This window comes from Pteropus alecto, unplaced genomic scaffold (genome assembly GCF_000325575.1).
Source record: "Pteropus alecto unplaced genomic scaffold, ASM32557v1 scaffold146, whole genome shotgun sequence".
Lineage (NCBI taxonomy): Eukaryota > Metazoa > Chordata > Mammalia > Chiroptera > Pteropodidae > Pteropus > Pteropus alecto.
In genome coordinates this window covers 25,196,693-25,263,494 of record NW_006442107.1, presented here as the reverse complement: position 1 = coordinate 25,263,494, position 66,802 = coordinate 25,196,693, and the positions used below count along the sequence as shown (strand labels likewise).

Genomic DNA, 66,802 nt, shown 5'->3' with positions numbered 1-66,802 from the left:
GTCTTCAAATCATCCATGTTGTAGTATATATAAGAATTGCATTCCTTTTTAAAGCTAAATAAAATTTCTTTGGACATATATACCACATTTTGTTTATTTATTTGTCAATGGAAATGTAGATTTTTTTTAAAAAAACGATCTTTTAAAAATTTCTTCCCGTTCCTGTAGTAAATCAGATGAAAACATTTTTGGAGCTTCTTAGGAGATTATTTTCCTGGTCTTATACTGCAGAAATTTATTCCATGGGTCACCCTCCTCCCCCATCCCCCTGCTCTCTCCCCACCATCATTTTCTCAACTTTGGATTGGGAGAAAAATATCTAGGCCTGGCATTTTAAAATACATAAGGTGGGGAGTTTTGCTATTAGATTAGGTACTGACGGACTCTCCTCTGACACTGATTTGCTATGCACTGGCCTTATTCCAGTTTTTATTGCTTAACAGCCATTTATCTTGTGTAGTTCTTTTGAAATGAAATAGAATCACTTCATGATTCTCTATCAGAAAGAGGACGTTTAACCTAGAGAATTTAACTCTATACTCTTCTTTATTGACATTGAGTGGTGTATGACAACCCCTTTCCCGGCTTTCACTACTTTTAAGGTTTCTCTATTTCTACCTCACCTGAAATGTTTTGCCTTTGAGAGGAGTACATATCTCAAGGTCTCCATTCTCTCTCTTTTTTTTTGTTTTTGTTTTTTTTTTTAATTTTACTAGTTTCAAGTATACAGTACATTGGTTAGATATTTATATAGTTTATAAAATGATTCCCCTAATTGCTCCTTCTCTCCTCTGGTTTTCCACCTAGCCAATATATTAATGCTAACTGCATTTCCTATGCCATGCTCCCCATCCCCGTGACTGTCTATCAACTACTAATTTGTACTTCATTAATCCTTCACCCCATTCTCCCATCCTCTCAAAACCCCTCCCTTCTGTCCATCACCAAATTGTCTTCTATATTTGTAAGTCAATTTTTGATTAGTTTGTTCTTTTTGTTCCTTAGATTCCACATGTAAGTGAAATCATATAATGTCTCCATTCTCTTTATCCTGGCCTTATTGTATACTGGGGATTGTAGAAACTGAATTGATTAAGAGGAGCTATTAATAACAGAAAGGTGAACTCTTACCATTCAGAAATCTGCTTCCACACAGTAAAAGCTACAACTGCCTAGCTTTCTCATTAGTGAAGCCCTGTATCCCCAAACTATAGGAGGTCAGTGAGGGGATTTGAAGGGAGGTATGATACAGAGTTCTACCTATCTATTTTCCAGCTGTGAGTTTCTGATTCAAAAGATGCCATATGCCTCAGATATCAATTCTGTTTCTTAATTTGGCACTATTAAAAATTTAACAATAGAAATACTTCCAGAAAGCTACTCTATGATTGACTTTTATCCTTTATTTCAGGGGTTGTGCATTTCATCTCTTTGTACCTCTTCATGAATACGTAATGAAAGGTTGGGAGAAGAACTATTAAGTGCTATTATTATTCAGCCATCATCCTAACCCTAAACTGTGGGCCCAAGATTGTTTTACTTACTTATATAACCTGTGAGTTGTAAGACACCCAAGGAAGAATCTCTTCCCCCACTAGCCTAATACCTTAAATGCAAATATCATGACAGTTTCTTTGTGTTAAGTACTTGACATTTTCAGGAGCCTCATAAAAAACAAATATTCTCCAAAGTGATAAAACAAGTCACTATCATCTTGGTTTGAAAACTTTATGTTATCTAGCAAAGCTGGTTTGCTTTGGCAGTAAGAAAATTAAGCACTAAAGTTGATGACAGCTATTTTCCAGTATTCTGACCAGCACTTTAAATCAGGGGAGCAGAAACAGTTTTTCTGCTCTGAAATTTCCCTAGGGCCTCAGACAATCCCTGAAAAGTCCTCAGTATTCCCTATCTAGAGTATCTTAGCTATTTTATAAGCATCGGTGGAGAAGAGTTGGAAAGTACCATAATATATGACTACTGCTGATCAGTCCCAGGCTCTTTACTATAAATTGGTGGCTAACGTGATTTTTTTATCATTGTAAATCTTAATTATTCTGAGATCTTATGACAATCCAATATGAAAACTGAATAGAAATGGGCTGCTCTAACTGAAGGAGGGAGCAGCACCAGAGAGTCCAGGCACTCCCTACTACTTTTGGCCCTGAGAGGGCTTCATGGAATTCCTAGAGCTCAGAGTAGCATAATTTTTAATTCACTATCCTAGACATCAATAAAAGATGTTTGTGTAAGGCTGAAGAAGAGTATGAGAAAGGGCATCAAGACATCTCAGCATAACTAGAATGCTTGAGTTCTGACTGGTCAAGTTATTTTAAGGAAACACTTGATTGTTGTCCATACTTAGCACTCTTACCCATTTCCTACCCCAGGCAACTACTGAGGGAGTTCCATTAGACTGTGTGATCTCTAAGACCTCAGTCATCCATTATCTTAATTTCTCATATCTTTAGAAATATCCTTAGAAAATTTTTTTCTTACACCAAATATCAGGACAAGGCTTCCAATTCTAAGAGAGTATATACACGATGGCCTATCAACCCTCCTGATTACAGCTAAAAACTCTGGGCAAAATACACAAAAACAGTTACTTAAAGATTGTTAAAAGTTAAAAGTAAATAAAATCAGGCCTATTGTGGTATGGAGTCAAAACTTGAAGCAGTAACACAATTTGAGAATGAGCTTTCCATTCCCCCCACCTTTTCTCCTATGGCTTTGCCCCAGGGACAGGCCCCAAGTACAGAACTGCTCAGCAGCAGTTATATAGGCAGTTAAAATTCTAAAAGAAACCTCATCTTTTTGCACAGAAGAACTGAGAAATGGGTACTCTGGGGCCAAGAGTATGAGAGGAATCCTGGAGAGAAATAAGCTAGAGACAAAGATAAGTCTCAACATTGTGTGTGTAGGAAACTATACAAGTCCCCAGTTTACCCTTGAGCTGCATATGCATGGGACAGACCCAAAGCAGCATAGCAAAGTTTTGAGAATGGAACTAAGATTTAAACCACTAACCAGGTCTCAGACTAACCTTTTAGAGGTGTATGTGTTGAAAAGATCTAAAGCAGCATCGACGAAATTTAAAAACTGAATTGAGATTTGAATCACTGCCCACAGAAAGTTATTTATTTATTTATTTTTTGCTGTTCTAACAATCTGTTCATTATTTATTTTTCCCTCCACTGAAGCACCCCCTGCACACACACACAGACTAGGGAGGTTACTTGAGGTTACTTGAGGTTGGTCAGTCTGGAGTCTGAAATTTGAAAAGCCTACCTCAATAACTTTGTGGCTTAGGTGGGGGCATAGTCTATGTAGAACTGGTGTCTCCTTTTGAACACTTCATAAGAAGAACCTAGGCATACCCATAAAGGTGGCCATACCCTGGAGGGTTGACTGGCAGGCTGGAAGACAGATTCTTTGATAAAGGCATTTTTACTTCAATAAAGGGCTGGGAGCTGTCTGGGAGTGCTATAGAGGTGGGGAGGACTTAATTCAATGGAGTCGTTATTTGCAGCTTGCAGAGAGGAACAAAGAGAATTCACTATACCTCACTATACCGGGCCATCTCCAAGATCAGTATAGGCTGCTGTGTCTTTACTACCACAAGGGGAAGGTGATAGAGGCATCATAGAAAAGGAGGCATGTAACGATTAGGCCAAGTACCCCTGCAGCGACAGTGAAGCAATTTCCTTTCTTATCAAGGACAATAATGGAAATAATCAAGTAGAGGATCCCCGTCACCAAGCTTCGGAAGAAATCACACCAGGGCCAGCTGATGCAGTGTATCTTGGTGTGCAGATTAAGTGAGTAGATGGCAAAGAAGAAAACAGCAACGGTCATATGACCCGCAGACAGGGAGGAATATACTGGTGCAGAGGCACTGAAGCACAACAGAATTGCCAAGCAGAATATAATCTCAGCAAACAGGAGAAATCCCTTTTGGCTGCGTGCGAAGTTGGTGCAGGTGGCCCAGTAGCTGGGGGCCGAGTCACGCTGGGAATCCTCCATGGTGATGTGAGAGTCCCTGTGGGCACAGAGAATCTGCTAGCTTCCTGGCAGGTTCGAGGACGCTGCACACCCAGACATCCTGCTCACTGTCTAGAAAGTGATTTTAAAAATTTGTGCTATGAAGCTAACTGGGTTGATTACCTGCTAAAAGAGTAATAATGATAACAATAATAACATCCCTTAGAAAATTTTAACATGATTCATATCTGCATAATTTAATATTCAAAAAGTCCAGAATACAATTCAAAATTCTTGATAAACAAAGGACCAGATAAATGTGATCAATTATCAAGGGAACAGACAATTAACAGATGCCAACCCCAAGATGTCACATATGTTGAAATTACAAGACAGACTTTATTATTTTTATTATTTCTAATTTTTAAAATTACAGTTGAGATGAAATATTATATTGGTTTTAGGTATGCAGCATAGTGATTACACATTCCTATAACTTACAGAGTGATACCCCCACCTCCCCTTGCCCTCCTTTTCCCACCCCACCCTCATAATTCTAGTACCTACCTGGCACTATATATAGTTGTTAAAATATTATTGCCTATATTCTCCATGCTGTATTTTACATTCCCATGACTGTTTTGTAACCTCCAATTGGTAATTCTTAATCCATTCCCCTTTTTAACTCAGCCTGCCAACCTCCTCTCCCGTCTGACAAACGTCAGTTCGTTCTCTGTATCTATGAGTCTCTTTCTGTTTTGTTTGTTTTGTTCTTTAGATTCCACATATAAGTGAAATCATGTAGCGTTTCTCTTTCACTTGGCATAATACCTACCAAGTCCAACCATGTCATCTCAAATGGTAAGACTTCATTATTTTTTATGACTAATATTCCATTGTACATATGTACCATTTCTTCTTTATGGATGCTTAGATTGCTTTCATATCCTGACTATTGTAAATAATGCTGTAATGAACATAGGGATGCATACATCTTTTCGAATTAATGTTTTGGATTTTTTCAGATAAATACCCAGAGACGAAATTGCTGGGTCATAAGTAATTCTATTTTTAATTTTTTGAGGGACCTTTATGCTGTTTTCCATAGTGGCTGTACCAATTTGCAATCCCACCAACAGTGAATGAGGGTTTCCTTTTCTCCACATCCACACCATACTTGTTAGGTTTATTGATGATAGCCATTCTGAAAAGTGTGAAGTAATATCTCATGGTGGTTTTAATTTGCATTTCTCTGATGATTAGAGATGTTGAGCATTTTTTCATATGTCTATTAGCCCTCTGTTAGTCCTCTTTGGAGAAACGTCTATTCAGGGTCTCTGACCATTTTTTAATTAGATTGTTTTTTGGTTTTTTTTTTGATGTTGAGTTGTATGAATTCTTTATAAATTTTACATATTAACCCCTTATTGGATATATCATTGATGAATATCTTCTCCCATTCTGTAGGTTGTCTTTTACGTTTTGTTGATGGTTTCCTTCACTGTGCAAAAAATTTTAGTTTGATGTAGTTCCATTTGTTTATTTGTTGTTGTCATTTCCCTTGCATGAGGAGATATATCTAAAAAAGTTTGGACGTGATTCCATAGTGTAGCGGTTAGCACATCTGCTTTACACATAGAAGATCCTGGGTTTGCGCCCCAGTGGAGCTACGTTCCGTGGTCTACGGCCATGCCACCCTGAATAAGCCCGATCCCATCTGATCTTGGAAGCTAAGCAGGTTTGGATGGGAGACCACCTAGGAAGACCAGATGCTATAGGGAACTTTTAGCTTGAGAGGGAGAAAAGACCCTGAAAGCTTTTAGTTAGTTAATTAATTAATTAGTTAATTAATTAATTTTAAAAACAAAAATCATTTAAACATAAAAAAATTAAATTAAAAAATAAAATAAGAATACCAAGAGCAATGTCAGAGAATTTACTGCTTATGTTTTCTTCCAGGAATTTTATGGCTTTGGGTTTTATATTGAAATCTTTAATCCGTTTCGACATTATTCTTGTACATGGTATAAGAAGGTGGTCTGGTTTAATTTTTTTGCATGTATCTGTCCATGAAAAAAAAAAAACAAAAACCCTAGCAGTTTAAAGGGCACCTAGATTATAGGTGAAGGAAATCAATTTTCTTACTATGTCTGCCAAATGGGTGGGCAACTGCTGAAGTTCTCTCCAGGATCAGTGGTGCTGGCAAACACTATGTTTTATGTTCTCCTACTACCTTTATAGCCCTGGGTAGGAGCACTATTCAGGTGCTTAAACTGGCTTGCCGAGATTGCCCTAATGCACCTTGGGCCCTGGCCTAAACCAGTTTCAATAGTTTTTACAAAGGTGGCCCCAGTATGGCACATCCTGGAACCCCTCGGCCTGTGTCCATCCCAGCTCCAGCCATCCCAGCATGGTGGCCTTAGTGTGAAGTGCCCTGAAACCTCTTGATTATGCCTGCTCCAGCTCCAGCTGGCTTGTCAAAGCTGCCTGGCACACACATTTTACATAGGGGTCACTCTTACACAGGTCACTCCTTAAAGACTGGGAGAGGTAGCTGTTTTGCATCATTCATAGATACAAACACAAAACATTAAACAAAACGAGAAGACAAAAGAATATAATCCAAATGAAAGAACAAGATAAAACCCCATAAAAACCTTAATGAAACAAAGAGCAGTAATTTACCTGATAAAACGTTCAAAGTAATGATAATAAACATGTTCACTGACCATAAGAGAAGAATAGAGAAACACAGTGAGAACTTCAAGAAAGACTTAGAAAATATAAGAAAGAATTTATCAGAGTGGAAAAATACAATAACTGAAACAAACAAAAATACACTGGAGGGAAACAACAGCAGATTAGATACAGAAGAACAGATCAGTGATTGAGAATACAGAATAGTGGAAATCAAGCCAATTAGAACAGCAGAAAGGAAAGGAGTTTTTTTTAAAAAGTGAGGATAGTTTAAGGAACCCTTGGGACAACATCAAGCATACTAACATTTGCATTCTAGGAATCCCAAAGGAAAGAGAGAGAGAAGGGAGCAGTAAACATATTTGAAAAAGTAATGGCTGAAAACTTCCTTAATCTGAGAAAGCAAATAGACAACCAAGTCCAGGAAGCACAGAGTCCCAAAGAAGATAAACTCAAAGAGAACCACACTAAGACATGTTATAATTAAAATAGGAAAAGTTAAAGATAAAAGACAGAATCTTAAAGGCAGCAAGAGCAAAACAACTAGTCACATACAAGGGAAACGCAATAAGACAATAGCTGATTTTTCAGCAGAAACTTTTCAGGCCTGAAAGGGAAGGTGAAGTATATTTAAAGTGCTGAAAGAAAAAAACTTAGAAGTAAGAATATTCTACCCAGCAAGATTATCAATCAGAATTGAAAGCCAGATAAAGAGTTTCCCAGATGAGCAAAAACTAAAGGAGTTCATCACCAATAAATAGTCCTTAAAGGAAATGTTAAAGGGTCTTATTTAAATGGAAAGTAAAAGACCATAACTAGAAATAGGAAAAGATATCATCAATAAAGGCAAAGATATAGTGAAGGCAGTGGATCAGCCACTTAAAAAAGCTAATATAAAGGTTAAAAGACAAAAGTAATAAAATCAACTATAACTGAATAAATAGTTAGGGGAGATACAAAATAAAAAGATGTAAAGTATGACATCGAAAACATAAAATATGAAGGGGGACTAAAAATGTAGTGCTTTTACAATGCAATCTAACTTGTGACCATAAGCTTTAAATAAACTGCTATAATTATATTTATCTATATCTCTATCTGTCTATGTATCTGTATCTACAGCTTTAGCTATATCTAGATACATAGATACAGATATATAGACATATAAAGATATAGATAGATGATAGATAGATAGATAGATAGACAGATAGATATAGATATAAATGAACCTTATAACCACAAAAGACCTACAATAGATACACAAAAAAATAAAGAGAAATGAACCCAAACATAACACTAAAGAAAATCATCAAACCATAAGACAAGAGACCAAGAGAAGAAAGGAACAGAGAAAAACTACAAAAACAACTAAAAAACAATTTAAAAAATGTTGAAAAGTACATATCTATTAATAAATAGATTAAAAAAAAAAACCCATCTATATGCTTCCTACAAGAGACTTACTTCAGAGCTAAAGACATGTAGAGACTTAAAGTGTAGAGATGGAAAAAGTTATTTCATGCATATAGAAACTAAAAAAAATCTGGGGTAGCAATACTCATATCAGACAAGAAAGACTCTAAAACAAAGACAAGGAAGGGCATTACATAATTATAAAGGAGTCAATCCAGGAAGAGAATATGACATTCATAAATATTTATACACCCAACATGGGAACACTTAAGTATATAATGCAAATATTAACAGATATGTAGGGAGAAATTGACAGTATTACAATAAGTAGGAGCTTTAATACTCCACACACATCAATGGACAGATCATCCAAACTGAAAATCAATAGGGAAACATTGGCCTTAAGGGCACATTAATCATAGGTACTTAACAGATACATATAGAACATTTCATCTAAAAAATTCAGAATACACATTCTTTTCAACTGCACATGGAACATCTTCCAAGTTAGATCACATGTTAGGTCACAAAGCAAGTCTCAATATGTTTAAGAAGACTGAAATCATACCAAGTGTCTTTTCCAACCACAACAGTATGAAACTAGAATCAATTACAAGAGAAAACTGAAAAAAAAATAAGCATGCTGAGACTAAATAACATGCTACTGATCAACTAATGAGTCAACAAAGAAATCAAAGAAGAAATTAAAAAATACATTGAGACAATTGAAAATAGAAACACAACTTTCCAAAATCTATTGGATGCTGCAAAAGCAATTCTGAGAGGAAGTTTGTAGCAATGCAGGCATATCTCAAGATACAAAAAATATTCCCAAATAAATAATTTAACTTTACACCTAAAGGAACTAGAAAAGAACATCCTGCAATACACAGGACAGTTGTCCAGAACAAAGAATGACCTGGTCCAAAATATCAGTAGTATTGAGGTTGAGAAATTTCTTCTTAGCATAAGGGAGAGAGATAGAGTTAGAAAGAGAGGGAGATAGAGTTAGGGAGAGAGAAGGGCACAAAAAGCAATAGATAAAATAAACTATCCAAAAGAAGACAGACAAGAAAGGAAAGGAGGAACAGGGGAACAACAAAAGCAGCACAATTACAAAATATATAGCAAAATAGTAGACTGAAATCCAACCATGCCAATGGTTACATTGAGTGTAAACGGTTTAAAGACACCAACTAAAAGCTTGAAATAATCATTTTGGATTAAAAAAAAAAAAACACCTACATGCTGGTCTCAAGAAAACCAGTCTAAATATAAGGACTTGGATAAATTTAAAATAAAAGAATGGGAAAAAATGTTCCATTCAAACAATAATCAAGAGAAAGCTAGAGTGGCTATTTTAATATCAGACAGCAGACTTTAGAACAAGGAATATCATTAGGGATACAAAAGGATATTACAGACTTATAAAATGGTCATTTTACCAAAGAGGCATAATAAACCTAAATTGGTATGTACCTAATAACAAGGCTTTAAATAAAGTATGTGAAGCAAAAACCAACCTTGACAAATTTAAATTAAAATCATACAAAGTATGTTAATTGACCATAATATAATTATATTATAAATTAACAACAGAAAGATAGTTCTTTTTTAGTTTTGCATGTGGATGCCAAATTGTTTGATCACAAGGTGCTGAAAAAATACCCTTTCACCACTGAGTTTCTGTGGCATCTTTGTTGAAACTCTATTGACCAATTATTTGTGAGTCTATTTCTGAACTCTTTATTCTAGTCATCGATTTATGTTTATCTTTTACCAGTCTTGATAACTGTAGCTTTATAATGAGTTTGAATCAAGTATTATAGTATTCTATTTCAAAGTTGTTTGGCTAGTGTAGGTTCTTTGTTTATCCATGGAAATTTTAGAATCAGCATGCTAATTTCTACAAAATACTCTGCTGAGATTTTAATTGAGATTACATTAAATCTATAGATCATTTGGGGAGAATTGATATTCTAATGATATTAAGTCTTCAAATCCGTGAACACAGTGTACTTGCTCCATTTATTTGGGTCTTCTTTTGATTCTTACATCAATAATTTACAATTTTAGCACATATTTTGTTAGACTGTACCTAAATAGTTCATATTTTATATTATTGTATAAAACATTCTTTTCAAATTTCAATTTCTAGTAGGTTTTGATAGTTTATAGAAGTTCAAATGATATTTGCATATTGACCTTGAATCCTATGACTTTCCTAAATTCACTTATTAGTCCCGGTAGCTGTTTTATACATTCTTTGGGGTTTTCTATTTGTCATCAGCCAATAGAGACAGATTTCTTTCTTTCTTTTAGATCTGTGTTTATTTGATTTCTTTTTCTTGTGTTATTGCACTGGCTTGGCCCTCCATACAGTGTTAGATAGAAGCAATGAGGGTGGATATCGTTCCCTGTACCTGGTCAAAAGAAAAAACATTCAGCCTTTCACCAATATGTTAATTACAGGTGCTTTCTATTAAAATGGGGTAATTTCTATTCTTGGTTGGATAAGCTTTTTAAAAATTCAAATATGAATGTTTTTTATATATCTGTTAAGATGATTGCATGTGCGTGTGTGTGTGTTTTTTTAGGCTGTTGATGTGGTAAATTACACAGATTTGTAAATGTTGAACCCACATTCTATTCTTTGGATAAACTCCCAACTTATCATGAAATACTATCTTTTAAAAATATTACTGGATTCACTTTAGTAACATTTTAAAAGTTTTTTTCATGTTTATGTTTATGTTCTCTTTCTTCTTTTTTCTTTTTCTTTTTCGTTTGTTTCACTATCATGGTAATGCTAGCCTCATAAATGAGTTGAGAAGGGTTCCTTCCTCTACCATTTTCAGGAAAAGTTGCGCAAAATTGTTATAATATCTTAAAAGTTTGGTGTAACTCACTAGTGAAACCTGAAGTTTTCTCTGTTGGAAATTTTAATTCATAAATTAAATTTCTTTAGTAGATATTCAGGTTATCCATTTCTTCTTCAAGGAGCTTTGTTAATTTGTGTCTTTCAAAGAATTGATATATTTCATCTAAGTTATTGTATTTCTGGAAATTAATTTTTTCATTATATTCCACTCTTGTCCTTGCAATGTTTGTAGTGTTTGTAGTGGTGGACTCTCTTTCATTCCTAATATTGGTAGTTTGTATCTTCTTTCCTTCTTGGTCGGTTTGACTAGAGGTTTATAAATTTTACTAATCTTTTCAAGGAATCGGCTTTTCATTTCATTGTTTTTTTCTATTATTTTTCTGTTTTCAAATTTATTGGTTTCCATTCTAACTTTATTATTTCCTTTCTTCTACTTGCTTTGCATTTAATTTGATCCTCTTTTTTCCCTAGATTCTTAAGCTGAAAACTTAGGCTATTGATTTTAGACTTTTGTTTTCTAATACAAATGTTCATATAAATTTTCTTCTAAGTACTGGCTACATTTCACAAATTTTTATATGTTGTATTCTCATTCAGTTCAACATCTTTTCTAATTTACCTTGAGGTTTCCTCTTTGACATGTGGCTTATTTAGAAATGTGTTGTTTAATTTCTAAATACTTGACTATTTTCCTAATATTTTTCTATTGTTTTCTTGTTTAATTCTGTTTTGGTCAAATAATATACTGAGTATGTGTGTGTGTGTTTTTTTCTCCAACTGACTTTTTTATATTGCAGTAAATACACATTAACATAAAATTTACAATTTTACATATTTTAAGTGTACGATTCAATGGTTTTAAGCACATTCTCAGTGTCATATAACTATCACCACTATTTCTAGAACTTTTTCATTATTACAAATAGAAACTCTTCACCCATTAAACAATAACTCTCCTTTCCCTCAGCCCCTTCTAATCTCTATTCTACTTTCTGTCTCTATGAATTTGCCTATTCTGTGCATGTTTTTAATACTTTAAATTTGTTAAGATTTGTTTTATGGTCCAGATTATGGTCTACCTTGGTAAATGTTTCATGTGCATTTAAAATTTGTGTATTCTGCTGATGGTGAAATATCCTATAAATGTAAATATGGTCAAGTTGGTTGATAGTATTATTCTTTTATACCCTGTGGATTTTTTTAGTTAAATTGTTCTTTTGATTTCTCACAAAGAAGTATTGATGTCTCCATGTATGAATGTGGATTTTCCGTTTAGTTCTATTAGTTTTGCTTCATATATTTTGAAGCCTTGTTATTGGATAGATACACATTTAAGATTGTTACATCTTTTTGATGAGTTTTAATTACATCCCATTTATAATTATGTAATGTTTCTCTTTATCCATGTTAATACTTCTTTTTCCAAGTCTTCAATACAAGCCTTTCAGGATCATGAATTGGAAGTACTCCATCTTACACTCCCCAGTTAAATATCTTAATCTAATTTTGTCAGATAACTACATTAGTTAACATGTTTCTAAAAACAGAACTGTTTGCCTTACAGAACAAGCTGAGAGCTGTGTAGTGACTAAAACATATACCCTCCAAATACAAGGCAATCTCACATTAGCAAAGGAGAAAAATTTTAGAAAGCATTTTATGGTCGTTAGTTAAAATAGTGGATTAGATGAAATTTGAAATACTATAAGGAACACTCTGTTGTGTTACTACTTACATTTTGGGATCTCTAGCCTGTTTCCTTGTCCTGTACTTCCCCAAAACTAATGTTCTAGTAAACAGCAGTGGGACTGAGCATCAGAGTGACCCCTAATGCCAGAGTACACACACTCCCACTCCTTAAATGCCAACCTAATTCCTGAGAGAGCCAGGATTGACTTGATATCTATTTCTGGATATCAGAATAGTGGAGTGTTTTGGTCGTTTTCAGTCCTAACAAGGCAGCATTAGCCATCATAGCTTGTTTTGTCAATGGTGGAGAAAATAGTATCACATCACCACCTATTCATGACTGTTATTTCCCTGGTGAGGAACTTTAAAAAAAAAAAAAAGAAGAAGAAGACTACAAACCAGAAAACATCTCTTACTGCCTAAAGAAAGGGAAAAATATCTTTGCTGTGAATTGGCAGAAAAGATAAATATGAAAACAGGGAGTATCTTTTCTGAGTCTCAACTTTCTCATCTGGCCTCTGAGAATTATGATAATGCCTGCCTCAGATGGTGTTGTGAAAAACAAATAAGATAATTGATAAAAATAATTTAATAAACTGTAAAACTTTCAGTAAATATTAGTTATTAATACTGTCTCATACGCATCAATAAGACTTATCATCTTAATGAATTAGTTTTAATTGAAAAAGTTGATGCTTTTATTTAGCTTATATTTTTTTCAAATTGCTTTTTTACTTTATAAAGTGAAGCAGTTGGCATTTCAGCAATTTTTTTAAATTTTATTGAGATATAATTGACATACAGCACTGTATAAGTTTAGGGCATACAGCATAATGATTTGACTTACATATATTGTGAGTAAATTATTTTATTAATTAATTAACTTGTTTAAAGCTCTTTGGAGTCCTTGATATTTTTTTCTTGTTTTTTCCCCCCGATTTTATTGAAATATAATAGATAATTAGTTGCTCGTATTTACATTGTACAATTCAATGAGTTTTTTAAAATTATAGTTGGCATATAATAATATATGTATTTCAATTGTACAGCATAGTGATTAGAGATCTATATAAATCACAAAGTGATCACCCTACTAAATCTAGCACTCCTCTTCCCCCTTATATATTTATTACAACATTCTTAACTATTTTCCATATGCTACACTTTATATCTCCATGTCTATTTTGTAACTATCTATTTGTACTTCTTAATTCCATCTAATAGTTCTCAAAATATTCTCTGTATCTATGAGTTTATTTCCACTTTTGTTGTTGTTGTTTATTTTGTTTTTTAGATTCCACATGTACTTGAAATCATGCAATATTTGTCTTTATCCAACCCATTTTATTCAGCACAATACCCTCTAGGTTCATCAAGGCAATATCTTTTTCCAACCCCTTCCTTTTAGTCTGTGTGGCTTTTTAATCTGTGTGCCTCTTGTAGGCAGCATATGAAGCGGTCTTGTTTTCTTATCCATTCAGCCACTCTATTTTTTGGTTGGAACACTTAATTCTTTCCATTTGAGGTACTTGTTGATAAATATGTAGTTATTACCATTCTTTATTCATGTTTTTGGTACATGTTTTTTCTTCTTAAAGAAGTCCCTCCAACATTTCCTGTAATACTGGCTTGCTGTTGATAAATTCTTTTAGCTTATTTTTGTCTGAGAAGCTCTTTAACGGTCCTTCAACTCTAAATGATAGCTTTGCTGGATAAATTATTTTTAGTTGTAGATCCTGGGTTTTCATCACATTGAATACTTGTGCCAAGTCGGCTGCATGGGGGGCACCAGGGACTTACAGGGGAACACTGAGTTGTTGGAGTGAAGGGCTGGAGGCAAGGATCTCTCTTGGGCAAAAGGGCTGGGTATCCATTATTCCTCTGTTGAGCCCTCCCCACTCCCAGTGTGCGGATGCAGCACTGCCATAGCTGAGATGTCATCAAACTAGATAACAGAGGTCACTCAGCCTAGAGGATTCCCTGAAACTCTGCCTCCCCCAACTCGTGGTCCCACCCAAGCCACATCCAGTTGTGTTATCCATGAGTACAGTGTTGCTTGCTGAGCAGTGCCAAGATTCACACTGGTGACAGCTGGTCTCAGTTTCTGCTGTGGCCTCTGGAGGCAACTATAAGCAAGGCATCTGTGGATTGCTTGCTAAATCTTAACAGGTGGCCCCAGAGGGGCAGAGGCTAGGACTCAACTTGGCCTGCAGCTAAACTTCGCCCTCTCAGGACTGTGCCGCTGGACACCTACTACACAAAGCCACACTAATAAGACCAAGAAACTTAGAATCTTTGGTTAGTACATAGAAACAGACAAAGAAAGGCAGCCAAAATGGGAAGACAAAGAAGCAGAAACCACATAAGGGAACAGAACTGAGATCCAAGAATAATGGACTCAAGCAATCTAATGGGTGCAAAGTTCAAAACATTGCTTACAAACATGCTCAATGAACTTAAAGAAGTGTAGATGAATTCAGTGAGATCTTTAACAAAGAGATAAAAAACATAAAAATGGAAATGGAAATTATAAAAGTTAGAAATGGAAAACATTATCTGAGATGGAGTATATTAGAGGGAATATACAGAGTGGATAAAGAAGAGAATTGAATCACCGATATAGAGGATGGAGAAGCCAAGGACACCCAATCAGAATGGCAAGAAAAAGGAAACCAAGATATAATAATAATTTAAGGAGCCTATGGGATATAATTAAATGTAAAACTATCCATGTCATAGGAGTACCTGAAGGAAAACAAGAGGTTAAAGAGCTCTTTGAAGAAATAATGATGGAAAACTCCCCTAACCTAGTGAAGGAAATAGACATACAAGCCCAGGAAGCTCAGAGAGTCTCAAAAAAGATGAACCCAAAGAGGCCCACACCAAGACACATCATAATTAAAATGCCAAAGGTTAAATACAAAGGGAGAATCTTAAAAGCAGCAAGAGAAAAGCAGTTAGTTACCTACAAGGGAGCACCCATAAGACTTGCAGCTGATTTCTCAAAAGAAACTATGCAGGACAGAAGGGTTTGGCAGAGCAAGCAGGTCCGTCACCACAAAAAGCCCGCTCTCCAACTAGCTCCCTTTAAGAGGCATCTGGAGCTGCCAGCTGTTGCCTTAGCCTCTGTCCCACTCAGCCACTCAAGGACAGCCTTGCGCCTTTGCCCCCTCCTACCTTCTATCGTTGCAGGGTGATTTCTTATTTTTCTTCCTAGTTGTAGAGCTTCTGTTCCTTTAGATCCCAGGAAACTTTGCTTGCTGTTTGCTCTGTGTTTCTGTCACAACTTTGATTTGGTCACAAGAGAGATGAACGAAGCCTCTTGAGCAAATTACTTTTTAAAGTCTTTTATCCTTTATATTAATTCATCTGCTTTATATTTTCAACAAAATGATTTAATCTATCCACACTATTTGCAATGAAGCCATATTCATTTAAAAGTATTTTAAGAATACAAAATATTTCCGCAGATATACATGGTACATCTTATCTTTTAAAGACTAAATTTGAAAAACTAACAAGCTTTCCTCAGCTATTTCTAAAATACATTGCCTCTAAATACCAGTCTTCAAGTTCTCAGAATTCATATACAGTCATCACTACAGCCCAAGATACATATTCAGCATTTTATAGTCTATGCACAGTATAGTTATAAAGTCCTTGTACACTATGTGTAGTTTTTGAAATATATGAGGTCGACAAAAATAATTTAATAAATTATATTTTTAAATAATTTATTTAGCACAAATTATGCTAATTATTTTTAAATTATTCAGAATAATTTAAAAATTTTAGTGTGCTTCAGCATCATCTTTTTGAACATTACGTATTGACATGAACATGAATGTTCATAGAAGCTATAGGAAATACTATTAAAAGCATAACGTGGAAAACTAAATTTAAAAAAAAATTTATCTTCCCTATTTGAAATTCATTCTGATTGAGATTTTCTTTGCAAATATGAAGTTTTTTATAATTAAAAATATTTAACTATTTGATTGTCTCAATTGCTTGCACTCTGAGTAAACTGGAGTTTTATGTGTTTTCACTAAACAGTGAATTAGGAGAGAGAGAATGCATTCATAATGACTAAGAATTGGCATTTGTTAAAGTTAAAAACAGTGATTTATAAGTGGATTGTTCACTTTATTTTTCAGTTTCTCACTATTAAAATCTAAGGGCTAGATTTTTAGATTGATGCATTTAAAAAATTTTTTAAATTTAATTAAAAATATGTTCTGCATTTTTTGTAGTTAAAAGATAAATGCAGATATTTCACTAAGATATATTATTTATTTTATTTTGTTTTATTTTTATTTTTTGTTTTTATTATGGTGACATTGGTTAATGAAATCAATAAGTTTTAGGTGTACAATTCAACAGTAATATTATTTATTTAAAATGTCATAAATTATATAGAATAAAATATCAGAGAAATGTGTTGAATAAATGTAGTAATAGTTCATATTGATAATTTTAATGAATAATTAATATATTTACCAATGTTTATTAAGCCCTTATTAAGTGCCCCTTATAGTTTTAGAATTTTATCTGATTATTTCATTTTAATTATCATAGCCCTCTGATATATCTTTATTTTACAGATAAAGACATTGAGTCTCAGAATATTAATTTATACATGTCAGGAAACTAGTATATGACAGGAATAATTTTGAACAGGTCTCTAACTTCCCCATCTGTGAATATGCATATGTTTATATGTATTCGTGTGTGTGTCTATCTGAATATACAAGTCTCTATTATTTTTACTTGTATTAAAAAAGGAAACTGGAAATATTTTCCTTTCTCTAGTATCTAATGTAAAATTTACATAATTTTTAAGAGTTTTCAAAAACATTGGTGCGTATAGTCACATTATGCATCTCATGAGTACATTTATGTTTTTATAGTTGTTTTGCCTCCTTGAAGGAATATTGTTATTTGATATTTTGATAGAAGTGTGTTTTCCTCTAACACAAAGGTATGAAAAAAGTTTGAAAGTTCAAACTACCTCTGAGTGGCCAAGAAATCAAGTCTAGACATGCCATAAAACATACTAAATAACTCACAAATAGCAGTTTTAAGTTTCTTTAGTTTTGAAAAAATTTTTAATAGACTTTGTTTTTCAGAACAGTTTTAGATTCATAGCAAAACTGAATAGAAAGTACAAAAAGTTCCCATATGTCCCTGCCCCTGACATGCAGAGGCTCCCCCACTGACATCCGGCTACTAAATGATATATTTGTTACAATCAGTAAACCAACATTGTCACATCATTATCACCCAACATCCATAGTTTACATTAGGGTTCACTCTGGGTATTGTACATTCAATGGGTATGGACAAATGTATAATATGTATCCACCATTATAGTATCCTACAGAGTAGTTTCACTGTCCTAAAAAGTCATCCCTCTCTCCCCCATAATCCCTAACAACCACTGATATTTTTACTATCTCAATTTTGCCCTTTCTAGTATGTCATATAGATGAAATACAGTATGTAGCCTTTTCAGATTGGCTTCTTTCACTTAGTAATATGCATTTAAGTTTCCTCTATGTCTTTGCATGGCTTATGGCTTAATGGCTCATTTCTTTTTAGTGCTGAATAATATTTCATTGTCTTGATGTACTACAGTTTATTCGTTCACTTACTGAAGGACATACTGGTTGTTTCCAAGTTTTGGCAATTATGAATAAAGCTGCTTCTAATACCTGTGTGCAGGTTTTTGTGCAAACATAAGTTTTCAACATTTTTTGGTAAATACCAAAGAGTGAGATTACTGGATTATAGGTTAAGAGTACATTTAGTTTTGTAAGAAACTGCTAAATTGTCTTTCAAAGCGGCTGTAGCATTTTGCATTCCCACTGACAATGAATGAGAGTTCCTGTAACTCTACATCCTTGCCAGCATTTCGATGTTGTCAGTGTTCCAGATTTTGGCAATTCTAAGAGCTGTGTGGTATCTCATTATTGCTTTAATTTTCAATTCCCTCATAACATCTTTTCATGTGCTTATATCTCCCATCTGTATATCTTCTTTAGCGAGGTGTCTATTAGGGTCTGTTGCCCATTTTTTAATCCCATGTATTCATTTTCTTATTGTTTAGTTTCAAGAGTTCTTTGGATATTTTAGATAACAGTACTTTATGAGATATTTTGCAACATATTTGCAAATATATTTTCTCTGTGACATGTCTGCTCATTCTATTGACATTGTCTTTCTCAGAGTAGAAGTTTTAATGAAGTCTAACTTATCAATTATTCATTTCATGAATTATGACTTTGATATCATATCTAAAAAGTCATCACCATGCCCAAGATTATAGTTTTCTTCTTTGTTATCTCCTAGGAATTTTACAGTTCACATTTTATGTTTAGATCTGTGATCCATGTAGAGTTAATTTTTGTGAAGGGTGTAAAGAAGGTCTATGTCCAGATTCTTCTTTTTTTTTTTGCATGTGGCTATCTAGTTGTTCCAGCACCATTTGTTGAAGAAATTATATTTGCCCACATTGTATTGCCTTTCCTCATTTGTCAAAGATCAGTAGACTATATTTATCTGAGTCTTTTTCTGGGCTATTTATTCTGTTCCATTGATCTATTTGTTTATTCTCTCACCAATACCAAACCATTTTGATTATTTTAGCTTTATAGTAAGTCTTGATTAACATTTTAGATCACGTACATGTAATGTAATTATTGTTATTTTAGGACTTAAATGTATTTTTTTGTTTTCTGTTCACTCTATTTTGCTTCTATGTGTTCTTTTTTCTACTTTCCAATGCATTACTAGAACATTTTTTATAATTCCACTGTTATGTATCTATGGTGTCTTTGCACATATCTCTTTATATAACATTATAATGATTACTCTAGGAATTAAATTTTATGTATATACAACTTATCAGTTTACTGATACTAACAATTTACAAGTTCAAATAAACTATAGAAACTGTGCTTGTCATTATATACATACCTTTACCCTCCTGTGTTTAATATAGTTGTCTTAAATATTTTCTCTACATATATTTAGAACCATATCAGACAGTGAGACATCATCCTGGTGGGCCTGACCAAATCAGAGGAACCTTTAAAAGAAGATGAGAATTAGAGATCATATTCCTACTGATCTGCTGCCTATGGGTGCTCTCTGGAACCTGAAAGTGATCCCAGACCAACTTCTAGAAAGAAAACAGGGATCTCTGTCTTACTACAGCAAAAAAAGTGAATTCTGCCAACAACCTGAATGATTGTTGAAGAGGACTCCAAGTCTCAGCTGAGAATCATAGCCCTAGACAACACCTTCACCTCATTTCAGCCTGGTAAGGCCTCGAGCAAAGGAACCAACTAACCTGTACCTGGATTCCTGATGCAGAGAAACTGTGAGATAAATCTTGCATTGTTTTAAATTACTAAGTTTGTGGTAGTTTGTTACACCTCAATAGAAAACTAATACACAGTTCTTGCTTTTGAAGTTTATTAGGTGGGACTAGAGTACTTTTGAGTCTAGGGCTAATTTTGTCTCACTATTGGGGGAAAACCTTTCTGCCCAACACTCTGAATTATAAGGTTTTCTACTCTGGCTAAGGGAACAAGAAACATTTCTACAAATGGATTAACTCCAAGGATTTTTCCTTTCAATCCTTTTGATTATTCTTTCCCCAGGCTCAGGTAGTTTCTTCACAAGCATATGTTAATCAGTGTTCAGCTGAAGATTCCAGAGGGAATCTCTTCAGGTCTCTGGAGTTCTTTCTCTTTGCAGCTCCAGTACTTTTCCTTGTAGAAAATAGGTGCCCTGGCCTTCTGAGACTCCCAGCTCCATCTCCTCAACTCAGGGAGATCAGTGGGCCCTGCCTGGGTTGCTTCTTCCTGAGCCATAGCTGGAAACTCTCTCTAGTATGTTGGGACAATCAGAGAGCTCATCTTACTTGTTCTCCGACTTACATCTATCACTGTCTTTTGTTACTTGTGTATGTCTTAATACCATCAATTCATATATTTTGTCTGGTTTTTCAGGAGGCTCAGGTGAGAGGATAAATCTGATTCTTGTTATTCTGACTAGAAGCAGAACTCCAGTGTCACATTGTATACTTTCAAATTTTCTGGTTTTCACTCATCGTGTTGTCTCTTTTAGATTATCCACTTGATGAATTCCTTATGTCACAAGGACTGATCAAATGTTGCCTCTTCTATACAGCCTAATCCCAATATCTAGGAAGAAATAACCATCCCTTTCTTTGTGCTCCCATGAACCTATTGTATCATATTTCTACTATAAGATGTATCACATTATATCCTAATTGCTTGGTTAAGTGTCTGACTTTCCTTTTGGGATGGGAAAAGAAATGGTTTTGATTCAATGAACATTGCATGAATTCCAACGAAACAGATCCATGCTAGGACTGGGGCTGCAATGATGATAAGATATGTTTTGTACTGTTAAGGAATTCATAGCTTAGGGAGGGGGCATCCTTTTAGGCCAAAAAGCCACCACAATGCCATAAGAGAGCAGTATGTGCAAGATGCTGTGCACTATGTGTAGGAAAAAAAACATCACAAAACAGGAGTCTGCCTAAGCATTACAGGAGCATATTCCTCTATCTGAACCTGAGAGCTAATTAGGAATCTATAGGTAAAAGGTTAATTAAAGAGAAATTCTACAGAGTAACAATGGGTCAAAATCTAGGGAGGTGAAGAGAACATGATGTTTGGGTAAAGGTGAGTAATTTTAACATGGCTATTTCAATGCTGTTTTCTTATTTGCATTTGTAAGTGTTCAGAAAAAGTAAACCAAAGCTACTTTATCTCTCAATATTCGTTGAGTGCCCGTTTTATGCCATGCTCTTCTAGATTCTTGGACTGTAATGAAGAGCAAAAAGAGGCCCAATCCCTGCTCCTATGTAGCTAAATGCCAATATCATTTGCTGTGTTTACTAATACAAAACATACATGTCAAATTGAATAGCATCTGATGATCTTACCGAGGCGGGCCAAGTAAGTAGTTCTTATGATGCCAACACATTAAGAAGAAATTCAAGGTTGACTTTATTTCATCACACTATTAGCTCATTTCTCATCACTAGTGGCCTAGGCATCTGCCTTGCATTCAGAGAATACTAATTATTAGTATTACTAATATTAGCTTCATCAGCACACAAGAATAATACTAATATTAGCTTCATCAGCACACAAGAATGAAGGAGGGAAGGAAGGAAGAAATAAGAAAGTCTGCTGTCCCTAAAGGCAATGAAAACCTTTTCTTCTCTACCTCCTTTTTTTGTTTTTGTATTATCCATATCATTCTTTTTCTTAGTCCATTACATTTAGCTTTGTTAAATACTGGCCTAGAGTGATACTGAGCAGACACTAACTTTCTCTTCTATCTACAGAGACCTGTGTTCATAGAAAGTGGGTTTCTCATGGAAAGTTTTTTGCAATTTTGATAAGCAATCTAAAACAAATATAGAAGAATAAAGGCCTGGCGGGGCGTGGTTGTTAGGGATGGGGAGATCTGTTGGACCTTATTACTAAAGAATTGGTGTTTTCTGAGTATTGCATATGTGTTTCAAATATGAAAGATGTCATTTTTAAAAGGAAGAGAGGGAGAAGAGTTTGATACTAACTTTCTCTTTCTGCCTTGATCTCATTTGAGATTTTTTGGCGGGGGCGGGGGGGAGGGAGTGGATGTCTAATGTATTCTTCCTCAAAAGGGCAGAATCCAGGCCTGATGCAATGTGAGAGAAGGGGTTAGTCTGTTTCATAAACTGTTAGAAAGATTTGAAAAATAGGCAATCTAATTGACTCATACATGGCTTACGGCCATTTAAATGCTTGCAAAATTGCTTCTTGTGCAGTAGTAGTGACCACAGAGAAGCAGAAGTAAAATAGAAGTGAGATGAGAATTCTTAGGAAATGTTTAACAAGACTTTAAAACTCCTGTTAAACATTATGTTTAACCTTATATAGAACTGCCCTTTGGAAAATTAAATGCATTTCAATGAGCACACTGAAAGTCAAAATTCACATATTTTGCCAACAAAATAATAATACCTCTTTGGTGTTGAAAAAATACATTATCTTTCAGAACTAAGTGCTGAAGAGAAACTTTTTTTTTCAAGAACTGTAACTACATTGTTACTTGGAGATTTGTAATCTGCTTTACACATTACTAAAATAGAAGTTGACATAACTACCGTGTTTGCTGTTTACATTTAATTAAAGGCATTACTTAAAATAAAATATATTTGGGTATTTATTTAAGCTATCAGCAACATACACATGTAGTACTTTCTCTATATTCATCTTTAACAAAAATTTACTTTTGCTGTCTTCTTCAAGACTCTGTCCTTACATTGATTGCCTTTATCTGATTATTTTTTAGTTTCTCTCTATGCTCTGCTAAAACTTGTCTCATACCATCATTTGCATCATTCCTTCTTCCATTTCAATCATACTCCAAAAAGTCTCTCATATGTTTGTGCTTTTCTTTTACTAACTAACAAAATGTAATCAGCTGAAATATAATACAATGAATTTATAGTTTTTATCTCTAAATTGGTTGCTTGGACATCAATTTGGAAGTAAGAAATTATTTCCTCCTATGTAAGATTTCATTCTAAAAGCTTAAGTTTTCATAATGACAACAATATAGTTACTCAACATATTCTTTGTTACAAACAATTATTTCCCTAGTTATCAAAGATATTTTTCAGGCATCCACTTGAATTTTTTAACTACTTTTGTTATTGCCCTTATTAGTTTTCTTAAATACTAATTCACTAGAGCTTTACAATATCATCATTTTGAATCACAATGAAAAACCAAATTTCCTTTAGAAGCTAAACTAAGAGATGATATTCATTATTAAAGTGATTTTTTTCTCCTAGTGATTTAGTTATGAACAGCTTTTGAACATTTCGTATATGTGTGATTATGACTTACTAGACTATGATACTAACTAATAAAAAGGGTTAAGCCATTCTAAAGGAAGAAAAATCTTATTAGAGTTCAATATTCCAATACACATTTTGCTTTTAAAAAGTCTTATTTAAGTATTTAATGTTTGTACAGTCATTAATTTATTTATAATTTTACTCTCTATATTAATGTATTATGTATAATATATATAAAGTTTCTTCCCTGGCCTCAAAAAATTTGCCCTATATGCTATGCCATAGCTAGTTCCAATCATTTGAGATTTTCTATTGGTCTTATGAGATATTTTGAACATTTTCCTGAATAAAAATCTTAACCATTCTCATAGAATTTAGGAATCACAAGTAAAATATGTGAAAAAAAGAAAGCTACAACCTTCAAATCACTGCCAGGATATGTCCTGTCCTCTTTTTCTTGGTCTTTATGGCTTAAAACATAGAAGCAGAGATCAAATGAAGTTTGAGACAAATACTACACTTCTTAACCCGAAGAAGGTAGGGAGAGCAGAGCTACAGGTCATGGCTTTAGTCACTGCCACTTCATTTTTAATCCTTCCTTTAGGAGAGCCAACAATTAAAGAAACATGTCTAGCCCATCTAGATGAAGAGTAAATATAAATAAATTTAACTCTTACATTGTTATTCTTTTAGCTTCCAAACATTAGCTGTTTGGCAGAATAATTTGGTTTCCTCTCCACTTCAAGGTTTATGTATATGGGCCTAGTTTTACTCTGGAACAGAAAGACTGTCACTTCATTTAGTGGGTAAGCCCTTTACCTGTGTTGACAGAACTCCAGAGGGCAGGCCAGGCAAATGAATGCGCTTGTTGCTAGGACACCAGGCTGTTTCCAGAGCAGCAGGCCATTGCTATTTGCTAATCTCCTGACTACTAGCACTACACCTGTTCCTTAAGAATATGTTTGTTTTCCTTCATTATAAAGCAAACAGTAGAAAATAACACAACTGCATGGCTATAACTTCTCCGTAGCTTTCCAAGAGGAATATAATACACCAAAATACAATTTGATTTATGAAAGGAAATTCACAAATCCATACAACACCTAAGCCTTCATATGTAATAACACATTTATCTGATTGTTTGAGTCATTCTTATATTTATAACTCACTATGTGCCACAGAAGATGTGAGGCAAAAATGTATATTCTTCTGAGGCCACCCCAGAAGAATATGTCCTACATGTGCTCATGGGGTGACTGTCTTTTTATGAATTTTTCAAGATTACACGTGATGACTTCTTATGGAACTCATCGTTTCCCGCCCCCTACTAGCAACTAGTTGTCAACAAAATTGCCATCACTACTGTCTCTGACTGCTAACTAGGGCCAGGACTAGGGGGCTGAGGCACAAAATTTAAGGATGCCCTCACTTTCAGGGTCACACAAGTGCCCTGCTACCAACATTTATCCAAAAGTGGTAAATACTTGAGTCAAGGATGCCCAGATCCGTGTCAAGAGCAAGTCTCCTGTTACTGATTAAATCGCTAATTTCAAGAGTTCTTAATCTTTCAATTCAGTTTTAACTGCTTCCTTCATTACCCTAAGACCAAAGTACCCTAAGACTAAAGCATAAATCTGTGGGAATTGGACTGGAGAACAATTTAATTGACTGACACTGCCTTATTCAGAACCATCCTTTTACTCCAATGCTGACTGTCCAAGCAGGGTTCCTTGGTCCTCCATGTGAACAACCTTCTATGTCCTAACCACTCTTTCTTGAAACATGCTCACACATTCACCTTGGATTCTAAGTGAATAAGGTTCAGGTTTAACAGCACATAATTTCTACCTTTTGGAAAGCAGCTTCACATGATACAGTATCTACCTAATGTGGCAATAAAAGCTACTGAGCCCCTCCCTCAACTAATTCTCTCCAAAACCACCTCCCCCACAAATCCCACCAATAAACCAGCTTGATGTCTGTCCTTTATCTGCCATCATCTACATTTCCTTCCAGAGAGAAGACACAGTTCAATATGCAGAACTTTTCCCTCTCCAGCACCTCCGCCCTCCAATTCCTGTACATCATTAGTACAGGTGAAAAGAAAAGCCTGTCTCAGTGGCCATAACTCTACCGGCAGTACTTCAAAGAAATTCAAAATGCGCAAAGACAATCTACTTACTTCCAGCAGCGAACATCACACAGTCTTTTCTCTGAAAGGATCAAGGGACAAACCATATATTCAGGTTTCTGCAGTCAGTTTAGAAAAACTTCTGAACATAGTGAGGGCAGATGATGCCAATGTCAAATGAAGTCTACGACCACTGTTTCGGTGACTGCTTGCTCCACCACCTCCTTTGCTGTCTCCACCTTACCTTAATTAAGCTGGTCTTGATGCCCAAGTCAGTGCCACCTTCTCAAGAGATCTTAAATGGCAAAGGAATTTTTGTCCACCACAATAGACAAGAAACACCAAAATAGCACCAAGAACCATAGCAAGCCTTACAGGAGACTCTAGAGAGAGACTTTGACCCAAATAAACACTGAAACCTTAAACAAAGAAACCTTACACAAGATCCCTCACCTGCAAGACACATTCACAAAGCCACTGGAGGGCAGTCCCTGGCCAGAAAAAGCAATTTGACTTCCTTCTGGCAGAACACAAAGCCAAGTCCTGGGAAAAAGAGGTTATAGACAAAGAACAACTCTTGACTTCGGCAAAGGAAGTACTTCAAACCAATCCAGCCAGGGCAAAACTTCCTGCCAGGATCTTCAGGGAGCTCTGGGCCAGAATTTAAAGTAACGACCCCTCTAAAATCCAGACCACCCAACTCTGTGCTTCCTAGGCCATTATCTGCAAACAGCGTAAGCAGCAGCACACCTTCAAATCACAGTGGCTATACTCTGGAACTTCCTCTGCCCCCAGTTGGAGGTGACCTCACCAGCCAAATGTTGAGTGATAAAGGGGAGATGGACAGAGCCGAGGTATCCGAGAAGTTAAGACTCTCATTTCTCCACCTACCACCCCAGACAGCTTATGATTTGCTCATTCAGGAGTCTCCTCATGGGACAAGGGTACTATCTGTTTGATAGAAGATGGGATCGTTTTCAATTTGCACTAAACACTATGGTAGAAAAACACTTGAATTCACAGATCTGGAAGCACAGAAATCCAAGCCACAGGGCATCAGGTCCCTTCCCCATTTTCAGGGCTTGACTAACCAATTTGCTGTCACTGAGTAACACTGTGGCTGCCTGAGTGTCAACTCTGAAGAGCATAATACCCCACTGCCCTCTCAAACTCATGGCCCAAAACCCCAGGCCGTCATGAGCTCAAACCTGGAGGGATGGCAGGCAGTGAGAACTTTGGAGACACTAAGAAGAAAAAGAATGGCCCAGACTCTTTTCTCTTTAACAAGAATCTAACTCCGCATCAGGAGACACCACACAGTATTCTCTTTCAGCTAGAAAGTCCCCTTCTGCGGCAGACGGACCATGCTCTTGCCAGCAGCCCACATCACCACCCCTGTTCCAGCATCTGTTTTACAGCCTTTCGGCAACCCCAATGCTGTGTATCTTCTTTTAGCTCCCATCAGTTCCAGACTCACCTCTTACATAATGACATCAGCCATGCTGTCAAACACAGCTTTTGTGACAATGCCGGACTGAGCACCCTCATGTCACACTCTACAGCTTTCCCTCATGTGGCTGCAACCCTCAATCAACATCTTGGACGCAACCATCAAAGCCCTATCCACTGTGTCCCTGATACCAGCCGTCATCCCTTCCTCATCCCACAAACCATCAAAACCAGAACCAGAAAATCCCCAGAAGTCAAAGCCCTGTCCACCCGCCTGTAGTGACAAGCCTCCAAGTAACAAAAAGAGGAAGTACAGTCCTGGACTTCTCGTCTTTCTCCTCATTCTCCTTGCAGACATTCCTCTCTTTGCCATTCTCAGGGCCTCCCAAAAGAACTACTTTGAATGCCAGTTCAGCTTTGAACTTCTATCAGGCGGGCCCTCCCACGGTCTGCCTGTATACAACTCAAGCAATGGGTGGAGCCCACTCAGTACCAAACTGGAGCCCTCAGGACGGACCTGGCCACCCATTCGCCCCGCAGACATATGGAGACACATGAGTTTGACAGGCAGCAGCAGCGACTCCTGTCCCTTCTTGGTGCTCTCCTTTGTAGGGGACCTCTCTCTGGCCTCACACGATGCTGTGTCTTCTATGCCTCTCTCTTTTGACAAATCAGAAGAGAAAAAAAAGCATAAAAACTTGAGTTCTAGCAGCAAAGCCTGTAAAATCACTAAAATGCCTGGTATTAATAATGTTCACAAAAAGAACCTGCCCAGCCTTCTTGCGCTGTGCCCAGCCCCTCCTCTAGGCAGGTTGGGAAAAATAACAGCCTAGCTTTGTCACAGTCCAGTCCTTCAAGCATATGCAGCCCAGGACACAGCAGACAGAAAACCACAAACAGAATAAGGACTCTTCTATAACAAAACTATGAAGCCATTTCCAAACCAATGCCTGGCCACCCACTCCCGCCCCAGGATGTGGTGCAGGGGTTGGCGGGGCTGGGAGTGGGCAGTGGGGTGTCCATTTCCTGGGCCTCGCCTGTGGCTCTGGAATTTCTTCTTTTTTTCAAAGACCAGTTTTTAGTTTTAGAGAAAAAGAAAAAGGCAAAAGAATGTGAATTTGAGATTTACAGAAAACAACAAACAAAAAAAGTAATTGATTATTAGGATATCAATTAGATAATTGAGAATCCGGTCTTCGCGGTGCCTGAAAATAGAGCTCGAAGAACTTCCCTTTTATTTGCCCAGTCAGCTCATCTTTTAAAAGTTTTATTCTGGAGGTTCTCTTAGCTTCTATCAGGGGCAAGATTTGCCTGAAGGCATCTGGACTCCTTTTCCAATACAAATAAGAAGCCCCACACATGTCAAGGAGGTACAGAAAGGGGAGTGAACACTCTCCTTACAATAAAGGTTTAACCATATGAGTAGTTAATGCTGTTCCATCTGACTTTGACTTGCCCCAAGAATCTTGTTTCACTTTACATGACCCCCAAAAACCATGATATTCGAATTCAGTTTCTCATTATCTCTTGCCTATACTGTACTGCCTCCAGGTTGTCTCATTCTGATGTCATGAACATTCTGATCAGATCACTTCCTCTTTTCAAAAACATGAAGATTCCCTAGTGCAGAGGTCAACAAACTATCGCTAGTGGACCAAATCCAGCTTCCTGTTTTTGTACAGCTTGTGAACAGAATGGTTTTTACACATGAATGTTTGCAATGTATTTGTTGGTAGACACACTAACTTTGAGCCCCAATTAAGTAAAATGTGATCCCCCAAAAGAATTTTATACAGTAGGCCTACATTACAAAAAGTACTCTATTATTTTTATTATATTTTGAATTCCATTTTGGAAATTTGTTTTCTGTTCTGTTTTATAAGTACTACTTACATAACATCCTTGATTTTTGCCTCTTGGCCTGCAAAGCTTAAAACATTTGCTATCTGGATATTTATTTAAGAAGTTTTCTGGCCTATGCTTTAACACATTCAGAGTAAATCCATATTCTTTAATCTGAGGCTCAAGATTCTATCTGACCTCTCCTCAGCCTCTTTACAGTCTCATCCTTGACCCCAACATTTACTTTCACTGGTCTATTTATTATTCTACATTTTCCTGCCTGTTTTCTTTGTGCTGCTCTCTTTCTCTGAATGTCTTTCCCCTTCTGTCTCTTGATACTAAAATCCTCTCTTTTCTGTGAGGTCTTCTGTGATTTCCACTGTCTGATTATATATTCTCCGTATCTGTTCTATTGCACAGTGTACCTCAAGTATAATCAGTCCTCAGCTAATTAGGGTAATAAGACAATATGTGTGTTTGGTGCAAGAGTGGAAAAGATAATACAGGCTGTCACCGTCAAAATATTGTTTGAAGTGGGTTTGATATAAACTTATTTGGCTACAATTACCTCTAATATACAGAGAGTACGTTTATTACTTGCCCTTCCAACAACCATTCACCCATCTTTTAATCACAGTCTGATTTCCAGTCTCAAGTCACATGTTCTGAGAGGCGCTCTACCCTTGGTCTAGGGTGAAGTACATGACAGTGGCTTAAGTTAATCAGTGCCTTACATTTCCTTTGTCAAAGTGGTCAGGGTGGATATAAGACCTAGGCTGATCCAGAGTGAATCTTAGGATCATTATGTGGAACACTTGGAAATATGAAGTGGAAATATTCAGCCCCAGAGCAACCAACTGTCTGAGAATGGAGTCAGAATAAAGGAAGTGAAGCCAGAATTGGAGAGAGAAAAAAAACAGAAAGCTGATAACATATATTGGTCCTCTATATCCAGCCATATCTGAAACTAGACCAAACTATGGACCTTAAGTTTAGCTCGCCATTTAATTCCTTTTTTTAAATTAACTAGTTTGGATGAGGTGAAAACCCCCAGCTCCCAGGCCACAGCCCAGGAGGGAGAAACACACAAATCAGCTCACTGGATTGAGGAGTCAGAGCTGGGAGCTTGAGGAAGCCAAATCGATTACCTCATATGGGGAAAAGCATCAAAGAAGAGAGAGCTGCACACATCTTCTCTCTCAGAGATTTGCAGAGAAGCCCTTAGTTTTAGGCTGCCTATGAGGAATCCACAGGCTGCGGAAAGAACCACAGGAAGGAGCAGGACGAAAAATCCCTAGAGGGTTATTTGCACAGGGCTGAGAATAGCTCATGTTCCCACAGGCACTGGTAAAGTCCTCAGGAGGGCACTGTCTCAGTAGCAAGGTCAAATTAGCCTTAGCCTTGAGACTGTTCTGACAAAGCAGATAAATGGATGCCTGAGGCTGGGGGTAGAAGTGAGAGATTTACGGCACACAGGAAATTTTTTGGAGTAATGGAAATGTTCTAAAACTGGATTGTGGTGATGGTTGCATAATTGTATAAATTTACTAAAACATGTCCAATGGGCATATTTTATCACATATAAAGTACATCTCAATAATGCTTTTAACAGATAACCAAACACACACTCCATGGATACCCCTATAGCATTGAAGTCATCTTCAAATATCTTTTATAATTTGTGCTGTGATTTGGGTATGTGACTGTGTCTCTTCCAGTTGACTTAAGTTAATCGAAGGTAAAGACTGCATTTTAAACACCTTTGTAACTTTTATAGTGGTCAACTGGGTTCTCTTCACATAAAAAAAATGTAAGTGTTTTATGACATATTTCTTGCTTTCTGGATTTCTAGCTGTGGCCCTTCCTTGCTAGCTCAACTAAATTGCATCCTATATTCTACTACCACCAATATTAGGAATATAAAGATATTATTATTATTTTACTTTGGTATAGTGTAAAGTCTTGTTTGAAGGCATTGGGCAGCAGGGTCTGCAAAGGCAGACAAATTGAGTAAGAGACAGGACCAATTTTTTGTCTTACTGCCTCAAATATAATGAATGCAGTGTGAAAAAAGAGAAGAGGACATATTGTTGTATTTACTCAAAGTATTCCTTCCCCTTTTTCATAGGACATTTTCACTCTAAAAGGAGAAAAATATAAGGGGACACATTTAAACATATAATTTATAGCAAAGAAAAGAAAAAAATTAAGTTCTTCCCAGAAACCAGAAACTCTACAAAAGGACACTTTGTCCCAATCAGATGTCAAAACACACATAGAGAAACTCATAAAAGCTACTTCAAATATAGTATTGCTCTGACCTGAAATTCTTGGGGAAAAAAATAAAACCAAGAAAATATCACTGTTCTATATAAACTAAATCAGAATTAGGGCATAATTGTGGGCAAGAGTCTTTTGAAACAGATGAAATTACTTCTGCCACCAAAAACAAACAAATCTTGTCCTGAGTAGTAAGTAGGTAAATCACGAATACCAATATTGTCTGAAATTTATATAGAGTACTAATCGCCTATCTTGATATCATAGTCATGAATTCTTTGACAGTCATCTTTCTCTTTTGTTTTAACTTAGAACAACTTCTGATACACTACTTTCTCTATTTTCCCCCATTTCCCCATTCGGGGATAAACAACCCACCTTATTAAAATAAAAATGAGAACTTTAGGAATGTTTGTCACCTAATAAACCTGGAGAGAAAAATTCAAAGGAAGTTTAATAAAATAAATATGGAAAATCCATTTCACAGGAATTGATCCAAATGCATTAATCATTAGCAATGCTGCCTATTGAACCCATGTTTGCCAGGAATCTTACTCCTGACACCTCTGTACTAATGTCCTCAGTATTCAAACTCAGCACATATTTATTACCATTCCTTTACTCTCTAGTAGAATAAACATGGCTGACATCAGACTCCTTTGCCTTACGCTATCTTGTGTGTTTCTGGTCTTTTTCTCCCTTACGGTTGTTTGCCACTTTTTAGGCGGGGCAACCCTCACAGATTGCAAAGACCTTGTCAGCTTACAATCTCTAATTTTTTATTTTTTACACCTATAGCACCTGGTCTTCCTAGGTGGTTTCCACCCAAGTACTAACCAGGCCCGATCCTGCTTAGCTTTCGAGATCAGATGGGATCGGGCTTGTTCAGGGTGGCATGGCCATAGACTCTTCCTTATGATTTCCTGGTAAAGTTGCTAAAGTTTTGGCAAGATTTGGATTAAAATTAGGAAAAAAATGGAATATCTGGGATTATTCTAGCCCATTTTAATGAAGTTAGTTATATTTTTCTTATTAGGACTTAACTTGCCCATTTATTTACAAGGCTTAATTATGCTATACACTGTTACCTAAAATAATGAGCTAAGAAATATATTCTAATTCACTTTTACATTAGTTTGCCTTTATGCCATCTTTTTTGTCTTCTCTCATGCTCCATAGAATTATTAAGTTTTGCTATAAATTTTGCATAATATGCACCAAAATATTGAAAAAAGGCTAAAGGTATTAAGGTGTTTTGTTTGTTTGTTTTTAAACTGGAACCTAGGTTTAAAATAAAAACTATGTTAATATTGATCCCAATGTATTTAGCAACTTAGCTTCTTTGCTTATGGTTATGTATTTTGTTGTCTCATGTCAACTATCCAGTGAATTACAATCATGGAATTCTCTGATACATCCATGGTCAGACTATATCCACGTCAGACCATAAAGGCAGGAATGATCTTATACATAGACAGGCAACCCTCCTTTATGATATATTTAAGGGATCCCAGGAAATGTAGCTCTTTTTGAGTACCTTCTCCATGTGCTGGTTGATGCCTGAAATCCACTATACTAATAGTAAGTAGAAGTAAACCTAGTAGTGGTAGCAGCAGTAGTTGCACTGACCACATATTAAGCAGCTACTGTGTGCTAGACTCTGAGGCTTGCTTTTTATATGTTTTATAATTTAACCTGAAATTTTTGCAAGGGCGGGATTATTTGCCCCCAATTTACAGGCTATGGAAGTTAAGTTCAGTGATATTAAATAACTTGCTTAAGCTTACTCAACCAATGGAGGACAAAACTGAGATTTCAAGAGGTATGGGGCACTCTAAAGCTTTCTACTGGTCCACATAGCCTTTCAATGGTTAGAATGTCTTTTTGTCATCCAAAGATACAAATAGGCAGCCAACAGATGAATGCAACTTAGCCCTCAAACAGTAGAAGTTTGGTATTTTTTAAACTGAGAGATTTTTCACAAAAATCTGAATTGTAAATGAAATATCAGAAGAATACTTGAGCCCACACACCCACTTAACAACAGTAGGCAGGAGCTGCGTGCCCTCTCTGAGAGAGGTCTGTGTTCTCCTTTGTCTTGGTCCCATCACCTTCCTGCTTTCCTTAAATACCATCCCCTTTGCTCATTTACATCACCTGTCCAGCCCCTGTGACATTTGATTTAATTACCACTGCTTTCAGTGTAGGCTTTGATACCCTAATTACCTTTGGGAGGAACATATAAAACCATATTAGCCATTTGTTTTTCATTGGGAATATAGCTGATATATCTTGAGATATATCAGAAAAGAAGAAACTGTTGGAATTAAATGGAAAGGAAAGGGATGAGGACTAAGGGAAGAGGAGATTCTTAATGTCAAGTATAGATTGTCTCTTTCACAAGTCTGCCAGGAGATGTTTTTGCAAGGAACAGCATTTCTCATGTTAAGGAGAGGTGAGACCACTTGTCTGTAAGAGCCCAGGCACAGAGCTCCTGCCTTCATATCTTCATCATGATGTAGCCAGGCCTTTGGCTCTTCCTCATTCACATTATTAATAATCTTGAAATATTACATTAGTAATAATTCCTTATATTTATAAATCACTTAACAATTTGAAAGCACTTTCACTTTCATAGCTCAGTTATTTTGGTTCTCATAATAACTCTGGAGGTAGTCAGGTAGGTGTTATTACTCACATATTTCAGATGAGGAAAACAAGTCTTAGAGAGTGAGGTAACACAGTTAGTAAATGATGGAGCTGGGACTAGAATCCGGTCTCCTAACACGGAGCCCGGCTGCCCTTTTGCATTTTATCTTGTTGACTGTGCTGCCTTCTCCCCTGCACAATAATTACCATTTCCTCTTTTAAAAATATTAGCGTAATTGAGATTAATTATACCTCTAATTTTTACTGTTCTGTTTTTCCAAAATTTTATACCACTTTTTTTCTAATATATCATTAGGAAAAAACCTCAACCATGAGACATTTTTCTTGGCATTGTACTATTTTTCTTGGGTCATCATAGAAAAAATGAAAAGCAGTTGTGTTAAATTTTGAGGATGCTTGGCTACATACACATCCTCCATAAGATTTGGCCAGATTATTTCTAGTCATATAAAAATTCTGCAAGTTTAATTTACTGCTTGAAGGTTGATGTCTTTTTTTTTTTTAAGTTTGTCTATCTTTCCCAGTAAGATTTCTAGATGCATTCAAATGGAAAAGAGGAAAATATGTTGGCAACACAGCATATTGTGCCATAGTGCATCTGAATACAAGCCACATGAAAGCAGTTTAATTTCCTTCTGGGTCTTGTAAGGAAGGGAAAGTCAATATAATTTGTTTTTTGAGGCTTCGATTCCATTCCAGGTGACAGCCTCACCAACATATTAGAAAAATGATCTGAGCAATGTTATCACTGGGGAGGGGTAGCATAAGTGTTAGTAATCAAAACATATGGGCATGTGTTAGAAGGAAAGAAAACACATTTCTCACAGAACATTAGGTGCATAGAGTATGTAGGAACAGTTTTAAGATAACATTAGACTATATTATTAGGAATTCTGTTTTAATTTCAGTTTGGCATTTTATAATTTAGAAAGAATAGGGGGGAACTTGAAAACATGAAGGAAAAAGCGAAGACTAAATTAGTAGAATTTAGAAAGAGTTTGAGGAGATGTAATGTTAGAGAAGATCAAAAGGCAATTGAGATGCGTTCAAAATAAACAAAGAGTCTCTATGATTAGGAGTCCTCTCCACAATTGAGATATTTGGTCTATGAACTTTGTGACAATACAAGTGACTGGTTGCTTCATATTTAAATAATATTTAAACATGGTTTTAGAAATCATGCTGCTAAATACTTGTTACTGATTTATAGATTTAGGATCTATAACTTAGGGTCTGCTCCCAATGATAAATGGTGAAAGGTTGCTTCTCAACTTCTAAAGAAATAGTTATTTTACTATTTATACATGACTCGTAATGAAACACTACTTCTAATTTTACTAAAGAGATCTGCTTTTAAAATCTGAAATAAAATCATGGGGCTACATTAAAAATTTCTTCCACATATCTGAAGACGCAAAATCTCTGTTTTAGCATGCTGGACTTAAAACCACTTCTACCTTCGAAATTCATCAAGGCAAGCTGCACTCTGTATACTATATCACTGCCATCATCATCTCTGGTTTTCTTTCCATTGCCTTTCTTGACTCGGTGGCTGCATTCTCACACATATCACACTGACGGTAATAACAATGTTTGAGGGTCCAACAGAATATTTTGAAATACCAGCATTGTAGGAACTGCTTATTTGACAGAAGTGAATAATAAATAATAAAGGCAATAAAGAGTAACTGCATGCTTGTCTCTGACACAGAAGTTACAACCTTATTGGGACAGGCACTCTTTGAGGGCAGGGTACCTAGTATTAAAGTGCCCGATCTGTTATTTATGGAATAATTTTCTTGAAGTATTAGATTCTTTTTAATAAGGACCTAATCTTGTAGTTTGGAAATGTAAAGTGGTATCTATAAATTGGTATGGTTGTATAAATGATAAAGGTTTTGTTTTTTTTTTAACCTTGCAATGTTTGGCTTAGAGAAAACAACTCTTGAGAGAGAAAAAGTAAAGTTTGGTCAGCCCACTGTTAGATTGTTAGTTTCACATTAGGAGTAACAATGATAGATTATTACCATGGCTGGAATAAAATTTTGTATCAAAAATTTTATTTTACATGTGGGAAGGAAAACTCCAGTCTTAATTTTTGAACTCTTTAATTCCTATAGCCTTCAGGATTTGTGCACAAAGGCATCTGCTGGCATGTTCTTGAAGGACTGCTATTTTGCTAGGCTCCTTGAAACCCAGTTTACTCATTCTTCAAGAGCCAAATGAAAGAAAATATGTAAGTACAAAAATTATCCTCATGGTATTACTACTATAATAGAAACTTGGAAATAAACCTAAATATCCTACGGTAGAGTCTAATTAAATGAGAGGTGGTATTTTCTTATTCTGAAATACTATGGAGCCACATTTATTGTTTTTGATAGTTAATGATTTGAGAAAATGCTCATGATATAATGCTGATTGACAGTATTGACAACAAAATTATATATACTATATGAAGTCAGTTCATAAACCTACACATGAAGAAAATACTGCAGAATGTTAACAGTTATTTTCTCTGGTGGTGGGATAGTAAGTGATTTTTATTTTTTATTTTTTAGAGACTTTTCTATGTTTTTACAATTCTTTACAATGAATTTGTTACTTTCACAATTGAAAAGAAAACCAACAAATGACATTGTAACTTTTAAAAGATCAAGCAGATCTTTTAAAAGATCAAACTTTTAAAAGATAATGCATCCTCTCTGAGGCCTTTACCAACAGATATTATTTGTTCCCCCTCCATGTTCACATAACACTCAGTAACCATTCTCCACTCTGAGCCAGAATAATCTTCCTGAAAAGTAAATCTTATGACTCAGCAATTCCACTCCTAGGATATACTCAAGAGAAAACACGTGACCAACCACTCAAAAATTTATACAACAAATGTTCATAGCAACATCTGTCGTAATAGCCAAAATGTGGATGTAACCTAAATATCCTGATGAATGGATAAATAAATGTGGTATATTCTTACGATGGGTGATAGCCAAACCATTATATGTCTAAATCCTAATCCTCAGAATCTGTGACTATGTTATATTACATGCCAAATGGGGAATTAAAACAGCAGATTGCCAAGCAGCTGACCTTAGAATAGAGAGATGATTCTAGATTATCCATGTGGCCCCAGTGTAATCACAAGGGTCCCTAAAGTGGAAGAGGGAGGCAGAAGAAAACATTGGGTTATTCAGTGTGAGAAGGACACCCTCTGTCATTGGCTTTAAAGATAGAATAAGGGAACCACTAGCCAAGGAATGCAGGAAACCTCTAAAAGCTGAAAAAGGCAAAGAAACTGAAGTTCTCTTCTAGAACTTCCAGAAAGAAATGCATCCCTGCCAACACCTTAATTTTAGCCCAGTGATGCTAACATCAGACTACTGACCTAAAGAACTGTGAGATAATAAATTTGCATTGTTTTAAGACACTAAGTATTATTAGTTATATATTAGTTATATAGTTATATAAGTGTTAAATTGTTATAGCTGCAATAGTAAAGTAAAACAAATAGAATATTATTCAACAATAAAAAAAATGAATACTGATACATGCTACAACATGGATAAACTATGAAAACATTAAGCTAAGTTAATGAATCTAGTCATAAAAGTCCACATGTTGCATGATTCCATTTCTATGAAATGCCCAGAAAAGGCAAATCTATAGGTACAGGTCTAGTGGTACTTTAAAGCTGGGGCCAAGGTGGGGTGGGATGTGACTGCTATCAAGTAAACAGTTTCTTTTTGGAGTGATGAAATGTTCTAAAACTGATTGTAAAGATAATAGCACAGTTCAGTGAGTATACTAAAAACTGTAATGGTATGTGTATTATTTCTCAATAAAGTATGTATATACACACACATATATGTATATGTGTATGCTCATACATATGTGTGTGTATATATTCTCTGATGAAAAATCTTCAATGGTTTGAATAAAATACGAATGCTTAGAACAGCACACACAGCCCTTCATTATCTGGCCTGTATTCTTCCCAGCTGCATCTCTTGCCACTTTCTAATATGTACCCAAGAATCCAGACATACTAAATGATTTGCAGTTTTCTTGATCTCTCTCTGTACCTTTTCAAAAGTTGCTTTTCTACCTAGAACATCTTCATCCTTCTTCTTCTTACTCCTGTTATTTTTCAGAACTCAGTTAAAATTGCATCTACAAGGAGCTTTTCCTGTGCAATCCCACAAGGATAGGTTAGGTATCCTATAGTAATTTCTTCTATATTTATCTGTCTTCTCTATTAGACTATAAGCTCGTAAAATCTTATGTCTTATTCTTAATAGCTAGTATAGCATCTGGAACATGCTGGCAGTAAATTGATTCTAAAGTATTTATTTATGAATTAATATCTTAATTATATTACACATTGTATTTTTTGTATCCTTATCTCTTAAATAGATTGTGAGCGTCTTGCTCTTATTTACCTTTGTATTCCCCCGGCAACACAATGCCAAGTTTATAATAGTTATTCTATAAGAGAATGAATGAATAGATATTATGCATAGTCATTTTTAGGCACCTTAACAAATTTATCAGATGTGACTACCCAGAACACAGTTAAGCTTTAGCTATGGTACTTTTTGCTTTTTTAAAGACACTGACATTTTAATGAATTTCTGAAAGCCACAGAATGTTTTTAAAAAATGACTGCATATGCTGCAAGTGTGATTTAAGTATATATAAATATATCAGTAATTTAGGTTACCTAATTTATAAATAAAAATTTCATTCTACGGAGACATATTATTTGTAAAGTAATAGGCTCAAGTTGATTAAAACTCACACATAGTTTAAGTAATTTAACAATTGAACATCTTTGCCCAACAGAAACTAATTCAAAACAATCTGTCTTTGTTTGTAGGATATGATTGAATCCCCAGCAGCAAATAGAATTCACTGGTCCATTATACTAACACAAAGGCTGTTAGAATGTGCATGCCTGGTGAGTATTAAGCACTGACATTCAGGGTCGGGTAAAACAGTGTTTTTTAAACTCAATCAGTCTTTATTACCGAAGCAATAACAAATACTCTCATAGAAATCATCTCCATGCTCATCACATCACAGAGAGTTCATATAATTAAAATCCGAATGGCTACATTCAAATGATCGAATATATTTTCTATATAAGATAATAATAAAATGTTAATTTTGAAAGCACTGTAAGGACAGCTGATTCAGGAAGACTTATGAGAAATAACCATATTATATATCCATTTTCAGATGAGGAAACTAGGGAACAGAAATGCCAAGTGACTTGCTCAAGGGCACATCAATAAAAAGTGGTAAGATCCAAGTTGATACCAAAGCAATTTGGCTTTAAATTCAGGGTTCTTGATGTAGTACATATATACAATAGAATATTACTCAGCTATACAAAGAGATGAAATACTGCCATTTGTGACAATGTGAATGGATCTTGAGGTAACCATGCTAAGCAAAATAAGCCAGACAGAAAAAGTTGAAAACCACATGATATCACTTATATGAGAGATATAAATCCAAAAGCAGCAAACAATCATGACAAACAGAGACTCACGAGCATGGATAGTGGACTAGTGGTTACCAGAGAGAAGGGAAGTGGGTGGTAGATAGGCGTAAAAGGAGTCAAATGTACGGTGATGGAAAGAAGTTTAACTATGGGCAGTGAACACACAATCCAATATATATTTTACTTACTGTTGAATTGTACGCTTGAAACTTATTGGATTTTGTTGATCAATGTCACCCCAATAAAAAAAAAAATCCAAGGTTCTTCCCACTGCACCATGCTGCCTGCATCTTTTCAAGACATGCCTTAGAGAGCTGAAGTCATATGAATTGAAGGGATTATCAAGAAAGATAGGTAGACTCCCCCAACCTCACGTCTGTTGATTATGTCCAATGACCACATAACTTAACGACGTTAAGTGCTAGAGGAATTGAGTCCCCAAACTGGGGTTTCACAGACTTTTCTTTCTGATCTCACAGATTGAATCAGGCCTCTTTTTATCTTTGGTTGGCAATGGCACTGCTCATAGACACTCAAAAGTGAGCCAGAGGGGCTTAAAGGGAGTGAGTTGATCTTGAAAAAAGTTGTTCCTTCTGACATTTTAAAGTAGCTAAATTCATACCAGCTTTCATAGTACATACATTAATTTACTGAGTACTTACTGTGACCAGTCATCATATTATGAGTTTAAAAATTTTTTTTTAAATTTTAGCCTTACAATAACTCAGTGAAACATGTACCATTTTTACCGTCTCATTTAGTAGATGAGGAAACTACAACTTAAGGAAAGTTAAGTAATTTAATTTGCTCCAGATCATAAATTCTGGAGGTAGAATTCAATCTGAGAAAAACTCCAGAACTCAAGCTATTTACTCTCTTGCCTTTTAACATGAACATCTTTGAAGCTGTTTTGTGATGAACTCCCACGCCCGCACCTTCAATCACTGGACCCAGCATTTAAGATCACCACAGAGGTTTTGTGTGGTTTCAGACTAACAAGTTAGAAAACAAACAGCAAAGGTAAAATATACATTTCAGACTTTAAAAAAGTCTCTAAGATTTAACATGATAGAATATCATTCAGCAATACAAAGGAATGGACTAATGACATATGCAACAACACAAATGAGTCTAAAAAGCATTAGGCTAAATGAAAGAAACAAGATTCAGAAGACTCCATCCTGTATGATTTTATTTAAATGACATTCTGGATAGGATAAAACTATAGGGGCCAAAAGATATATCAATGGTTACTTGTGGCTAGGAATGGAGGGAGTGGCTAACTGTAAGAGAACAAGGGAACTTTGGGGGATGATAAAAATATTCTATTTACATTTGTCAAAATTATAATGATGTACACCTGAAAGAGTGAATTTACTGTGCATAAATTATAACTCAGTAAACCCCATTTAAATAATAAATGAATAAATATAGTCTCTAAAGCAGTATTTTTCAAATCTCCATTAGTGAGACATAACCCATCAATGAGTTGAGAACTTCATTTAGTGGGTTGTGACTGGCATTTGAAAAAAAGTGAAATAGAATAAAATAGGAAATATCAGAGTCATTGCACACAGTAAAAGGAACATTGTTAATGAAGCATTGGCTTCAGGAAATTAGCATATCAGGAAAACAGAAACCATTGTCAGTCAGTGTGTTTTTAACAGAGGGCATTTAATCCAGAAAACTGGTTATATAAATGCTGACAAAGTTGAGAAGCCAAACAGGGGAAGGTGAGGCAACCCAAAGGTCAGCAACGGTAGAAACTACTACTACCTTTAAACTGGAAGGACAAAGGGAAGTGGCAGTGTTGCTGGATCCCAGAGCTGGGATCCTCCAACAGAAGCTGAAATCACAGGAGGCTTTTTTTTTTTTTTTTTTTGGCTGAGCTGAAGCCAGAGAAGAAACTCAGCCACTGTCAAATATGCATTATAGGCAGAGAAAGATGGAGAGAATCAACCTAGCTTTTCCATTCCTCCTACCCTCCAGTGTCATAACAGGGCCCTGCATGGGTGAGACCTAGACAGAACATAACCTGGAGCCTCAGAAATACAGCCTCTCAGGATCTGCAGAGGAACAGCAGGGAGTGGCTTTGAGAGCCAGCAGGACAGGGGCTGGCACAGCCGCAAAGTAAAACCTATTTTTTTTATTAAGGGTCACATTCTAAAAGGTTTAAAAGGCATTGCTTTAGAGGGAGGAGCCACTGTCTACTTTATGCCATTATATTTTATTCTACATACAAAAGGAATAAAAATCACACTCTTGACCACTAGAAGATGCCAAATTTTGCCCTTTTTGATGTGTTTATATAAGGCAGTTTGAACTAAAGAAGTCAGTTGAGAGACAAACCCACTTCTCTCATTAGTTTTGGAATAGTTATACAAAGGTCTCTTAGTAGAGAAAACTCCCAGCAGATATAGGTGAAATTTAGGCTAGAAACAACGGAACAAGAAGGAAACATACAAGTGGCAAATATGTATACTAAATGGTTCTCTCTGATAGTGTACAAGAAAAATAATATCAGTTAAAAATTGATAAGCTGGGTATGAAATTGCCTCTGTCAGCAGCTATTTGTGTGACAGCTCTATTAAATTGCCTAGATCCACAAGGAACAGCAGCCAAAATTCATTAGCACCACTTTATTCCTGACTCGGGTGATGGTTTCCTTCCTCTAGTTCTAAAGCTTTGATCTTAAATCATTTTGGGGTTTCTGAGCCCAGGAAGTGACTTTCAAGGCTCCCTCACTGAGTCAAATGTAATATTTGATCCCTTGTACTTAAAAACATGCCAGTGCCTACATTTGGATTTCTCTGTTTATACTAATTGTGCAGGAACAATGTGCTTCAATTTGTTTCTTTTCTGTCTTATCTCCTGCAGTTATTTTTAAGTATGATTTTGGTAATAATATTTTAAACTGTACCATTATCAAGAGTTCTTTTTAAAGGCAATGAATATTTGTTAGATGAATGATGAGTGGATGGAAGGATGAAGGCCATGTGAGTGAGTCTCAGTTCCAAGTTTAGACAGGCTCGTGGGGAAGTCCTCAAGCCAGTTTCCTGCTTCTGACTAGATGTGTAGTTTGAAGACCACCAGAAAGCCACTGTGCTGCCACCTAGTGGTAGTTTAACCTTCATGCAGGAAAGTACTTGAAAAACAAGCTTGAATACGAAACGAAAGTGAGTATTTCAATTCTTTTTCTGGTTCCATCTGCTTATGGCTGCCTCTCCTCATTTGGCTATCTTTGATAGTAATAGCATTTCATCTTGGTTATTTAACATATGTACGAAGAACATGTTCAAAATTATTTAAATAGGTGTCACTAGTTCAGGCACCATATAGTGGGGTAGGTCCTGCCTGGTATAATAAATGCCAAAGGTCTGTGTGTATTTTGAGACAGTCATGAGGCCCCTGGTTTTTTAAATGTGATAGCCAGCTGTTTTTAAGAGAAAGCATGATAATAATTTCATTACTTCCATACTTCTGTTTCAATTTGACAATTCTCTTTAAAGAACATACTTTTCTTTTTCTGGACAAACACTAATGTCTTGGTAAAAACCATTTATCTCAGAACATAATAATGTAAAAATAAAATAAAACAGTTACAAAGTTTAGGAAACAAGGAGTATAAAATAAGGACTTTATGTAAAATACATTTTATTGTATAATAAAGTTACCTTGGCTGAAGGAATTTGAGATTGAGACTAGGCTAGTTTATGTTAGGTAACACTTCTCTCAGACTTTATTTGCTTTCAGTGGGAATTTTGGGGATGTTTAAACAAGTGCCCAAGCATATTTCTACATTTGAATGAGGCTTAAGGATCCTGTGGAAAAGGAGTCAAACTCTTCTCACAGCTGAACATGTCTGATGGACTCAGGATGAGGGGAAAAGAAGCCAGAGTATAAAGAAGGCAAGAAGGCAGAAGCCGGGAGGGGAATTCTCATGAGTGTTGAAGAGGTTTGGAGGGAGGGCCAGGCTGTGCATCAATCCACTCAGGACTTTGACAGATTGGACGAGGCCCACCCACCTTATGGAAGACAACCTGCTTTACTTAAAGTCAACCAATTTAAGTGTTAATCTCATCTACAATATTCTTACAGAAACATTCAGAATAATGTTTGATTAAGTATCCTGTTCGGACATCCTGCAACCCAGCCAAGTTAACACAAAATTAACCATCACATGTGCCTTGGTGAGGGCCTGTTCTTATCCATTGTGCTATGCTCTCACTAGACTCTTTTAAGCTATAGATTCATGTGCTTCATTTCTGAGAAATGTTGTTGAATCTTTTCTTTGAACACTCCCTTACACATTTCCTTTCTTCTGTATCTCTGGAGCTCCTACTATTAGGGTTTTAGAACTTCTAGCTGGACCACCAATGTTTCCATCTGCTTTTCTTATTTTTCATCTGCTTGTCTTTTCTGGAAGACTTCCTTAATTTTTCTTTCAACCCTTTTATTGAGTTTTAATTTTTGCTGTCATATTTCTAGTTTCTAGAGATTTTTTTCCTTTGAGAGACCTCTCCCCCCTTTTAAAATAGCATCCTGTTCTTGTTTCATGTGGTGAACCTTTTCTTATCTCTCTCAGGATATTAAAGGCAGCATTTCTTTTTTAAAAAAAATTCTTTTTCTCTTGCAAGGTTTGTTTCCTCCAAGTTACTTTTTCCTGTTTATTTCTTTGGTTTCTATCTTTCATATTGGAGACTTCCCTCAGACGTATGGTAGTTCTGGGTTGTTTTAATACCCTCAAGAGTAGGGAACTAAAAAGCTACTGGTAGTGGGTTGAGGGGAAGGAGATAGGTGTTGAATGTGACCTTCACAATGGGATGAACTGGTCAGACTGTGCGTAGCTGGGAACCTCCACTGTCAGTTTGTTTAGATCTATTTTATTGGGCTGGTTAAATTCCTCAAAGAAAACTTCTGATTTCCTTTCTTAAGGACAGGGCTTCTGGTTGCTAAGAAGTGGCCGAGGTGTCTCAGGGTGCAGATGTAGATGTTCGCTTCATCTCTGTTATCAGTATTATATGCCCCATGTTTAATCATGCCTGGTGTCCCCTGTTTTAATCTCTCCTGAGAGTAAACCTCCACGGTCTCACTAGGCCTTATCAGTGGCCCAGCTGCCAAGTAGGGAGGAGATCTGGGGTCCAATTACTTAATAGACTCTCAACTAAGCATCCTATTTTCAGCTTATCCCCACTCCCACCTCCCAGCTTCCACATGCTGCCACTATTGGAGCCCACCGGAGACTCTATAAATTGGAATGGGTGCCAGTTTTCCCCACTGCTGACTTAAGATTCTATTTTTGGGTGGTTTATTAAGCTATTTATCACCCCATCTGTTTTCCAGCTTCAAAATCTTGCTTCTATTGCCTCCCTTTCCTTTATGACAATTACTTCACTGTGTTTTAATGGGGTTGTGAGAAGGAGCAAAAGTAGATGCCTGTGTGAAACTCACTATCTTTACCTGAAAGGCCTTCTGCAGAATCTTTAAAATGAATTTCTGTTTATGAAGTTTCCATTCACTTAAAAATTCTTTAAGTATTTTTAAGGTACAGAAGTCGAGGTTTTTTTTTTTTTTTAGTTTGGTTTTTTTTGTTGTCGTTTTGGAGTTCAAACACAATTAACTTCATGCGTATGATTTCTTTCATTGTTTCCAAGCTTAAGAAGTCTTTTCCCTATGTTAAGATTAGATAAATACTTAAATCTGTTCTAAGGAAATCTGCCAGGTAGCCATGGTTATTTTGGCACCAGCTCCCAGTCTTCTATTGGCAATGATTTCCTAACTCTCCTTCCAGAGTATCCCCAATGACTTTCAGAATCCCCATGATGGCCGTTGTTCACTAACATTCTCAGCCAAGGCCTTTTCTTCTCTTCCATGGTAGCTCCTTGTGCCTCGGGCCTTTCCCAAACCCTTCCATCTCATCCAAACTCACCTGTTCAGGGGCTTATTTCATTATAATCTGCTCTTTCTTAGCTAACAAAAGGTACCTAGAACTGTTTTAGAGGAACTTTATATTCATTATTGATTTAATCCTTACAACAACCCAGTGTAATGGATATTATTAGTCTCATTTCATAGATTAATAAATTGAGGCTTAGAGAAGTTAAGCCTCTCTTGTTCAAGCTGGTAAGTCAAAGAAGGTCTACAGTACCACAGCTTTTAACCTCTGCATACTTTCTCCCTATGCTAGAAAATATTTACTGTGCTAACTCACACAATAAGACATTTAAAAAATTTAATGGCTATTTTTAAGAGAATACTTTAACCTAAATAGAGAGTCTAATAGTGAAATTTTCAAATACAACTAAAGTTTTAGGCAGTGGAGCCTTTCACTGCCATTTAGGGTTACCTTTCTCCGCCCATCTGCCCCCGCAGAATGCAGCAGTCTATTTGGCATTTTTAACATTGTAGCTAAAGATTACAAAAATAAAGCCATTTATGACCATAAAAAGCTCTGTGGGAGCTATGTTATAAACTACAGCACTCGGCTGAGAAAGACTAGTTTTTAAGCAGTGTATTTAGATATGTTGACGTGTTACTAGACACATACTTGAGCCCATTCTCCATTTCACCCTTGTGTTTTTCAATTCAAAGGATTTTTATTCTTCATGGAAACAAATGATATCAAAATCACAAGGCATTTACTCTGATTATTTTCATATAAGGTTACATAAACACACAGTATTTATGATTTAATACACATTTTTTAGCCTTACTGGGCTAAGTTGCTTTCCAAGAAAGAATAGCACAGTATTTTCTAGATCTTCCCCAGAGATTCAGTATTATTTCTCCTCTACCCCAGAACATTCAGCTCTTCACCTCTGACACCAAGCTGTACAAATTCCCCAGTTTGTGTGTATGTCTCTTTCTCTCTCTCACAAACACATTAAAGGACTACTATGTGCATTGCATGTGACATAAAAATAATAGGACAATGATCCTCTCTTCAAAGAGGTCATGGTCTAGAGGAGACATACAATGTACAATATGAAAAAAATATTTTAAAAATCCATTTCTGTAGGAAGAAAAATAAGAATTTTTTCTTTTATACTTTCAGACAAAAAAATGGCGGTTTCAGACTTTTTGCCCCCTAACCCCCAAAACCCTAAATCTTCTCATACCCCTGTCTTCTCTTCTCAGTAAATGGCATTCAGGCAGTTTTTTAGACCAAAAACTTGTGCTGTTTCTCTTAGTGTCCATGTCTGTCCCTTTCTGTCTGCTCCAAATCCAATCTATCATCAGGTACTCCAAAATATATTCAGCAGCCAACTGGTCTCTTTTTTCACTTCTGCTACACTAATCTAAGCACATCATTTCTCACTTGGACTGCTGCAATAGTTTCTGAATGGAGTCTGCTTTCTTTTCTTCCATTTTTGCTCCATGGCAATTTATTCTTCACAAAGCAGTCAGAGAGCTCTTCTAAAAGTACATGTTAGCTTCTATTTCAGCTGTAATGGGGTAACATGGTCTGGATCTACCTTCTACCATAATTAGAAAAATGTATATTTATTTAACAACTTTTAAATGTATTTAACAACTGTGTTTAGACATTAAACAACTGGCAGCACAGACCATTATCTCTGAGAAAGGAAACAATTGAGTGAAGCCTGTGAGTGTCCCAGGTTACCTGAGACAGTTTCCGGGCTTCATGCAGGCAGCAGGAACCCAGACAGATGCCAGAGGTCTTACTGAATTGAACAGAGATGAGAATTTGGAGAGGCCAAGGTAGTTAGAATTTGTGGAGCACCATTTTTTGAAAAAATTTCACTTTCCATATCAAATTACTTTGGTTACTATGTCTCAAATCAACTATGTAAGTGTGGATCTATTTCTTAACTTTCAGTTTTAGTTCTCTTTATTTATCAGTCATTACCACATTGTCTTAATTACTATCGTTTTAAACAGTCTTGTGATAAGGTAGTATATGGCTTCCAGCTTTGTTCTCCTTTTTTGTGATTGTTGCTCTAGGTCTTTTGTATTTCCAGAAAATTTTCGGAGTCTGCTTGTCAATTTCCATAAAAAGTTCTGTTAGGATTTTAGTTGAAATTGTGTTGAATTTACAGATCATTTTTGGAAGACTATTAATCTTAACAAGATAGTGTCTTCTAATTCATGACCATGATATAACTTTCCATTTATTTAGATTTTCTTTAATATCTTTTACCAGTGTTTTGTATTTATAACTGTCTAAGTTTAACACAATTTTTGTAAATTTATTCTTAGTTTATATTTTTTATGCTATTTGAAATGGTATTTGAAATTTTCATTTTTCAATCATATGCCAGTAAACAGATATATAATTGAGTTTTGTATATTAAACTTATATTCTATGACCTTGTTAAGGTCACCTATTAAAACTATTAATTTTCTGGTACATTCGCTTTGATGTTTCTATAATAAACAATCATATTATCTATGAATAAGGACAATTTAACTTCTTTTTTCTATTCTTTAATTTCATTGTGATCAGAGAATATACTCTGTAAAATTTTAATATTTTTGATTTTTCATGAGACTTGTTTTATGGCTTACCATGTGATCATGATGGTGAATGTTTTAGATGCACTTTAAAGATGTTTTACCATTGTCTTCTGGCATCCATTGTTTCTCATGAAATATTTCAATAATGAAATGCCATCATAAATCACTGTTTCTCTGTATGTAAATGTTTTTCTCTGACACTTTCAAAATAATCTCTTTATTTTAGTAATTGAACTATAATATACCTAGTAGTGATCTTCTTATATTTATTTTGCTTGGAATTTGTTGAGCTTCTTGGATAGGTAAGTCAATTATTTCCACAAATTTGTAGAAATTTCAACTTTTTTTTTTTTCAGTTCTGTTTTTGTCCCATCTCTTACTTTTCTCACTCTGTGATTCAAATTATACTTGCATTAGATCATTTAAAGTGCCCTACAGATTATTGAGGCTGTGTTCATTATTTGCAATCATTTCCCCTAGCTTTTTTCAGAATGTATAATTTCTAATGGTCTTTCTTCAAGTTCACTGATTGTGGTGATCATGAGAATTGCCTCCCAGGCTGTCAGCTACCAAGAGTGTAATTGACTGAAGGCCTGAGCTGCTATACTGTGAACTCATCACTATGTTGTGCTGAGGCCACACTTCCTATAGGCTGCTGCCAGTCGAACACTGAGAGTGGCAGAGATTCTAAGGACTCCTTTGATGGATCACTTTGGCTTGATGACTCCCTGTTGGCCTTCCTGAACTTTCCTTAGACTGCACTACATGACACCTAACCTTCTTCCTTTTCTCTTTCACTCTAACACAGGTTTGCAGTGTAATGCGATGGCTGTCACAGCTTTCCTCAGTCCCCTCTCCATTTTCTATAAGAAGCATTTCCCTAAATAAAAGACTTTCATATTTAATTCATTCTTAGTGTCTGCTTTGAGGGGGCACCTGGAATAACACAGGTAAATTTAGGAGTGGTCTGAGGAAACAGGTGGAAAAATAAGGATTTGAAATTGACTTTCCCACCACCTGGCAACTGATTAAGATGCAATTCTGCTGGCAGATGGAGCAAGGGTAGTCTATGGCAAAAGACAGTAGCTCAACTGCTAAATATTTTATTGGTGATGAATTGGGGAAATGTATCAGTGGAGAGCAATGTTGTGAAAGGTATGATAATATAAGTATGCATACAGACTGTGCTCTGAAATCTATTTCTGAATTTGCATCAAGGGTACACTTGCCATGAATGACTATGGCAGAGAACTATGGAAACACTACTCCTGGGAGACACAGGACTCCTCTGATGGCAGACTTTGACTCAAGGACTCTCCATTGTCTTTTGCAAATCTTCCTTGACCGACAAACAGTCCATCCATCAAATCTTCCTTCCCTCTCTCCTTCACTTGAGGGTCAGACCTGCATCACAGTGTAATGGCTCTACCAGTCTTCTCCAGCTCTCTCCCCATTTTTTCTCACTAGTATTTTTTATAGTAGCATCCTTACATGTTTAATCTCCTCTTAGTGTCTACTCCTCAAAAGACCCAGATGAACACACTGACCCTTTCTTCTGTTATTCTAATAGCTGTTAAGCTATTGTTGAGCTATTAAAATGGTCCGGGGCAGGTGCTTCTGTGGTTCATACACATTGTCTATCTGCTGGCTCTCCTCACTGGCATGGGGCAGCCCAGGCCTGCAACTGCTCCACCTTCCCCTGCATGCTCTGTCAGCTTTTTTACTCCTGAGTGGATGTGTGTTTAGCTTCAGAATGAAAGACACCAGTATCAGACAGGACATCCTGAAATAATATGACTTTTAAGAAGATTTCTCCAATGAGGACATGTTCCTTCCACTGAGCTTTCATAGCCTTTGCTTATATATTAGTATTACATTCTTCCTTGTATCCAAACTATTTATTTTAATTACTAAAGTGTGAGTTCCTGGAGGAAACAACTTTTCCGTTTGATTCCGAGAGGGCTGTCTAATCATATATAGTTTTGTCTTTGCTGTTATCGGGGTGTGCCATAACCCAGGATGACCACTCAGAATATATCATCCCTCTGGATATAGCGATTGGTTTAAGCGACAGTCACATAATCAAAAATCAAGCCAATCAGAGTTCTTTTAAAGAGGTCATTATAAGACAATAGAAAGAAAAAGAGGTTTGTTTTTTCTCAGTTGTTAATTAATTTTACATTCAAATCAATCCTACAGTTGTTTTTTTGCCTCTGCGTGCAGATTAAGTCAACACATAATAAAGTACTGTCTACACATGGGAGACTCCACTGAAGACATGGTGTTTGGATCCAGCCATGCCTGGAATCGGCTCATCTCCTGAGACTTCAGGTTACATGGTAATGAAGTCTTTTACTTAGGCTAGTTTATGTAAAGTTCCTATTTCTTGCTGAAGGAGTCCTGGTTGATTTAGTAAGTAAATATAACATATATTCATTTGATAGTATAATAGTATTTGTACAGATAGATCTCAAAGTCAACCGTTGAAATACTGATTCTTTCCGTGAATTATACTTTGATATTGAAGGAACTATATTCTTTCTTTCTAATATATTCTGACCAAATCCAACTCCTAATTATTCTTTTTTTTTTTTTTTCACTAAGCATTAGGGATGCCTTTTCTATCCATGCTCTTATTTTATACTATATACCTTTCCTGGAAAATCTTACCTACTCTCATTGTTTCAGCAACCATCTCCAGGCTGATAAAAATAAATTCACATCTCTTAATCCTCCACTCAAAGCATCAAGAACCAGATATCCAATTACTGGTTGGCATTGACACATCACTATTTCCCATGTACTTCAAAGTGAAAGTGTCAATATGAAATTAATCATCTTTCCCAACTATGTTCTTTTTCTTATAATTTAAAAGTATTAATTGATGAACATACAATCTACCTGATCTCTAAAAGAAGGTAACGTCCTTGAGTCTTTCTTTGTCATTCACCTTATGTATACAATCAAGCCATTGAGCCCAATTATTGACTTCATCTTTCAATTATTTATTAAATCCATCTTCTCCTTACTATTACCATTATTTACAACAATAATATCCGATTTTAGTCTCTACCTTCCCCCAAATAGAGGGCCCCACATACTACCACAGCTCTATCTGAATCACAAGGCTGTCTCTAGGGAGGCTTTCCTTTATGTAGAAAGTACAAACTCTTCTTGGTCTAAACTTTGCCTCTCTCTCCTGCCTTCCTTTCAGACATTCACTGCCCCTTGCTTTACACTGGAGCAGTTGAACTTTTCTCACAATATCATTCCTTACTTGGTTTTCTACTTTGACTCATGCTGCTGTCTCTTCCCACCCTGTTACCTGTAATTTTTCCCCTTTACATATCAGCTCAGGAGGTAGCTACTTCAGGATGCCAGTTCTCAATTTCTGAAACCATATGAGGGGTTCTCAGGTCTCAGAAATTATGCACCTATTTTCAATGATTACCATAGCTACCACAGTGACCATTTTCATTTGTCTCCCTCTCATTCGTTTCTAAGCTACATTCAATATCTGTAGGTAGGGTAAATTGATTAAAATAGTCAAAGTTACAGATACCCTCAATCAACACGAGAGGTCACTGTTAACTTTTGTTTGAACAAATGAACATCTAAACTTAGTTTTAAAATGCTGTCTTTTTTTAAATTGAATCTTGGAATTTAAAAAAATGTTTTCGTCCTGAGGTGGGTTTTTTTTTTTAAACAAAAACAACTTTTTAGACTTATGTAGGTATAACAATGGTTATTTTTCTAAGCAAAAACTACTATAGTTTATTTTTTAAAATCTACTGAATAATGTATGAGTTAGCTAAGCGTTGCTTGCCCAACTAATATTTGCTGATTAGACAAAAAATATTGATTTTTTTTTTTAAAAAACATGTAATTAATTGTATTTCTTTGAAAAATCATGGAACTTGGGGAAAGGGCTGAAAAGAATGTTTTAAATTTTTTCTAATCTTCACAAAAGATAAACTATCTCTTGTAATGAATAGCAAATATTTTATCATTTATTAAGATTATCTGTAGAACTTTTAAAGTATTAAATAATTTAAAAGGTGCAAAAAATACACCAAAACCATACTGTACCAAGAAAAAAAATAGAATATGCTTTCAAAAGCAAAGGCTTGACGGTGCTTTAATTTTTTTAAGCATTTTTAAATTTTTTATGTATAAGAAGACTCACATAATATTAACCTTTATTTTTCTTTTCGTACCTCTCAGTTCACCAGCTTTGTAAATGACTCCACTCCTATCTAATTATTCTAGTCAAAAATTTGGTGGTCATCCTTGATTTTCCTTTCTTCTCATTTTTTTATATGTAAATAATTAACAAAATTTATTGGTTCTGCCTCCAAAATATACCTTTAATCTATCTAATACTCTCTGTCTCCTCTGCCACCAACTTGATTCAAGCTGTTGCCTGTCATGACTGTAACAGCCTTCTTACTGATCTCCCCATCCAAGCTGCACAAACCATTTGGAACTCTTAACTCTGGGGGAAAAAACCCTACTTCATTCTAAATCTACTCTTCATAGAGCTCTAAGGAACAACCTCAGGGAGAAACTCCTTGCACATTTGGACCAATCTAAGAAAAACATACTGAGAAGAATTATTGAACACTTTAGTCTGCGGTCTCCAAACTTTCTGGCACCACGGACTGGTGCTCCTATGAGAATCTGATGCCTGATGATCTGAGGTGAAGCTGAGGTGGTGATGCTAGCACTTGGGAGCTGCTACAAATACAGAAGCTTCGCTTGCTCACCTGCCTCTTACCTCCTGCTGTGCCGCCTGGTTCCTAACAGGCCACGAATTAGTACCAGTTCACACCCCAGGCGTTGGGGACCCATGCTTTAGGTGACTAATCCTAGGAACATCACATAGCCAACTAAGTCAGTGCTTCAAGAAAAGAGAACTTGTCTATGGCCATGCTACCCTGAACAAGCCTGATCCCGTCTGATCTCAGAAGCTAAGCAAGGTTGGGCCTGGTTAGTACTTGGATGGGAAACCACCTAGGAAGACCAGGTGCTTGTAGGTGTAAAAAATGAAAAAATAAGGGATTCTAAAATGACAAGGTCCTTGCAATCTGTGAGGCCAACCAAGGGTTGCTTCGCCTAAAAAAAAAAGAAAAGAGAACTCAACATTGCTTTCTTTCTATTACAGCAGAAGTTACAGGCAACATTGTTTTCTTTGTTGGATTCAGAAGTGATCAGAACTTCCAAAATAGGGTTATTTATATTTTGAAAGTATTTCCCTTGTGGCAATAATGCTTTTTGTTATACCGGGAATGCAGCTTCTGCAAATCGTTGAAAATTTGATCCTTTTATTTTAATCGAACAGGTCAGCCTTTGCAATTCATTTTGTTGGAGAACATGTATTCAACAAGCCTCCGCTTCAACGTGGTTTATAGTGAGTGACTGAGTTAGAAGCAGAGCGACATTTTACTCCTTTCCTTAAAGAGGAGTAATTTCTCCCATAAAATTTACTGGGTATGATATAGGGAAGGCCAATGTATTAAATTTTCCTGAAAATTAATTTTTAGCTTCATTTAGCAGACCAGCCTTGAGCCTTAAACTAAACAACATTTGTATTTTATTGTCTGATCTTCAGAGAAACTAAGAATCATATTTTAAGGAATTGGAATGAAGTGTTTTTAGCATTTTCAATTTTCCTTTGTCTCTCAAGGTCTTCTGATTCTAGTTATTTTTTTTTGCCATGTTCTTTGATTCAGTGTCTTCCTTCATTCTCAGTTTAGCACAGAGAAGGAACATTAAATACACATAACTATCTGAAAATAATATTTAAGTACCACTTTTAATATAGAATGTTTTGTTTCTAAATTAAAATAAACTTGTTTCCAATATTTGTGTAAAACTATTTTTTAAAAAGTTTTATCCTTACTCCAAAAATAGTTTTTTCTAAGACTGGATAAAGGAAATAGAGAACTACTGTTCAGATGATGGTAGCCTACATTATAAATATGAGTCCTGGCTTAGATATTTCTTCCCTATCTTAATATGTTTTCAAGAATATTGGTTACCATTTATTAAACATAGTCTATGTGTCAGTTGCTGAATTGGGCACTTTCTGCGTTTTCTCATTTAACGTACTTAGTCTTCACATCAATCCTGTAAGGTAGATATCACTATCCTATTTTATAGCTGAGGAAACTGAGGTCAGTGATATTAAGGAACTACCTAAATTTACACAGTTAGTCTGTGACAGCAACAGGACTCGAACCCAGTTCTTTCTGAACCCAAAGTATGTTTGTTTGTTTTTAACCACACTATACTTCCTTTTATGCCTTTTCTCCAAAATATTCCCAAGTAGATGATCACACAAATAACTTAAGCTTCAAATGTTTGTGAGATTTTAAATCTTTGGAATTTTCTGTCACCTTCAATGAGCTAGTCTAAAATACAGAGAAACATGGAGGACTTATCTGAGTCAAGGGGACAATTTTAGAAAGCACTTACTAGGTTATCTTTTAAAATACAAAACCAAACAAGGTGTACAAAACATTTCTCAAAATTAACCTGAGAAATTAGATCCCCTTTTTAGTAATAAGTTGTTCTTACCCATTATATACATTCTGTGCCATCATAGTTGATATAAAAAACAAAATCTGGTAAAACATTAAATTTTTATCATGAAGTAGGAAAGACTTCTTTAGATCTCCAAGAATCTAATAAGTGTCAAGTGCTGTTCGTCCTCTGCTCAGACTACCAGGAAAAACTCTGAAGGTTTATGATTGTAGGAGCAGCACCTCACAACCCCAACATAGACTAAATGCTAAAGACAAATGACCACCAGGGAAGTAGGAGGACCATGTGTTGGGGCCCAAAGAGGTATTATATTGATGGATGAACAGGTCAATTTATGACTGTAGCTATTATCTTAAAAAAAAAAAAAAAAGAATATAAACATAAAGGTAACTAGTGGTAGTTAATTCATTATTTTGCTTGCAGGACTTTACTCTTAATTTCTATTATTCTCTAGGAGGATTTTTATTTATTTATTTAAGAGATGTTGGATATTAGATGAAAGTTTCACTGAAAATTGAAAGTTGTCCATTTAAACTGTGACCAGAATTGTAGACACATATTACTTAATTTTTCATTCTTTATTTTACTCCCAGGGAAAATGTTTAAATAAAATTTAGGTTTCATCACCAAATATATCTTTTCTTCTACACAATATTCAGTCATAACCGCCCCCAAAACAAAACAAAAACAAACCCTTGGAAAACTAAGTTAAAGGGAAATTAATTTTGTCTTGATTATAGGACAACTTAAGTTTAGAATTTAAAATTATGCATTCTAAAGGCAAAGTCTAAAGAACTTCTAATAACTATTTTGTGTTTCTGATGAAAGCAAATTAAAAATACTCCAAAAGCATTTAAGAAAGGAGAAAAAAGAACATGCAAAACTATAGGCTTTTAAGAAGTTAGAAGATTTAAGATGAGAAAATGTATAAGCTTAAAAATAATAATTGGAATATTATTAAAGTTTTTGAACGAGGATTTAAGTTTTCCCTTCCTCCCCTGGTCAAGCACAGCAGTGCTATTAAGGGAAGTGACACCTATTTAAAGGATGTTAAGAAAGTAAAATTTTGTTTTGTTTCACACAACTAGCCTAACATTGTGGTATGAGGTCAGTCAGATGACACCTTTTGTAATTACAGTGGCAGATGCTGGTCTGTACCTAGTCCCAAGAGAATTCCAGACTCCCGGCTTAAAATCTTGGTTTCTCTTTGATATGGAGGGCTGGAGAAACCTCTCCCTTTTCCCGAAACCCTTCATTTCACCATTCCTCTTTCCAAAATTCAGGTTCAGCAAAAACTCATTAAACTTTTGCTTTTTCTCTCCTTTAATCAATCTTATTTCTTCCAATTTCATATTTCTTTATTTGTAATCTATTTTATTCTTTTATCATATTTGTCTCCTTTACCCATGTTCTCTTTTATCCTGTTTTTCACAATTTTTAGCTGACATTTAATTATCCAGTACTTATAGACTATGTCTTGCATTTAAAAGAGAATAAGTCATTTCTCATGCATATTACTTTTGTAATAGCTATGTCATCGAAACCTATTGAACTTTATAGCTCAGCCTCAAACACTAACCACTTTTAAACCTTATTTGGACAGCATTTAGCTATTCATTAAAAGTTATTTTACTTATTTATATAAGACGTTGCTTTCCCAATGTATATGTTTGTTTGGTTTTTTTTTTTAGTGTTAAGGTTTATGGATTAAAATTTCTTATTGTCTTCAAGTCTTTGGGGTAAATAAGGTTTGAAAGCGGTTAGTATTTGAGACTGAGCTATAAAGTTCAATAGGTTCCAATGACATAGCTATTACAAAACTCATATCTGAAAAGATACTTGCACGCCAATGTTCATAGCAGCATTATTCACAGTGGCCGGGACATGGAAGCAACCGAAGTGTCTGATGATAGACGATTGGCTAAAGAAGCTGTGGTACATATATATAATGGAATATTACTCAGCCAGAAGGAGAGATGAAATATTGCCATTTGCATCAACAGAGATGGACCTTGAAATAATCATATTAAGCGAAATAAGCCCGACAGAAAAAGTTGAAAATCACATGATATCACTTATATGTGGGATATAAATCTAAAAGCAACAAATGAACAGGACAAACAAACAGAGACTCATGGACATGGACAATGGTATAGTGGTTGCCAGAGGGGAGAAAAAGAATCAAAAGAATCAAAGAATCAAAAGTCAAGGAAAAAAAGAAAAAAAGAAAAATTTCTTATTGTCACTATTTTATTTGAAAATTGCCTCAATGAACATGGATGTAATTTTCCCAAATGGTAGCCTGTAGGAGCTCAGAACATGTAGAGAAGATATTCCATGGTAATATTTAAAAAAAAAGAAAAAAGAAAGAAAGAAAAAGCAGCAAGGAAAACGAACCTATGTCCTTAAAGCTACCTGAAGGGACTTTGATTGTGGAGATTGAGTATGCACTTGGTTGATTTGAATTTGAAAATGAATCATGCTTTGAACCTGACCCCAGCCTTATAGTCCATCCTGCCTCACGCTTATACAAACCTCAAGTATCCTAAAAGTGACAGCAACATAAAATCCAAGGCTCCAATATTGACTGACAATATCTAGGGCTCCTTGTGCTGCTAGGGCATTTCATTCGGGAACAACAACTCCTTATGAACAAAGGATTGTTATCACAATCTCTCCTTTTCTAGAAACTATAGACTGTAAAATTCTGATACTTAGAGAATCACTTTATGATTTCTGAGTGAATATATGTCTCCATTAGTGTGTCCTATACTCATTCTTCCATTCATTCCACTTAGTGTATCCTGAGAAGCAAGAACACGTGATACAGATATGAACAAGACACCACAAACCCTGATTTTACAAAAGGATTCATGACTATCTGTCATCCGCTTGTCATCCACAAGAGACCTTGCTCCTTTTCTGCTGGAGAATCAGCCAGAGCCATCTTGACTTATGTTTGCAAATATACTGTCAAGATTTTGAAACTTTTGAGCCAATTCAAGTTGTTTCTAATTCTGCTTCCACAAAATAGTCATTTTGATGTTTAAGCCTTTCCTTCAAAGAACTCGCCTTAAGAATTAATAATAATGTAATATAATAATAGTGGCTGATAATTAATTAGCATTTACTATATTCCAGGTATTGTGCCAAATATCTCAAATGCATTTTCTCACTTAATCTTTAATCTATATGAGGTATATGTTGTTATTGTTATTCCTTATTTTACAAATAAGGAAACGGAAGTTTGGAGAGAATGCAAACCTTTGCCAAGATTATGCCTAGTGAGGTGTAAAAAAATGAATTTGGTTCTGTCTGACTTCAAAATTCCAGTTTTTCTTCTTCTTTTCCTATTTCTCACTCTCCTCTATAATTGAATTAAAAATGAACAAAGATGCTTTTTCCCATCATATGAATCATAAACCAAAATATTTAATCTAAGATTTAAAAAATAAACTCCTGAGGGATATCACTTTCATTTCTACTGCTATCTCATGGCAAATTGACCAAATTTGCTGATTGGTTTTCATAAACACTTTCCATTGTTTATCCTCTCAATTAATGTCCCACAAGCATTTTGTATCACCTTCGGGTCACCACCCACCCATTATATCATCTGGCTTCTATCTTCCAATGAAATACAATTTGATGTTTTATTCCCCCCATATTTTTTTCTTGAGGTAAGTAACAAAATCAAAGTAAATTTTTGATTCTAGGTTCTATTTAATAAAGCATTTCCCAAAAAATTGACATCTGACTCGTTAATGACCTATTTGTACAAGTGCATCTGTTTTACCTTTCAGAAGGCCAGATTCTCCTCCACAATCCATGTCCTCACTTTTACCATGGTGACAGCTACTGTCCAGTTGTGTTTAATTTCCTGGGGCAAGGGTAGGAACAGGGTTCTGACAATATCTGAAGAGAACAGAAATAAAATATTGTTTGTTTCAGAAACATTAAAGCTAAAATGTTGTTACTTTTTATAACTAGGTCATTATGACTTTCCACTAAATTTGTTTTCTATTTCAAACTCTCCATAATGTGAATGTCTTTATTCTTGAAGTGATCAGTGTTTAACAACACAGAAAATAAGAATCGAATGCTCAGTTAGTTGAGAATGCTTTATACCATATTAATCTGCCCTTTCAAATCTGCCTGAATCAAAGGCTGAGGAGGATTCATTGGGTAATATTATTCTACCACAAGTTATGCTTGCCATGACGGCCAGTGTTTACATAAGGAGAATAAAACGACTCTTCACGCTTCTGGATACCATGTTTTGCCTATCCACATCTTTATAGCAGGGCGTCAACTTACAGCTTAACAACTCAAGAAAGTCTGTCTTGTTTGGGTATTTAAAAGAGATCTTATAATGTTTTTTGTTGTTTTGTTTTTGTTGTTTTGTTTTTAAGGCAAAGCAACCCTTGGTTGACCTCACAGGTTGCAAGGACCTTGTCAGCTTACAATCCCTTATTATTATTATTATTATTATTATTATTATTATTATTATTATTTTATTATTTACACCTACAGCACTTGGTCTTCCTGGGTGGTCTCCCGTCCAAGTACTAACCAGGCCCGACCCTGCTTAGCTTCCAAAATCAGACATGATCATGCTTGTTCAGGGTGGCATGGCCATAGACAGATCTTATAATGTTCTAAATGACATAGGAAATGGGATGTGAATGGCAGACATTGGCCATTTTTCCTGCCCAGAATCATTTCCCCTTCTTTAGGTAACGATGTCTGGATTTTCCTTTGGAAAAGCATCCCCACGCCATTCTCAGTCTGTGTGGCCTGTGTTTACTAGAGACTATGAGACTGATCTCATTTCCCCAGTTCAAAGCTTGACCATGTGACCCAAGCCTAATTAATAAGAGTTCCTGTGATTGGTTCAGGGGTGAGTACATGACTCTCTCCAGGCCAATGAGAGTCAGCTTTGGGCCTTTTTCCAGAACAACAGAGAAAAATATGCGTTTTTTCTGCAATGTTTATTAAATTAGTCAGACAAAATGCCCAAGTTGCTACTGGTCACATTTGATAATACTTGTACTTTGCCTGAGCTCATTCTCTCAGAGAAAGCAGAGCAAAGAAATAGGGAGAGATTGATGGCATTAGTGATGACGTTTTTTAAGCACCTAGGTTCAAATAAGCTTCTAAATCCTGCTCCACCCATGGACTCTTTACAGTAGGTAAAATAATATTTTTTTTATTGTTTAAGCTAATTTGAATTGGGGTTCTGTCACTTGCAACCAAAATAATTTTAACTAATGCTTACAGTGAAGGTAGAGAGAATCAGAAGCACACAATAGAGTTAACCTGTTCTCAAAGAAATGATAGTCTGCTTGGAAAGGAGACACAGCCAGCACATAAAAATAAAGCAGATAATTAAATGTCAAATTATATGGTGCAAACTCTAAATGCTGTATACCTTTAGCAAATGCAGAGATCAACTATCTGTGAAGTACCTGGGAGAGGAGAAAATGGAGAAAGTAGAATCTGAGTCATTCGTAAAGGACAGGTAGGAATTTGAATAAGGGAAAATGTCAAGGGAGGGGATTCCAGGTAGGAAAATCCTGAAAGCAAAACACTGAGTGAGGTGCAACCATGCATGTTGAGAGTAGGGGATAATAAAGAGATCAATTAGACGAGTGGAGATGTAGTGGTAGAGGTCACCGAAAGTAAAGCTGCTTAGGTGAATGGGACCTGGTCTTGGAGGCCTTGAGTGTCTAGCAAAATTTGCAGTTTTGGGGCAAGCAATAGGGAACCACTATACTAATTTAGATGGGTGATTGAGTATTAAAAGGGAGCATTTATCTGACAATGTTGTGAATGATGGTAGATTGGAAATACAGGAGAGACTGAAGTCAGTGTGACTAGGTATGTAACCACTGTAGTGGTTAAACATAACCAATTTGCCAATTTATTATTATTTCTTAACTTGGTCTAAAATAATTTTGGCTCACAAAAATGATGAGAAGATGAAAAGTAAAGCATAATTAAGTTATTTTTGAAGTCCTTAGTCAACAATATAGCAACTACACAAAAAACCAACTGAAATGAAATATAATGTTAGAGAACATGAGCACATCAAGCATTTGTATTAAGATCAGAATGTTCTAAGGCTTATTAACTAGTTGGCTTTTAAAAATATATAAGCTATAAATCAACATGATTTACTTGGCTCCCAACCTGCTTACATCAGCTAATTAAAGCCACAGTCCTCATAAAGAATTTCCACCAGAAGAAAAGCAAAAGCAAATTAATAATTTTTAAAAACAGATTTAACTATTGTCTCTGAAATAGCTCCTATCCATTGTTGCCTTTCAATTTCCACCAATCCTGTTTAAGTTCAGACCTTCATATTTCTGCCCTTGGTTATCGAGTTGGATTCTTTCTTTTTTCTTTGTCTTCTTTTTTTTTCTCTTTCCAATGCAACCCATGTATTGCTGCCAGATAATCTTCCTAAATTACAGCTCAGATCATATCAATTCCCTGCTCAAAGAAACTTAAATTTCCCATTGCCTTCTAAAAGCTTTCATGGGATATTCAAGATCACCCAAAGGTTTGTCCTCAACTTCCTCAGCATTTCTCAGCACATCCTGCTTGCACTGCACACTCCATCAAATCAGATCATGCTTTTCTCTTTAGATAAGAGCATAGTTTTTCTGACCTATCTGCCTTACTCCCACAATCCCTTTACCTGTGATGCTCACCACTGGGTAGATTAGTCTGCTAAAATTCCCTCATTTCCTTCCATATCTAACACAAAATATCTATGAAAAATTATTCATCTCTAAAGCTCGTAACTTATCTCTCCTCAGGCTTCTCGGAGCTTTCTGTTTTAACCTTTTAGAACACATGTCACATTCAGTCTCATATATGATAGCTGAGTATCTATCTCTCTCTTCCCCTAACTGGACAATAAGCAATTTGAAGGACCAAATCTTGTGCATGTTTTATTCTCCATGGCACCAGTATAAACTTTGCTTTTACTTTTGTCAGTATTATACACGCTTGTATTTGAAAGAGCCAAATAGTTCTACAAGGCTTGTTAAGAAAAATAGTTACCTCCCGCATTACTTCCCCTCTTATCTAATAATTTTGCTGTTTGCCTCCATTTATCTAAATAATACACTTATAGTGTTATTTTATGATTTTTCAATTTTAGACATTATGAATGGAACTCCATTATGGAAGATTTAGCTCTCTGTCACCCTGTCCCCCATGTTCCCACAACATACTTGCATCCTTCCCATCACCTCTTCTCAATACATTTATATTGTAATTTTTGTTAGATCCACATTATACATACATATATAATATATATTATGCAAATATTATTTACAGTAGAGCCATATGGGAAACTGTGATTACTTTTTCTTTTCTGTATGACTCTTTAATTTCTTTAAGATTAATCATTGTATAGTTTCTTTTGTTTGCTTTGTTTTCTATATATTTTCTCTAATGCAAACCCTAAGTCTCCACTAATTGTCTAAATCTCTTAACACATTCATATGCATAAGATATTCCATCAGTTTAATCTTCTTAAGAAGACTTTTAGCTTGTTCCAATTTGGACCAATTGTCATCTGTCCTTGATAGACGGTCTTATCTTGGGATATTTCTTCATCATCATTCTGAGGATTCTGTTGGCTTCTCTATTGTGTTGAATGTTATGTTTCTTGTATCTTACTTCTTGCTTATTTGTGGTTTACCCCTATGTTTTAATAAAGTACGTTCTCTAGTAGTTTTCTGAGAAAAAAATGCATGGAAGATAAAGGTAAATCTTTGAAATCTTGCATGTGTAAAAATGTCTTTATTTGATTAATAGTTTAGCTGGGTCTAGAATTATCACTTGGAAATAATTTTCCTTAAAAATTTTGAAGCCATTTCTGTATTGTCTTCTAGATTTTAGTATTGCTGTTAAGAAGTTTAAATCTATTCTGGTTTTTGATCCCTTGCATATGGCTTTTTTTTCCTCTCTCTCCAATAGCTGGTAGTATTCTTTCTTTATCCCTAGTTTTAATAAATATCAATAATATGCTTTAGGGTGAGTCTGTTTTTATTCACAAAGCTGGAAGTTTTTAATTTAAAATTTTGTATCCATTTCTAGAAAATTTTCTTGAATTATTTCTTTGATGATTTTCTTCCTTCTATTTTCTCTTTTCTCTTCCTAGAACTCCTATTAGATATATGTTGGATATCTTAGACTGGTCCTCTAATTTCCTAACTTTTCCTTCCAAATTTTTATTTATGTCTTTTTGCTCTACTTTCTGGATGAGTTTCTAAATTTTATTTTCTAGCTTTTTTATTTAGATTTTTATTTATACCATCACATTTTTAATTTCTAAGAGCTTTCTTTATACCATCCTGTTCCTTTATATTTTAATATCATCTCTTATCACCCTGGAAATAATTCTTTGACATTTTCATCTCCATGCATAGCTCTGTTTTCTCCAAGTTTCTTTTCTAGTTTATTTGTTTTGGGTTTTATCTTTCATGTCGGAGACTTTTTTTTCCAGTACCTAGTGGTCCTTAGTTATGAGTTCACATGTAAGAGAAGAGCACTAAGAAGCTTATAGAAATCTCTGAGCACATAGGTAGGGCTTCAATATAGGATGATCTGCCTAGGTTAATTACTTGAGGAATCTCTCTGTCAATACTATTAGGTCTTTCCTCTTGGAATGGTTAGCTTTCCTCAGAAATTATCTTCCAGTCATCTTCTTAGATGATAATATCCAGATACTAGTGTTCTATGAGCTCAGTGGGAGAAAGAGAGCTTACAGAATTCAACATACAATTTATAAATATTCACTTAATACTTCTGTCTTCAGAATAATACATTCGCCACAGCTATGCCTTGTATGCCCAAGGCCTGGAACTCTCTATTTCACCCTCTTCAAAGAATAAACGTCCATTATTTTGTTAGGTGAAAGAAGACAGTCATCTAGCTATGTGGAATTGAGGAGGAGATCTAGGAATTTAACTGCTTCATAGAGTTCAACTTAACCTCCTATTTTGAGCCCTAACTTCCAACTACACCTGATCCCACCAATTCTCAAGTCTTTTGGAAGGTCTTTGTAGACTGAGTTGCTACTAGACTTTCTCCACTGCTAGTTTAAGAATTAGCTTTCTCAGATCTGCTAGATCAGTTGCCATGTGTTCATCTCTTTCCAGCTTCCAAAGTTTTGTTCCTGTTGTTTCTTCTGTGGCCCTTTATGTCCCTATGGATTTCTGTCTTTAGAAAAAAATCCCTTTCTTGTTTTTTTAATGGGGTTTCAATAGGATGTAAAAATAAATAAATGAATTGAATTTGTCATTTTCACCCATAAGTTGACTTTATTTGAAATATTCTATTCTCTCTAAAACTCTGTGGTTTTGTTTTGCACAAAAGTAAATGTTGAATTTGGGAATATTTTCCACCAGTGACCATGCTTCAGTTTATGATAATAGGATAAACCATTTGTCTACCACAATGACTACAGTTTGGGTTTAGTCAGAAATTTGGGAAACAGACTGCAACATAGAGGGGAACATACATCTCATCCCGGCCCTAATCATATCTTTCTAAACTTTCTTTACCTTCAAACTCTAGGATGCCTCTGAGAAAAAGATGATATGTTCAGGTGTAGCTCTAGCTGTTGCAACTAAGAAGCTGGTTATTTGGACTTCATAGACCAGTTTTGCTATAGTTAAAATTTCTTGGATCACTGGTTATAGTTGAAGAATGAGATTAGGGAGTTGGGGGAGGCATTTACTTGGCATTTCACATCCTTATATGGTTGTTTGTTTGTTTGTTTGCTGTAAGTATATATTGCACTTACAGAAATAAATTACACTTTCTCCAGATCATTTATTCATTCACAGGTATTTTGAGTGTTAGCTATGTGCCAGGAACTTGGGAACAAAGCAGACAAAATATTATTACCGTGGGTAGCTTATATTCCAGTAGATAAACACTTATACAGTACTAATTATGAGTCAGGCACCATTTCAGTCATTTAAACATAGTATTTTATTTAATCCATGCCCATTTTTAAACAGCTTTACTGAGCTATAATTCATCACATACAATTCATCCACTTAAAGTGTACAATTTAATGGCTTTTAAAATATTTACAAAGTTGTGCAGCTATCACCACAGTCAATTTTAGAACATTTTCATCACTCTGTGAGGAAACTCCATACTACTTAGCTGTTCATCCCTAGTTTCCCTATCCCTCCAGCAATAGGCAGTCATCAATATACTTTCTGTCTCTATAGATTTGCCTGTCTTGGAAATTTCATATAAACAGAATCATATAATATGTGGTCCTTTGTCACTGGCTCTTTTCACCTAGCATAACATTTTCAAGGTTCATCCATGTTGTAGCCTATACTAGTACTTCATTCTTTTTTATTGCCAAATAATATTCTATTGTATGGACATACCTCATTTTGTTTATCCATTCATCAGTTGATGGACATTTGGATTGTTTCTACATTTTGGCTATTATGAATAATGCTGCTATGAACATTCATGTGAAAGTTTATGTGTAGATGTATATTTCCATTTCTCTTTGGTATATAGCTAGAATTGCTAGGTCACCTGGTAAATATATGTTTAACTATCTGAAGAACTACCAAACTGTCTTTCCAACTGGCCACATTTTACATTGCCATCAGCAGTGTATGAGGGTTCCAATTTCTCCACATTTTCACCAACAGTTATTATTGTTTATCTTTTTTACTATGACCATGTTAGTAGATGTGAAGTAGTATCTTATTGTGGTTTTGATTTGTCTTTTGCTGTTGGCTAATGATGTTGAACAGTATTTCATGTGCTTATTGGCCATTTGTGTGCCTTCTTTGGAGAAATGTATATTTAGATCATTAGCCCAGTTTTTAAAAATGAGCTAATGGTCATTAAATAAATATAGGTTATTTGTCTTTTTATTATTGAGCCGTAAGAATTCTTTATATATTTTGAATACAAATCCCTTATCAGAAATATGATTTGTACATGTTTTCTCCCATTCTGTGGGTTTTTTCACTTTCTTGATTTTGTCCTTTGAAGCACGAAAGCTTTAAATTTTGATGAATTCTCATTTATCGATTTTTTCTTTTAACACTTGTGCTTTGGGTGTTATTTGTCCCCATTTTAAAGATAAGTAAACAGGCTAAAATTTGCCTAAGGTCATAGAATGTGTAAGTAGGAGAGCTGGGATTCAAACCCAGAAAGTCTGGTTTCAAAGTTCCATACACCTAACTGCTTCACTATGTTACCTCTTGGGGGTCTGATTTCTCACTCTATTTCATAATTTTAGAGGTAACCACTTTAGCTTGAATTCTAAAGTTCCACTGTATCTGCTAAATGTCTACTGTGTAGAAGGCAACATGGACGAAATAACATGATATTGCTGTTTTAAGTTCATCTTTTCCAATTGTTTTTACCATAAGACCAATTTAATTTTAATCCTAGCTTGTGATAAAAGAGTAAAATTAAATGCCACTACTGCTGACTATTTCAGCTTATTATAATATAGTTTGATAAGCATGACTCAGCTTTACTTGTTTGTCCAGCCTTGTCTCCCTCTACTCTCCAATCACATTAATTGCCTTCCCTATTCCTAGACTATTCTGTCACCCTTACCTCTAACTCCTACATACATCAGGTCTCAGTTTAAATTATGAATTTCTCAAGAAATTTGTCACTGCTTCTCCAATCTAAATTAAACTTCCCTGATATATGCTTGCATAGTTTTCTCTATTTTTCTCTTTTTTAAAAATTTAACTTTTTATTTTTATCAAAGTTTTTTTTTAATTGTGTTTCACTTTTTTGAGCCTCACAGACATTGTGTGTTCATCAACTTTGAGGCAAGACCCTCTACCAGCCAAAAAATTACAACTCGCTGAAGATTCAAGTAATGGTTAGCATTTTTTAGCGATGAAGTATTTTTCAGTTAAGTTATTTACATTACTTTTTTAGACCTAATGCTATTGCACACTTTTTATTCACTGGTAAACCAAAAAATTTATGTGACTCGATTTATCGCAGTGGTCTGAGTCTAACATGCAATATCGCTGAGATAAGTCTGTATTATTTTTTCAGATGAGGACTGAAGAGGTAGAAGGATGGATAGGAACCAATGATACATTTTCAAAGTGTGGTTTACTAGAAGTTCATCTCTTTCTCTTCTTTGGCTTATTGCTTTTATTTCCTTATTACATCAAGAACATATGCTGAGGTACAAATCAGCATCTCAATATTATTTCAAAATTTCTTGTTGCATTGGTGTATGTTGACTACTTAATTTTCTCTATTTCTATTTTATTTTATTTTTATTTATTTTTTTAATAT

General features: G+C 35.4%; 4 pseudogenes; 2 read left to right on the top strand and 2 right to left on the bottom strand.

Moving 5' to 3' along the window:
- Positions 1–3,612: 3,612 nt before the first annotated feature.
- Positions 3,613–4,023, bottom strand: LOC102879603 (annotated as a pseudogene).
- Positions 4,024–25,579: 21,556 nt separating this feature from the next.
- On the top strand, positions 25,580–28,054 carry LOC102881837 (annotated as a pseudogene).
- Positions 28,055–32,046: 3,992 nt separating this feature from the next.
- Positions 32,047–32,164, bottom strand: LOC112469314 (annotated as a pseudogene).
- A 20,669-nt stretch (positions 32,165–52,833) lies between these two features.
- Positions 52,834–52,953, top strand: LOC112469310 (annotated as a pseudogene).
- Positions 52,954–66,802: the final 13,849 nt, after the last annotated feature.